The 72,089-nt window shown below is 43.8% G+C and overlaps 1 protein-coding gene across 2 annotated transcripts; it reads right to left on the reverse strand.

The window, feature by feature from the left end:
- Positions 1-1,567: 1,567 nt before the first annotated feature.
- Positions 1,568-38,707, reverse strand: LYL1 (LYL1 basic helix-loop-helix family member). 2 transcript variants are annotated; one of them, XM_063449522.1, is made up of 5 exons: positions 38,611-38,707; positions 27,007-27,115; positions 11,454-11,818; positions 10,643-10,734; positions 1,568-2,962 (listed from the first exon to the last, which is right to left on the reverse strand). In XM_063449522.1, exons 3-5 carry the CDS (start codon positions 11,801-11,803, stop codon positions 2,481-2,483), a joined length of 924 nt encoding a protein of 307 aa, XP_063305592.1. In that variant the 5' UTR covers positions 11,804-11,818; positions 27,007-27,115; positions 38,611-38,707; the 3' UTR covers positions 1,568-2,480. The 2 variants fall into 2 exon arrangements, with proteins under 2 accessions (XP_063305592.1, XP_063305591.1); XM_063449521.1 differs by lacking the exon at positions 27,007-27,115.
- Positions 38,708-72,089: the final 33,382 nt, after the last annotated feature.

A 72,089-nucleotide genomic window follows, 5' to 3' on the forward strand; every position in this document is an offset into this window, starting at 1 on the left:
GTGCTTAAATTTGAAATTCACTTTAGTAAGTAATCCTGATAATCTACTGTTAAGTTGTTGTATCTGCCTTCTTGCCACTGTTTGGATGCTAGTCCAAAATTATTGCTAGATAGTACAACAATGGAATGAAAAATAAATATTTTGTTTGATGTTTTTTCTTGTGAGATTTTTTGACAAGGTTCCTTAATTTGGAAGTGAATTCGTAATTGTACAGTCATTAATGATCAAATTAAACATTAGGATCAGATAGGCCCTGACATGATTAAAGGATTACTCCAACCGCCATAACCACTTCTACTTTCAGAGAAGGTAGGAGTCTGTATGTGCAGTGTTTGCTTGAAACAATGCACATACTGAGATATTTGCTCTTTTGTGCCAGGGGCTAGTTGAAACCCCGCCACACACTATGTTTGAGTCTGCCTGATGTAAATTTTTAAGTCTGTCATCAGCGCATTGGCAAGAAACGTAATGATCTTCTTCCTTGTAGCATGTATCTCCCCTCCTTCCCTGTTTCATAGCAATGCTGTCCCTGCCTCCCACTCCTTCCCTCCCTCCCCTTACCGGCGGGGAAAGCATTTATCTGAGTCGATCAAACGGTTTAATCAGATTCCTGGTTGTAGATTTAATGTTTTAAGTAGATTATTTTATTTTTTTAACGAGGTTATAATGAGAAGAAGCACTGAGCTCAGCATAGAGGGGTTGGTTATGAGGAGGTCAGTTGGGGACTGTAGTATGAAAGGCTTTTATAAATATATGAATTTTCAGGAATTTGCAGAAAGGTCCAGAATTAAAAAGGGTATCTGTTACAGTAGTTTAAGCTGTAAAAAACAAGGGACACCATCAAAGGCAGAAAGCCTTTACCCAGAGCGAGGCAACTGTCTAAGGCCTTGTAACCAAAATCACTATTCCCTGTTTTTAAGGTCAGTCTCCAGCAATCTCTAAGAGTGGTTCACATAAGCTGAGTATATATATGCAATGGAGTAACACGGAACCTACTCGTTTGCTTGACCCCTGTGATCCACGTTCTTGGCTGAGAGATTTCGGAACAGATTGTCTTGAGTTACAAACAGCTGATCGCGTAAAGGTCATCATAGGCCTTACATTACATTCTGCCTCACAGTCCATCCCTTTCTCTTCATATGCTCCTCCTCCTAAATCCCATTGCAGTATTTTTTTGCTCTCTTTCCTTCTCTCTTAAACTTTCATCAAATTTCCCTCTTTTATCTATTCCATGTTCTGCCCCTATACTCTCGTTGTCTTATTTTCCACATTTATATATTGCTTTCTGCTAACCAGTAACCACTTTTCTATATTGAAATGATTATATTTATTGTTAAATAAAAATTGTGAAAAAAGGCTGGTCCTGAAACAAAGATCCAACGTTAATTACCATGGAAACCATTGAAATGTTCCTGCTCATTGCTTTACCAATTCTTCTTACAGAGCCTTCAAGGTGCATCCCACCAAGTCTCATTAGAGTGCTTAAAACATAATTTGTCTTGGTATCTCTTGCCCCCAATACACAACCAATAAACACAAAGTATTATGGAAAACATAGATAATGCAGTTCCATTGACTATCAGTGTATCTATAGACTTTATTGTTCATTCATTTTTTTTAACAATGCATTCAGTGCTTTGCAGTTCTAAAATTCACTTTCTAGAACCCAGTAATTAAGATGGAGGTTTTGAATTCTCATGTGCATAGTGCAGTACAGGTATAGTCTAGCATTGCATTATGGGTTTTAACTTGTTTCTTCTATTGTTCCGGGGCTACATTGATTGTCATGCAGTGCGATATACTCCAGTGTAGTCCGATGCAGCTATATATTAAATACACAAATGCTGCTGAGTATTCCATGAAATGTATCTATGTAGCTCCCAGTGTTAATATGATAATCCCAGCATAGCATTCCATAGAAGCAGTTGTAATTCAACTTTATTTCACAATACAATAGTATTTGGGTAGAGGGGGGCAGTAGCACATAAGGAAACCAGTGTTACGAGTTTCACATGTTGTCCACACACTCCAGTGTCAGAAATAAAACGTTTTAGTTCATTGCTGCAGTAAAAATTGCATTAGGGGAAGCTTATTCCACAACGTTCACGGCATTCTTATATTCCAGGAATCCAGTAGAAGAGGATGCTCTAGCAACTATACCCAATTGTCTACTTTTTGAAAAGGAAAATGGGCACGTCAACAAATAGACTCATATTTCAAACCAGCTTTGTACTGATGGACATTTCTCGAGATGTTTGTTTCATTAGAAAGCTAGTCCGGGCATATAGTATTCTATTTTGGTTTCCCAAATAGGGTGTTTGGTAAAGTCTCTGGATTGAGATTTGAAGTATGTATGCTCTGCTCTTGTTGTATTTGGAACAATTTAGTGCATTAATAAGAAAGGTTTGCCCAACTTGAAGAGAGAGAGGAATGAGAAGGTAACTCTCAGTTTAATCTCATTCTCCCCCTTACCCCAAGCCTCACCGACTCCCATCTGCTTCTGATCTTATCAGTATTCGTTGAGCGCCATTAGGAGGTGAAACACTATTACTCTCCACATCTTCCTCTTCACTCTCCAGACTCTCCCCACAGCTTCCAGATATTGGAGACACAACCACCATACTACCATAACCCCTGCTTTTCTCTTCCTCCTTTACTCCATGAAGTCTGGGGTTGGGGTTGTCCTTGACCTTTGAAGTCAGTTCCCGTACAGGAGATGAGAGTCTCTTTGTAGTAGGTGATGGCTTAGGGTTAGTGCCGTGTTGGTCACTGAGCAGTGTTACTAAGAAGGTTATGTATCTCATGGCTAGGCGTAAGATTTCATTCTTGCTCAGCTTCTTATCTGGGGGATGTGTGGGGATGAGTTTCCGCAATTCAGCAAATGCTCCATTTACATTCTGTTGTCGCCATCGTTCTCGGCTGTTTGTGAAGACACGACGAGCAACTTTCTGGGGCTGACGCACTAAAATAATGGAGTACAGTGTTACTTCAACTGAAAAATAGCAAATAATCACTTTTTTTTTTTTTTTACAGTCTTTTTCCCCAGACTTTCTTTTGTTAAATGAACATCTCGTATACCCCAATATAACTTAAATGGATTCTTTAATAAATTCTAAAATGTATGCTGATAACTTAAATATTCATAAGAACTAGTCCATGGAACTATATTTCTTGTTAGAAATTATCGAGCAACCTTTAGCAGTCAGTAAGAGTTCTCCAGATGTCTGTAACCTTTATTATGTATGGTGTTTACATTCATCTTTGTTCAATCAAAAAGTAAACAGTGTTAAGTTTGGGGAAAGCGCTGCTGTTTTGGGTGACCAGGACTTTCACCCCAGCACCATGAAACTCTGCACTGGATCGGAGACCAGCCACAGCCCACTAAAACTTTGACTGTCATCCAAATCGATCCAGCCATCTCCGATCAATGTGCTATTTGGACAGATTGGGGGCTCGGGCACAAGCTATTCGGGGATATATAACATATGGGGATGCTCAGTTATATTATAATCATTAGAAAATTAGTTTAACTGATAGTTTACTCAATTATCTCTCAGACACAGAGGCACCTGGGCAGGCTTATGTTACAATGAGTGGAGACCCCATGCTGGGGTTCTGGATATAAATGTGTGTGCTTTTGATCATTAAACCCACTTCTTATTCACCCTTCACTAAGTCTCAGCTAGTGTTTGGGTAAGACAGCTATTGTCACGGTTCCAGAACCAAACACACCGACAGATCACAGGGGGAGGAATTGCAATACCGGTCCTAGTGGCCGGGCTATGCAAATAGATGGAAGTCAAAGTACAAGCCGAAGTCAGTGGCGTACAGAGATACGGAATAATGGTAGGACAAGCCGAGATCAAGGATCAGAGAAAGCAGGATAAATGAGAGACACAGCCAAAATTTGGTAACCAACAATCAGACAGAGAAAACACACTATTGGGTTATCAAATACCACAACAGGGCAACAAGGGATGACATTGGCAAGCTTAAATAGGTATGATTAATTTCTGATTGGTTCATTTCCTTTTGTAATTAACCACGACACGTGGAAGGTATTTGACCCTTCCACTTTTACCCTTGAGGTCATCATTATGCGCCTCGTCAGGTGGCGCATATTTAAGCATGCTGCACGTGGCAGAGAGAATGTCTGCGGGATCCGCGGCACCAGAAGCTGCCGAGGTCGGCGAATGGGCAGGGGACCTGACAGCTATACATTCTGCAGAAGAGCTTGATCACTTTGAGCTGTAGCACAGGACCTGTTCCAGGGTGGGAAACTCCAGATAGACCCCAGTCAAGCTGCGGCGATTGGGGGCTGAAGCGCTGTGGGTGTCTCAATTAAAGCTAAGAAGCGTGCTTGGCTGAGGTATCACCTCTCCATGAAACCTCAGTCACCCAGTATCACCTCTTCATAAAACCTTAATCAATAAGTATTTCCCCTCCATGAAACCTTAAACATCTAGTATCACCTCTCCATAAAACCTCAGTCATCCACCATTACCTCTCCATAAAATCTCAGTGATACAGTATCAACTCGCCATGAAACCTCAATCATACCGTATCAACTCTCCATGAAAAATCAGTCACCCAGTATCACCACTTCATAAAACATCAAGTATCCAGTATCTCCTCTCCATGAAACCTCAATCATCTAGTATCACCTCTCTATGAAACGCCAGTCATCTGCCATCACTTCTCCATGAAACCTCAATCATCCAGTATCGCCTCTCCATGAAACCTCAATCATCCAGTATCGCCTCTCCATGAAACCTCAATCATCTAGCATTACCTCTCTATAAAACCTCATCCATCAACAACTCTCAATGAAACCTCAATTATCAACCATTACCTATCATGAAACTGCAATCATCCAGTATCAAGTCTCCATCAAACCTCAATCATCCACCATTAACGCTCCATGAAACCTCATTTATCAGGATGAACTCTCCATGAAACCACAATCATCCCCCTTCCCTTTAAAAAAAACCTCACTTGCCCACCATTACCTCTCCATGAAACCTCAGTCATTTAGTATCGACTCTCCATGAAACATCCATTATCCAGTATCACCTCCCATGAAACCTCAATCATCACGATAACCTCTCCGTGAAACCTCCAAAACACTGCAAAAGACTACTTTTTTTTTTCAAATCTTCATCAAGACATCTGGCTCTAGCTATCAAAGGTACTTCAGTGGTGACTGGAGATCTGATGACTAACACACAACGAAGCCTGCAAGAGCAGTACTCATTTCTACCTGTCAAATACATACAAAGTGCAACAAATAAATAGATTTAAAATTACTCCAGAGCTATGCACAACACATGCAGATTACAAGATTGTTAGATAAAAGTTGATTGAATCTTTTCTTGCACTATATTTTCACATTTGCTTTGTTGTAGCCTTTAGAATAAGCGATCTTGCTGCGGTCTAATCACTGCAAAGTGAGTACAACTGTGGCAGAATGGACCCTGCTGACATTTTCTGTGCTGTGAAATACAAGTGTGTGAAATGCACTGTTCCGTGGAAACTATAACCTCCTAAATACCACCCAATTGTATTCTCACAGTTTCCAGTACTTTGCAATTCCCTTGTGGTCTAGTGGTTAGGATTCGCCACTCTCACCACCATGGTCCGGTTTCAATTCCCAGCCAGGGTTGAATTTTTTTTCCTGCAACAGTCAAACTGTGCCAGTGGTGGAGTTAATGACGACTTCTACACCCGGCAAGCATGCCACCATACGACAGTAAGTGGGCTACTTGGCTATGCACATCTAATCTTTGGGTGGGGCCCAGTCTGACTGTTTTATGGCTTGATAGTCCTTTTTTGGCCTCTGTTTCCCTCTTCAGTTCATCAAAATATTTACGTTGCTAGTCACTCCAAAACATAGCAAAAGGCTACTTTTTTCAAAGAATCTTCATCCAGACATCTGAGCCTAGCTACCAATGATACTTCAGTGGTGACTGGCTATATAGACTGTAATACCTCATTTACTGCAAATCAACCTTTTAGGTCTATTGCACCTCGGTTACCATGTGGTAACCAGCATATACCAGCCCTATCAATACTTAAGATGACATGATATTTAATATCTAGGCCAATATACTGTCCAATTGTGGTTACACAACAACATACTTTTGTACATACCTACAAATTAGCTCCCTACCTCAGCTCACAACTTCCACTGCTATTGTAACTAAGATACTACTATTTATACTTAACTCCTTTTTTTTAAGGAGTTTTGTGTGCTGACTTATATTATAGCAGTTTTTATCCCTTAAGTTTCTTTAGTCTATAGTAAGTGCTCTCACCGGCAACAAAGTAAGTAAAGCCTTTTTTAAGACACTGTGCAACTATTTGATACTTGGGAGCTGCTCGACATAATTTGTATCTAACATAATTTATTCCCTCCTCTCTTGAGAGTTTTACTGTAAATATCTGTATTTAAATTAAGATAATTAAGGGGGGGCGGAGCCTGGCAGGTAAGATGGCCGGACGTGTTGTCCCTTAGCTCCAACACGAGCCAGCACAGTAAACGCTAAAACTACTTAAACCCACGCTGGTTGCAGCAACCCAAACACGGAGGACTGACCGGTAAAGAGTGGGAACAAAGCGACCCCGGAAATTGTGCCGACAAACTGGAAAGCCGAGCCGCCTGGCTATGAGGCCTAGCATGCGCGGTGACCTGATGCCTGGGAGAGGCGGCCGATCTCCCAATATGGGGCTGGCTCTGTAGCGGAGTAGCAGTATAATCCACGGTATCTCCGCTGGTAGTCAGGATAAAGCAGGTAAAACACAGGCAGCGTATTAATAATCCCTCTTCCCCAAGGACTAGACGACACACAGTCTGGAAGCCAACTGTCATTTTATTCCACGGTCACAGTATTTATGCAAGTCCCCATGCAAGGGGTTTCCTGAATGACATTGCAGGGGTTTTACTACAGAGGACTGTGTGGGGAACTTAGCCTGCAAGGCTGTTTCCCAGCATGCCTTGCTGTACAGGAAAGATAATTGTGCAAGAATGTACTGTTAATCACATTATCTCTCCGTACAGCAAAATATACAGTTTTACATAAAAATTCATAACTGATATAATATTCAGACGAATGCTACACACTGCATATAAAATGAACATAGCAACAGTTAATGAAATATTAACCCTAAGTGACCAGAAGTGGCTAGGTTTGCCACACGCTCCACATGACAAACCTCCTGCCGACCCACAACCCCTCCCCTCTGTACCGGCGGGGGATATCCCGGTCTCCACTGGGAAAGCCTCACCTACAAGAGGGGCCTCTCCCGACAAACCGACTGCCGCATCTAAGATGGCCGCCGAGCCTGAATGCACGACCGACTTGGAAAGCCCAGCGATCCAAGCCTGGAGAGAAAGCTTCGAGGCCAGATTCGACACGGTGTGTCAAGCTTTTTGGGAATGCATCGGAAAACATACTCCAAACACCGCTATGCCTGCAGGTCCAGTGATCCACGCTCCTGCCCTCGAGGAGCCAACACCATTTTGGGTCGGGAACCCGCAAGAAGGGGAAGCCCACCAGTCACCAACGCAGCCTAAAGCACCCCCACAGCCCAAAGCTAGCTCGGGCGTGCACTCCGTGCAGCCCAGAGATAAGGAGAAGAAGGCTTCCGACACAAGCAGTGAGGGCCCCTCCTGGAGCACAGAAATTAGAGAGAGTCAAGCTCTCATGCCACGGCCCGTACCCAGCCACCAAGCTGCCATATGATACCGGGCCCCACCAAGAAACCCCAGCAGCACCCTGAACTGCCTCCTGTAGCACACTAGTGGCATCGGTTGAAGTCGGGAGGACCGGCCTCCAAGAAGACGCTGCCAATGCCATTGCGGGACTTTGTACAAATGCCTATTTTCTAATTGTTAGAACCCTTTTTCAGCTGTCGCTGTGCATAATCAGCTTATCATAATGCTCATAAGTCTCTATTCACAGTGGTTAATAATCTTGTTAATAATCTTTCTGATAATTTTGATTTTATTCCCCAGGGAGTAACCTTTACCATTACTCTGATTTACTGCCCAGCTATTCTGTCCTAGTATAAGGTCTAACTGGTATCTAGTCAAGCTGGCCCTGCCTGCATTTTCCCCCCAGTTAAGCAACGCTGTCTTTAGTTAAAGTACTCTGTGAGCATGTTATATTAATCTCCCCCAGCATGGCCAGCTACTGTGTAGCAATCTACAAACCTTTACTATATATAAAGCTTAAAAAATGTGCCACTATCTCAACGCCACATATGTGAAAGCCTGTGATAATATTGTGACTACGTATTCTGTTGTGGCATTGTATGCGGTCTTGTAAATCTGTGCACAAAAAAATTAATTAAAATTAAGATAATTAACTTAGGAAATGTCATTCCCCACACAGATAAGTTCTTACTTTTCAGAACTTGCCTAGCTTCTTAAGATTCCATTTGTGGGTTCAAGCCCAGGACATTTTCTGGATGATATCTGACTGACTATCTTCACTTGTTCCTTTTGGACCAGCGGGTTATCTCTCTATTGTCTGCTCTGTTTCTAGATACATTTTCATTCAGGATCATGTTTGCAGCAGAGACAAATTTGTCAATATCACATCTCCATCACGTATCTAAGATTCAATGTCACCTTTCATTGAAAGAGCTGCTGAAGGCCACTTCTGTCTGAATGTTATGCTATTTACTATCACTTCTAGCAGTCAGACTCTCTAATTACGTGACCAACAATGCTTTGTATCATATATTTTTGCTTTCACAATAGCCTTTTTAACTTTCAAGAAATCTTAGTTAGTTCTTCTCTCTTTGTTTGTCTTTAACCCTTTCTACTTTTTCCTTCTTTCTGTTGCATTTCTATTCTGTGTTTGTGCTGTTCCTCTCGCATTGTCTACATAAGCTTCTTAGTTCAACATGCTGCTTGTTGTCTCTTCTCTGTGCCTGTATAACCTCCACGGTCGTTCCTCTATCTATTGTTTCACTTTCATGTTTCATACTTCACAGGATTCCCCGCTGAAAACAAGATTGATAGATAACAGAATCTGCAAACCCACCAGACCACATCTTCCTTTATTCAACCGCCATGACACACAGCCTGCTACCTTAGATTATCACATTGTCACATCTATGGCATGTCACCATAGGCCAATACATAACCACAGACTTACAGAAACAGCTTTCAAGTAATATACAGGGATCTACTGACACCACTAAGTCTCGGCACATCTTCACCTATCTAAACTGCTCCAGGCAGTATATTTCAGGAACTAAATAATAAACAACAGCACCCTTCAGTTCATGGTTTACCCATGTTTTCCAGTCTTATCTCGACTCCGACTAGGCTCAATAAGTGATTATAAATTATATATATATATATACACATACACACTCTGAACAAAATTTTAAACGCAACACTTTTGTTTTTGCCCCCATTTTTCATGAGCTAAACTCAAAGATCTAAGACTTTTTCTATGTACACAAAAGGCCAATTTCTCTCAAATATTGTTCACAAATCTGTCTATATCTGTGTTAGATTTAGAGTGGCCTTTTATTGTGACTAGCCTAAAGCACACCTTTGCAATAATCATGCTTTCTAATCAGAATCTTGATAGGCCACACCTGTGAGGTGGATGAATTATCTCGGCAAAGGAGAAGTGCTCACTAACACTGATTTAGACAGATTTATGAACAATATTTGAGAGAACTAGGCCTTTTGTGTACATAGAAAAAGTCTTAGATCTTTGAGTTCAGCTCGTGAAAAATGAGAGCAAAAACAAAAGTGTTGTGTTTATATTTTGTTCAGTGTATATGTATATATAGTGTAGATTGGATTAGCCGTATCAGTCCAGTAGACAAGATACCAAAATACCAGAGTATTGCAGTATGCAATGATAGCTTTTTTATTGGACTAACATAATATTTCAAAAACAAGCTTTTAGACCTGAGGAAGAAAGGAAAACTCTTGAAAGCTTGTTTTTAAAAATTATGTATGTTAGTTCACTAAAAAAGTTATCATTGCAAACTGCAATACTCTGGCATTTTGGCATCTTGTCTACGAATACTAATATATATATATACACACACATATATATATATATATATATATATATATATATATATATATATATATATATATATATATTACAAAAGTGAGTACACCCCTCACATTTTTGTAAATATTTTATTATATCTTTTCATGTGACAACACTGAAGAAATTACACTCTGCTACAATGTAAAGTAGTAAGTGTACAGCCTGTATAACAGTGTAAATTCGCTGTCCCCTCAAAATAACAGCAAGTAATGTCTAAACCATTGGCAACAAAAGTGAGTACACTTTTGTTGGCAATGGTTTAGACATTACTGGCTGGGGGTATTTCTGGGGGTTCAGTGTCTGTTATCACTAAGTATGGGGGTTTAGTGTCTGTTATCGCTAATTCTGGGGGTTCAGTGTCTGTTATTACTAATTCTGGGGGTTCAGTGTTTGTTATCACTAATTATGGGGGGGTCAGTGTCTGTTATCAATAATTCTGGTTGATTCGGTCTGTTATCATTCATTCTAGAGATTCAATGTCTATTTGCTGACATGTTGGGGACCTGTTTATGATTAATAATAATGGGAGACGTGTGGAAGATGTGTTCACATACCTATGAATGGTGTCTCCATGATATCTGGGAGGCTCCTTCTTTTAAAACGTCCAGAATAAATAGGAATCAGGCCTGATGTACGCAAGTATGGGCTGCAAAATAAAGCATGGTTAGGGAAATATAACAAGCTTGCATGTTTTTTTTTTTATATTCTTTAGTTATGATTATTATTAATATCATGTGTAATTAAGTGAGCCCAATCCTTCTCCAGTAATCTCATTCTCACTGGAAGGGGAGTGATATCAAGGTGGGTGGGGTGAACTGACACAAAAATATTAATTTTACAAGTCTACTTAATACCTATCTCAGAAAACAAATATGGGGATTCAGCCATATCCTGTTAAGCCCACCACTACGCCAACATACGGACAACCATCACATTTTGAGGCTATTTCTGATCTTCCTTAAGCCTTACTCCTAGATATAATCTTTGCTAACCCTCACGCTAGCTAGCCTTAACTGAGTGAAGCATTTGCTTACACTGTCTCTAGCTATTAATAAACTTGTCACTTGGAAGTATTATTTTTAACTTTTAGGATCCTCACCCAAAATCCTGTGACTTAGCTGGGAGAACTCAACTCGCTCTTTGCTACATTAGTCGTAAGTCCTTATTAATTTTGCATCAACTCGACTCCACAGCTACATTATTGAATCAAAGCCATGACAAGATTGCAGTGATTCCTGTAGCATGGTCTATTTTACTCTGTGCTATTCGTTGTGGTACGGACAGCATGATACCTGGTACCGTCACTCTATTTATTTGTCAGTTCTAACTTCACAATTTTTGTTTATACATATGTGCCAAGCTTACCTTGGAAGGAAAGGATGAGCATGGTACTGTGAGGGAAATAATGGCCCACGTATCCCAGGAAGTGCAAGCATCAGGGAGGGTACAGGGTGCAGGGCTGTGAGTTCTGGTCGCAAAGCCACTCTGCTGTGACCCAGACTAATGACAGGTACATGGGCGAGTGGGTGCTGTGTCCCCACAGGTGCCCGCTTTTCATCTGTAGGGGTTTCTTGGGGAGAATCTGGAGGGTCCGGGAGAAGGGTGTGTGTTGAGGTGCCGGTTGCAGGGAGTACTCTTTCCAAAGGGCTTCCCTTTTCCTCCATGCTGGCATGGGTGCAGTCACTTTGTGACTTTTTGTCATCAGATGGACACATGAGATTACAATTCACCTGTAGAAGAAAATAAAAAATTAAATATACGTTATTATTTTGTCTTTGGCTTACAGTGACTTCATTCTATTTAAATGTTTTCTTGGATTGCTCAGTACAGTAAAATTGACACTTTTTTTTTTTTACATATACATGAGATTCTAAACCCATTATAACTTACCTTAGCTCCCTTGCCACTCTGCCAATATCGCAGAGCTGCGGCTGTCCAGGCATGCGCGAGTGTGATCACAAGGAGAGGGACGCGATCTCCGACCTGACATCCATCACGTCTCCCGGGCAACACAAAACGCCAGGGAGAAGTGTACGCTCAAGGCAAGCCGCAGGAAAGCCAGTGGATGCGACTACAGACCTCCACAATAAAAAGGCAGTGCGGAGGTGTATCAACTTGAGCGTGGCCTCTGATAGACACCCTATTTAAACACAGAACTGTTGAACTATCATTGCTCAGTTGGCTACATTTTGTTATTTACCTGGATACCTGGCCCTTGGCTTGTCTCACCACTCCTGAACATTGCCGCCTGGATTCTTGACCTTTGGACTGTCTTGACCTTGCCTTTGTCTATCCCTTTCTGGATTGTTTGCCTTGGACTTTATTTTATGTTTTTATTTTACCTCAGTGAGGACAGCATTCCATGTTAAAATCCTGACAAAACATTTGGTTACCACCACTTCAGAGGTGATCAGGCAACAGATGTGCAATGCCAGGATCGCCAACCATCAGCATCTGCGAGCATGATTATATTATGTCCAGCAGGGGATTATGGGATAAGAGTAGTGCCAGTCATCACATGGAAAATACTCTGTAAATTGATAGAAATCATATACATAGCCTGGTGTACTGTTTAGTAAATGTGCATTAAATTAAGGGTGCTCACAGGGGTGAAACTAGAAAGCGGTGTAGGGAAGCAGTGCCTTCAAGCAGTGCCTACGGCCAGAAAGAAGAGACTCTGGTTTGGGAAGTATCAGCTGCCAATTTTATACAAAACAAGCGCCAGAAATCCTTCCTCTCATCTATTGTCCAAACATTTAGTGTCTCCCCCCTCTGCATGCAGACACTGAACTTTCTTCATAGAGATACATTGATTCAATTCATCTCTATGAGGAGATGCTGATTGGCTAGGGCTGTGTTTGAATTGTGCTGGCTCTGCCCCTGATCTGCCTCTTTGTCAGTCTCAGCCAATCCTATGGAGAAGCACTGTGATTGGATCAGGCCACCACTTCTGATGATGTCAGAAGACAGCTTGTTTTTCTGAGGCAAACAGCATGCAGAGTTACAGCTTGAGGCTTGAATACAGTAAGATTTTGCTATATTTATGGAGACATGATGGGGCAGGATGGTGGTTTTAACACTATAGGATCAGGAATACATGTTTTATTTTTATTTTTTTTAAGGTGCCAACCTTCTGGGATTGCTTAGTGATAAAAGTGTGAGGACAACTGCTGACTGTGATTGAACAAAGAAAATGCATATGATAACTTTATTTTTAGTTTTGAGTTTCGTACATACCTTATTTATATTCATGTATTAATTTGAGAAAGAAGGCGTAAATATTCATCTCCCCCTTTGGCTTTGACATTTGCATTTTGGTTTACTGGCTTTGCCTTAGCAATCTCAACAGAACAGTATTCAGGTGCCCTTACCCCTTAAGGACATATCTTGGTTTGCTTCTTTGTACTTAAGAACACTTAAAGGACCACTATAGGCACCCAGACCTAGGGCCGCCATCAGGGGGTGACAACCATAATGGTTGTAACGGGTCCGGCGGCCCTGGGGGGCCCGGCCGCCCGGGCCCACCGTAGAGCGGCAAAACTGCCGCAGGTGCATCTGCACCAGGGCCCATCAAGTGGCCCAAGCATTTAGGGCCACCCGATGGGCTCTATATCTTCAGGGGCCCGGTCAGCGCTGCGGCCGGGTAATTGCGCGACCGGGCCCCTTTAAAAAATAAAATAAAATTGCGGCCAAACCGCAAGGGCTGCTGGGAGGAAGTGACGGCCGGTCATTTCCTCCCAGCTTACTCCGCGCGGGGGGAGACCGAAGGGAGAGCGGAGCAGAAGGAGAGCGGAGGAGAGGACACCAGAGGGCAGAGGCATCCACTCCCATCATCCCCAGCCACCCTTCTGCAACTTAAAGGTAAGAGGAGGGTGGCTGATAAATGAGGTGTGTGGGTATGTATGTGTCTGTCTGCAATTATGTATGTATGTTTGTGTGTATGTCAGTATGTCTGTGTGTCAGTATGTATGTCTGTCTGTGTGTCAGTATGCATGTCTGTCTGTATGTCAGTATGTATGTCTGTCTGTGTATGTATGTCTGTGTGTGTGTGTGTGTCAGTATGTATGTCTGTGTGTGTGTATGTCAGTATGTATATATGTCTGTATGTCTGTGTGTGTGTATGTATATATATGTCTGTGTGTATGTCAGTATGTCTGTATGTATCTGTGTATGTATATATCTGTGTGTGTGTATGTATGCCATTATGTATGTATGTATGTCAGTATGTATTTATGTGTATGTATGTCTGTATATCAGTTTGTATGTATGTCTGTTTGTCAATATGTATGTATGTCTGTATGTGTGTGTGTCAGTATGTGAGTATGTATGTACGTCAGTGTGTGTGTGTGTATCTGTATCTGTATGTGTCTGTTTCAGTATTTGTGTCTGTTAGTATGTGTGTATCTTTCTGTGTGCGTGTCTGTGTCCTTTTGTGTCTGTGTGTGTGGGATTTGGAGGCGGGCACAAAGGGGCCCAGACCTTAAGCTGTGTTAGGGCCCCCTCAATTTCTGATGGCGGCCCTGCCCAGACCACTTCAGCTTAATGAAATGGTCTGGGTGCAAGGTCCATCTAGGATTAACCCTTTCTGCTGTAATGGGTTAATCCAGCCTCTAGTGGCTGTCTCATTGACAGCCGCTAGAGGCGCTTCCGCGCTTCTCACTGTGATTTTCACAGTGCAAGGAGTTTGTTTTCCTGGCACTATAGTGGTCCTTTAAGAATTTCAACAGTTTTTGCTACGTGTGTATTCAACCAGTTATAATATACAATTATAGATGCGATTGTCTGCTCCTCCCCCCCCCCCCCCACATTTGTACTATTGTCTGCCCTTGGTGGCTAGGGGACATCACTCTCTTAGCCAAACCTCCTTTAAATAAATTACCCCTACATAATCCTCTCCCCCTAATAATAGTAAAACTACCATTCAAGTATTCTTACTTGTAGACCTTGCAAAATAAAATCCATCATAACCTTTGCTTGTACAATAGGAGACATCTCTTGGTCGGATCACAGCCTAGTATTTTTAACCTTGTTTGACACATTCCAATTTCAGGGCAGAGGCAATTGGCATATGAACGACGCAATCCTCCAAAATGAGCATTTTGTTAAACACTTACAGGATAATTTAATAGACTACTTTCACAACAATACTAAGAGAGGTCTCGGATACAACTGTTTGGTCTGCCAACAAAGTAGTTATCAGGGGCCTATGCATCCAGCGGTCCTCCCAACTCAAGCAGCAACGACAGTCGGCACTTAAGGAGTGTTACAAACAAATCACAATCGTCACTTCCCGCAACAAAGAGACACCGTCCCCTGACTTAGCTGCTAAGATAAATTCCATACACCACCAACTCACCACACTAAATGCTACCAAAACTGACTACTATCTTCAAAGGCTCCAGCCACAACATATCATACCACTGGAAAAGCAACTAGAGTTCTGCCAACTAGACTTCCAACCAAGATAGCCAACTCTAAAATAGCCCACATAATAGGAGAACATGGGGGGAAAAGATAGGGCCACAGGAGATTAGCCAAGAATTTGCCCAATTTTACTCTAAACTTTATCTTTTAAAACTGGACGCCCACACACACCATGTCTGATCAAGAGAGAGTCCACAAGCTAAATTCTGACTCGTTAGATACTTTGCTTCAACCCTTTTCATTAACGGAAATCAAAGCTGCCATAAAACAGTTGCCCACTGGTAAATCACCCGGAGCAGATGGCTTCACTATAAAAAATTGCAGATGTCCTTGCTCCTCATCTCCTACAAGTTTTTCATAGTGCGACTGAAGCAGGTACCTTATTCCCACAGATGCTATTGGCGACTATTGTTACCATTCTAAAACCAGACAAATCCCTAGACATATGTAAAAACTTTTGCCCAGTTTCCCTTCTTAACACTGATGCAAAAATGTATGGCAAAATGCTATCCAATCGAATAGGACCGATCCTACCATCACTAATAAACGATGATCAGTCTGGGTTTGTATGGGGGAAACCAGGGTTAAACAATACCCGCAAGCTTTCAATAGCTGTAGAACAGATTAGGAGTACAAGTGTGGGAGCCTATTGCTAGAGCTCGATGCGGAAAAGGCATTTGACCGCTTGGGCTGGTCTTTCCTGAAAAAAGTTTTGGACAAATATGGATTTCCCCCATTGGCTGTCCAACAGATATTGGCATTGTACTCCTCTCCTTCGGCACAGGTCATGCAGTCTGGTTTCCTCCACATTCCAGGTTTCCAATGGAACAAGGGAGGGGTGCCCCCTTACCCCACATGTGCTTGCTTTAGAACCATCATTGTGCTCTATTAGAGATCATAATGAAATACAAAGGGTGAAAGTATCAGGAAAAGAACTCAAAGTTAGCGCATTTGCAGATGATATCCTCCTGTACCTTACCCACGCACAACAATCATTGCCATCTCTAATGCATTTAATAGAAATCTATGGACTGGTATCCTACTACTCCATTAATACTAACAAAACACAGGATCTTGGCATAGGGCTTTACTCGAATCTTATGGCCTCTCCCCGCAGAGATTTCTCTTTCGAATGGAAGAATGAGAATATCAAATATCTAGGTTTGACTATCACATAAAAAACAGCGGGTTTCTATTCCGCCAACTACATTAAAATAAAACAGTTGTAGGGCACAACTATAGCAGTGGACACCACTGTTTCTTTCCCGGACCGAACCAGTAATATCCTTTAAAATGACAATACTTCCGAGGGCGGGGCCTGACTGTCATGGTGGATGGTTGCATCCTGACCAAGCTCCTCCACTATTCTGCCATACAGAATGATCTACAAACCCAATTAACCAAGTTCAGGTCACATCTTGTATAACCTTTGATCCTTGACATATCAGGTATGAAGAGCAGCAGTCAGAGACCCATCAGGAGTGTATATATTCCACCGTGGCTGCAGTGGCCTGGTGTGCACCGAGCGGGAGAGGCGGCCGATTTCCCGGTGTGGAGGTGCCTGGACTCAGCAGCCCTTGAACAAGAGCCTCTTCCCTACCCCCTCGGACCAGTGGGGGTGATCCCGGTCCACTTCCAGGAGGCTTTCCAGACCAAGTAGAAGTGTGGGGTGAGGTGCACCCTAAAGCAACTCACCAATAATGGCAGAGACCTCGTGTTCCCCCAGAGCCAGGGACGCACAGCTCAATATTATGTCCAGGCTGGACCTTTGTCAACTTCTGACTGCGTCTGCAGCACAGGTTACACCACCCTACTCCACTGCAAGCAGGCGACAACTCACCTCGACTGCACTCCCGGGCAGCTAATCGGGAGTCCTCGGATCCCGTGGGAGAGCAGGCCTAAATATGGCGGCGGAGGGAGCAGTTCAGCTCCACTGTGGTATATCAGTCCTCTACACACCTCTGCATGGTACGAACATGGCGCAACACATTTATACCATCTCTTCCGACATACCACTCTGATGGGCTTCCCAACATTAGTGTCCAAATATGCCCTCCCTGCAACCTCACACTACTCCTACCCTGCAATTAAAATCCTTTCTCACACAGAACTACACCCCAAATGTGCCATAAGGGGCTGTAACACTGGGGTTGACGGAATGGGATCAAATGTGCATAAATGGTAAAACACCCTCATCCTTGTAAGCCAATCTCCATGTGTCTAACTTGCTATCTGACCACATTTCTTTCACGAAATCTAAACCAGGGCAACAATGGGAACAAGACTTGCAATGCAAGATCTCCCCAAAGCACTTGGACTCTATTATTACCACACCCAGAGGCCTAATCAAGTCCTTGGCCCATTTAGAACAACACAGAAAGATTCTATACCACTGGTATATGGTGCTGGCCAGGCTGCAGAAAGTTTTCCCCACCACATCTCCCAAATGTTGGAGATGCAGGATAGAAAAGGGCAACATGCTCCATGTGTGGTGGCAGTGCACTGCCTTAACCTACTGCTGGAGAAATATCCGAACAATAATAGCGCAGGTGATGGATTTCTCACTGCCCTCTATGCCCCAATCATTTATCCTGTTAGATATACAACCACCACCACTGAAACGTGAACAGAAAATAATACTACATATTCTTTTAACGGTACAGCAGTTGATTGCAGGAGCTTGGAAATCCCCACTAGTGCCCCCAAATTCTAAATTGCTTAAAGCCTTAGACAAACAACACATATACGATAAATGTTAACGCACCATATTTTTCCCCTCCAAACTTAATGCCGAGGTTTGGAACCTTTGGAGCACATGGAGATTGGATAACCCTCAAAACCTTGTAACCATACAATGATAAAATGCAACAGTACAAAAAAATCAAGTAAAAAAAATGGCGCTATACAATTAGTGAAAGTAATTTAAAATATCACAACAAAGGCTAGCAAGCACTAATAGAAGTGAAAATAACTCTAAAACCACTCAAATAGTATGTGCAGAAAAACAGCGCACTTTTTTTCTGCACATCCAATGATAAAATGCAACAGTACAAAAAATCAAGTAAAAAAATGGCGCTATACAATTAGTGAAAGTAATTTAAAATATCACAACAAAGGCTAGCAAGCACTAATAGAAGTGAAAATAACTCTAAAACCACTCAAATAGTATGTGCAGAAAAACAGCGCACTTTTTTTCTGCACATACAATGATAAAATGCTTAAGGCTGTTCTGAACTGGTTTGTTATATGCTCTGGTCACCAACCATGTTGAGATATGGTTGAACGATAAACAATGTTACTATACTTATTTTTTAGCACATACACTTACCAACTAAAAATGTTCTGTGTTGAATGTACAATAGCTATCTGTATAAGAGTTCTTCTGGGAAGCTCCCACCCTACCTAAGTAGAATGCTCTCCCCAGTTGTTCCCACCTCTTATAACCTATGATCCAGTACCAGCACAATATTTAGCATGCCGCAATGCAAAAGTGGCTCGATCTTCATTTTCCTACAAAGCACCGCAATTATGGAATAACCTCAGGGACACAGTCAAATCTTCATTCAATCTAAAATCTTTTAAGAGATCTATGGCAATATACCTCAGCACAGAATGCACCTGTCATGGTTGAATATATTTATTACCTGTTATGTGTTAAATTTATATATGTGTGTATGTGTATATATATATATATATATATATATATATATATATATATATATTGTTTGTATATTGTATTTTTTGTAATACTGTACTCTGTTGTAACAATGCATTGTTTTGTGGACCCAGGACCTACTTGAAAACAAGAGTTTTCCTTTCTGTACCCCATCTTCCTTATTGAAACAATAAAAACTTTCAAATCGAAAAAAAAAATCCATCATCATACAATGCAACTATTAATATATAAAACAATCAATTCACACACAAAAAAACAGATGAAAAATCTGACGCAACAAAAATAGTTCCATCTTCTCCCCACGAGAGTTCTGTGCAGAATGAGTTTCAAGGTGGCAAATGCAATTGATTAATATCCACGAGATATATGTATTTTTTTTAACAAAAGATCAAATGTTCAAACAATAACAATAATTTTCCACAGCCTTTTTTACTAATATTTACCAAGGGTAGTGAAGGTCACAGTCTAATGCTAATCCTTACAATAATATTAACCCTAACTGTAACCCTAAACATACATTCTAACTACCCCTAAATAATAACACTAAATAATCCTAAATACTAGCTGTAGCGGAGCTCCTATATCCCAGCTGGGTGTCCCTCTTACCTGGAATAAGAGCATTTTGGTGTTTCTAGCCCCTTTCCCCAGTCATGGAAAATATTTCCCCAGTCTGGGAGATAATTAAGTAATCTCTCGCTAAATCTCCTGGACACAGAGAAATCAATACAAAAATTCCTCAGAAAAGTTACCAAAACATCCCCTAACCACCACACATTATACATCTCCAGATAGGTCTGACACAAGCTCCCATCCTGTAAAAATAGCGCCCGGATCCATGGAGAATTGGGAAATTGCCATCTGTACAAAGTTCTGACCGACCGCTACACAAGTTCTAACCCAAATCAGTTCCAGGCGTTTGTTGCAATATGCCGGTCATTTACTGGAGCCTCAGGTGGGTCGGGGCAAGGCGGCTCCTCCTGGCTGTCATAGATAGCGATTGTTCCCCTTGGTGAATTGTAGCTCCCCTCCAAAAAGCACTCTCCTAGCCCATTGGGAAATGGGTGAAAACCGGGAAGCAATTTGACCAGGCCGGGATAGTGATCGCAGTTGAGCTGGAGTTCCAAATGAGTCAGAGGCAGGTCCTGTTGAAGGTGTTGGCATACTCCGGCTCTCTGTTACGGTTCGCAGACCTGATTGTAGCAGGGCGCTTAGCTAGAATACATGGAGGGGAGGGTGAACAGGGAGCCAGGGGAGTGATATAGTCTTTTGTGGGAGTTTTAATATGGCTCGGATGGTATTCGCCACACTAATCGTAACTCTAAATCCCAAACACTAACACTAACTAACCCTAACCTAACACTAACAAACCCAAACTATAACCCTAATGTGAACCTTAACCCTAGAATACTGTTAGAGCAAGTCCCTTTGCTGATGTGAGTGAGCTCTGCACTGTGCATTTTGCAGCATGCTTGCTCCCCTCACTAGATTATTTCCCCCCTGTCAGTAATGACATCACTGGGGAGTTTTTTTTTAACTTTTAATCAGGTAAAGGTAACAAGTGAGATTTTGTAACTTTGTACTCTTTTGATGATTTTTAATGTTTTAATAGATTATCTGAAGAGTTTTTAAACTAAGCACCCAAAAAACACCCTGAAAAGTCCAGAAATACCCAGAGATATCAGTGGGGAATCTCTACCCTAAACACTTACAGATATTCAATGACACACACTTCAACCTTCAGAATTACTTGCGACACTTAGGTCAAGGAGTCCAGTAGCATGTCCATAGTCAAGCTGACATATTTTGTGATAGCATACACAATATGTATATATATTCAATGGTCTGACTCAGCGGGAAACACTCTTGATCTCACCTTCACCAATCTCTGTACTGCCTCTAACCCTCTAATGTTCCATTTCCTCTACCTGACCACCATCTGCTGACCTTTGACATTGGCTTATCCCGTACCCATATCACACCACCATCAGTACACCAATCTCGTATACACCTCCACTGTCTTAACCTACAGTAATTCTCCACCAACCTCCAAACTCTCCTTTCACCCATCTCAAGCATCACCTGTCCTAGCTCTGCAACCTCCCTCTACAACTCCACTCTGTCGTCTCAACTAGATATCATGTCGCCTCTTGTATTTAAATGTTGTAAGCGACCCCGATTACAACCCTGGCACACCAAGTTGACTCGTTACCTCCAAAAATGCTTCACAACTGTTAAACGCTGCTGAAGTCTCATTCTGCATCTGACTTCCTCCACTATAAATTTATGCTGCACTCCTACAGTTTGCCTCTTTTCTCCGCAAAATAAACCTGTTTCAATACCCAATAACCACACTCTTCCAAGAAACCAAATGCCTCTTTCACACTGTCAACTCTTTGCCCTTTTGCTGCTCCTCCTCCTACTAACTTGACCACTATAAACTATGCATTAAGATTCACTGAGATTGGGGCGGAGCCTAACCAGCGAGCGGACAGGTCATGCTCTGCCTGAGCTCCTCCCGTCGAGCGCACAATCCCCGGTTTAATCTGAGCGGAAATGCCACAAACCTTTGGTAAACTGGACCACTACACTGGGGTGCGCAACCCGAGCCTGACAATGCCGAAATTAATACCCAGGATTGCCGGGAACCGCAGTAGCAGAGTGAGGCCTACCGCAAGTGGCGGCGGGGAATGGCGGCCGCTTTCCCGCCAGCCGCACGAAACTGCACAAGAGTATGTACAGCTCCCTCCCCCCCTATGGACCAGTGGGGGATATCCCGGTCCCCACCAGATGGAGTGCCCTCCACCCCACAACCCCCGATTCTGCAAGCGAAGCACACAAACAACGTGGGGCTCGGGACCTCCAAAATGGCGGACACATCTGCTCCAATTAAGCGAGACACAATCCTGCCTACCTGGCAGGGCACTAACGAGAACAAGAGAGACCCGATAGACATCATTTTTGCCAACTTTTGGGCTCAACTACAGACACACATGCAGGTTGCTGGGCCGAGCCACATAAAGCCCACTACACAAGCAGCCCCCGCGGTGGGGAGACATGGAACACCACCCTCAGACAATTGGGAACCCCGAGCCGCAACCTCCCACACAAGAGGCCCTGTCGGGCCAAGAGTGACAGGGGATGCTCCCCTCACAAGCCAGCCACATCAGCAGGGGGTAGCAGACCCTAAGTGATGGCAACCGAACCATCTATTCTCTCAGCCGCTTCAGCCTCGAGTTCGGAAACAGGGTGGCAAGAAACGGAGGGAGCGGAGGACCCCCTCTGGCCTAACGTACAAGAGTAAGCCTGCACCTAGTATCACTGGCCCACCTGGGCCGAGGGCCACCACGGGCTTGACCCGAAGACATCACCCACGTGGCCGCGGGGACGGCCACCACAGAAGGCGGCAGACCATCAGGTCCCCGCGGTACCCCTGCCATGGGAAGGACTCGGCTCATAGAGAAGCCCGGGTCCGTAGTTCAGAGATGTTGGCCTTCATCCCGGCCTGGGAATGGAGGGAGGACTTACTTCGCCCCCGACGAACTGACTCCTCTGTACTCGCTCCTGCAACAAAAGCAAATGACTGTAATCGGGGCCCAGGGTGTGGGCGCACCCTAAAGGAAGCTCGTTACCAGTTTGCAAGACCTGAAGCGGAACCCTGCTGCACACCCACAGCGCTCCTGAGAACGACTTCTCAAGGGACCGACCTGCCTCATACGACCACGTCGGCACCCAGAAGCTTGACACCCGGCGGGGTAACAGCTTTGCCGCTGACAGGCAGGGCCAGATTAACATAGGGGCTGATAGAGCTGCAGCTCCAGGCTCAGGCCCATGGAATAGGCCCATTTAAAAAAAAAAAATAAAGTTTTTTTTTTTTTTTTACACACTACTCTTAGGTTTGCCACCTGACTGGTATTTTACTGGCACAGCTGGTATTTGAGACTGCCTGGCCGTGCCGGTATTGCAGTAATACCTAATATTTTTCTCAGTATAAACAGAGATTACTCTGCAATACCAGCACCAGCCAGTAGGTGTCACTGTGTGTGGAGAGAGGCAGGGAGGGATATGCTGTCCTAACTTCCTATCCCTGCCTCTCTCTACTCACTGATCCGCGGGGGAGCAGCTACACAGCACAGAGAGTCCAGACAGCAGCTCACAGCCTGCAGAGACAGCCTACAGCTCAGGGAAGTGAGGGGTGAGGGGAAAAGCAGCAGGGAGACATGGGGACACTGAGAGACATGGGGATGCTGAGATACATGGGGACGCTGTCAGACATAGGGACATTGGAAGACACATTGGGACACAGTGTCTCCATGTCTCCCCGTGTCAACATGTCTCCCAGCCAGTGTCCCTAGTGTCCCAGTATCCCCATGGCTCCCAGTGTCTCCTAGTCTCCCAATTTCTGTCTCCATGTCTATCAGTGTCCCTAGTGTCCCCATGTCTCCCAGTGTCCCCAAATGTCTGTGTCCCCATGTCTCCCAGCCAGTGTCCCTAGTTTGGGACAGTGTCCCCATGTCTCCCAGTGTCCATATGTCTCCCAGCCAGTGTCCCTATGTCTCCCAGCCAGTGTCCCTAGTGTCTCAGTGTCCCCATGTCTCCCAGTGTCTGTGTCCCCATGTCTTCCCAAATGTCTGTCCCCATGTCTCCCAGTGTCCCCATGTCTATGTCCACAAGTACCCCCATGTCTCCCAGTGTCCAGTAGTCTCCCAGTGTCTGTGTTACCATGTCTCTCAGTGTCCCTAGTGTCTTAGTGTCCCCAAATGTCTTAGTGTCACCATGTCTCCCAGTGTCTGTGTCCCCATGTCTCCCAGTGTCCCCATGTCTGTATCCACAAGTGCCCCTATGTTGCCAAGTGTCTCAGTGCCACCATGTCTCCCAGTGTCGCCAAGTGTCTCAGTGCCCCCATGTCTTCCAGTGTCTCAGTGTCCCTGGGTCTCTCAGTGTTCCTATGTCTCACTGTGTCCCTATGTCTCTCAATGTCCCCTAGTATCCTAGTGACACAGGACACACTGAGGCATGGGTACACTGGGAGAAATGGGGACACGGAGACACTGGGAGACTAGGGGACTTGGCAACATGGGGACACTGACACTGTGATACATAGGGACACTGATGCCAGGCTGGGCTTCCAATTCTTTGGACAGACATGCCCCCTTTATGGGCATGGTTGCCCCTTTTGGCAGTTCTGGTCACGTGATTCACGTCAGTGGCCCACCCTTTTACCCCGCCCATTGACTTCCTGCTACACTGCTGCTAGTAGGTATGGATTTACTTGAAAGATGAAAGCATTAATTAGAGAGAGATTAGTATAGAGTATGTGTTTTCTTATAGCTGCATCCTTTGAGTTTCCCTCCAACACCATCTCCATCAGATACATGACGCTTGAGAGGTATGACTGTGTTAGTGTTTTTGGTCGATAAGATTCTGTAATTAGGCCCCATCATAATGGTCAGCACCAGGCCCGCTGGGCTCTTAATCTGGCCCTGCGGACAGGGATTGGCTGAACTTTCTCTAGAGACTGACATCTGGCCAAACACCCTCTCCGACAACAAGAGAAACAATCTATATGTCTTAAGTACCAGGCACTGAGTTTTCTATAATTTATCGTATGATTTTCCTTTCTTTTTTACTATCTCTCTCTACGCTAATTGACTTTCTGTTGATGCGGTAAAGTTACATTATAATAACGTTGCCAGGGGTATTATACCAGCGTCTTCGCCTTAGCCTACACATTAATTATGCTTGTCGCTCAATATACTACTTCATAAATATGCTGATGTGGGGGGCAGCGAGCTCCAATTGCCAGCAGCACTGGTGTATGGGCAGACGAAGTACCTGTCTACATTACGCCTAGCCTAACATGTAGCATAAGCATACAGCTCACATACATCTCACTACTTATTATAACTGCTAATATGCATGCCATGTTTCCATGCTCTTTTGTCACTCCTCTGTCCACCTCATCTTTACACATAGGCTAAGCTAACATACTTACATTAGGAGAGGAACCAACTGATGATGATATGTCTTTTACTGCTTATTGTAGCCACGCATGTTTTAGTTCAAGCCTCACATAACTTGCAATCACTCTCTCAAAGCTCAGGCAGCCAAGAAATGAGGCTTCCACTTAGTTTTCAAGCGACACAACTAGTACTAGATTGAATGTTTTTCTAAAGTCTAAATGCACTAGGCTGTTCACACACCTAGCGGTGTACAGCCTCTCTGATCAGTGAATACTAATTCATGTATAAGCGGTTATATTACTAGCGAGGTCATATATATTTTGCCGGCTTTTCTTATCATTTCCAGCACATAGTCTATTTTATTAAGCATGCATATACTTGTAACGCAAATTGTACTACAGCATATACTGAAGGATATCCCTTTACCATCTAAAAATGTGCGTTTGTTTCTCATGTCATGACACTGTATGGAATTGTTTATATTCATTTAGCTTGTAGAGCTGTCGTGGCAATACAAGCCTGTATGTTTATCTTTTATTGCACACCAAAATAAAGAATTTAAAAAAAGATTCACTGAGATTTATATAATCAGGAAAGAGAATTTTTATATATCTCCTATCCCTTCCCCTCTTTCTCTCAACCCCGCACCCTCCTCTGTTTTATACTCACACATGCTATGCAAGCAGAGGTTTCTGCTCTGCTTCGGTCCTCTAGCCCCACCACTTGTTCCCTCGATCCTATTCCCTCCCATTTCACCAGCGCTTTGTCTGTTTCTCTTGCTCTGCCAGTCCCTAAAATATTCAATCCCTCCCTTTCCTCTACCATATTTCCTTCAACCTTCTGCGTGCAACCATCACCCTGATTGTAAAAATCTAATCCAACTCTCTGCTCGACCTGCTTCAGTCCAGATTCTGCACTTGTCACTATGTCAAAATGGCCCTGATCAAAGTTTCCAATGACTTAATTGGAAACTTAATCCAGTGGCCACTACTCTCTCTTAATTCTACTTGACCTTTCCGCTGCTTTCCCACACTGTTGATCATCAACAGCTTCTTCTCATAATTGCGTTCTACGAGACACTTAGATTTCCTAGTTCCTACCTCTCCCAACGCTCATTCAGTGTTTCTTTTTCTGGTTCTTCCTCTCCTCCACAACCCCTCTCTGTTCTCTCTTTGGTCCTGTACTGTCCTCGAACTATACTGCCTCCCTTGGTAAACACATCAACTCTTTTGGCTTCCAGTATCTTTTCTAAGCCGATGACACATAAATCTATCTGTCCTTTCCTGATCTCTCCCCGTCCTTCCTGACTCGTGTCTCTGACTGGCTCTCTGCTATTTCCAACTGGACGGCTGCTCATTTTCTTAAAACGTAACCTGTCCAAAACAGAGCTTCTCGTCTTTCCTCCCTCAAGTGTCGCTACTCCTGTGTCATTCTGTCTCCAAGTCAATGGCACTACCATCAGCTCTACCTCGCAGGCTCACTGCCAGGTGTTTTTTTTTTTTTTTCTCCAACCTCTCCTTCGCCCCTCAAGTCCAGTCGCTTGCCAAATCCTTCTATCTCAAAAACATAGATTGCATTCGCCCCTATCTAACACCGGTTACAACACTCGCCTTGACTACTGCAATCCACTTCTCAGTGGTCTTATGCATTCCCAGCTGGCCCCATTACAGTTCATAATGAATACGGCAGTGAGATTCATCTTTCGGTCGGCCCGCACCTCCCATACCTCCTCAATTTAAAATTCTGGTGCTTGCTTACAAATCTTTACATGATGCTGCTCCTACCTACCTATCCCTACTGATAAACAAGTATGCCCAGTTCAGGGCCCTACACTCTGTCAAAGATCTGTGTCTATTACCTGTTCGTACTTGCACCTGTGACGTCCACCTTCAAGACTTCTCTAGGGCTACGCTGTTTCTATGGAACTCCCTTCTCTGCTCCGTTAGGGTCTCACCCAGTCACAGCTCCTTCAAAAAAATTATCAAAAAAACAGTTTCTTTAGGAAAGCAAATCAATTAAACTGTTAATAGATTTCCCTTCCCACACCTTGATAACCCACCCTGCTTCCTGTCCTGAAACTGTGTCATCCAGAAAACTAACCCTTCACTGTAAACTATTCTAGCAACCTACTTTTCCTGTACATGAAATACATCTTTCCCTTATCTCTTGTGCCACTTTGAGCAGGGCCCTCTGTTCCTGTGCATCCAGCGTGTCTTGTTGCAAATACATGTCTGTTAGTCCATCTATTGTACAGCGCTATGGAATTTGTTGGCGCTTTATAAATAATATGTGGGATGATCATAGTACAAACCGGCTATTCAGTCTGTTTTTATTAAATGTCCTGTCTACAAAAACATCAAAAAAGGAAATCGGGATTCGATGACACTGTCCTGCTTGTGGTTTTACATTTTGGAAGTTCTGACTGCACGCAGTTTGTATTTTAGAGCATATCGAAAACACTCCTTGAGTTGATATACCCTCAAAATGAGGATTATATTTATTTTGCAAATGTAAAATTATGTAATTATTGTCATGGTTAAAGAATCTTCAAGTGAGGCTCAGCTGTATTCTTCATCAATCTAATTATCAGTCTAAGTTTTATGTAATGTCTTCAGTAATCCCTACGTGCGTACCCACTAATGGATGACATGTTCAGCATGCCTTTTTTTTGTAATTCATTTTCCAGCAGCTGTGGACGATTAATCATTGCAACACGTTTTCTTGCAGATAGGGAAAGGTGATTACCGTATGTTTGACTTGCGATTTCTGGGAATATGTATTGTGTCTTTTACATAATCAATTAGTCGATCTCATCTATTACTATCTGATCATTTCAGAACTTTTTGTGACTTTTTATTTAATGCAGATATTTAGAAATATAAAAAAGTTGTTTACACTAATTGTAACTCAGTAGTATTACATGGCCACTACCAGACCCAACAAACCACCTTTTTTTTTTTTTTACCACAATACCTATTCTTCCCTTTGTTCCCTGAGAGATTTGGTGGTCTAGGAACCTTGGCCACAACCAGACCCAACAAACCATCTTGTTTCACCATGTATGTACGTAGTGGGCATTGGATAGCATTTCCTTCATCCCCCATAAAACCATAACTTACCCCTTCAAATAACGACAGACAACTTCTTGGAGAAAACAGGCCACAGCATTTATTAACACAACCAAATACTGTATAACTCCTTTTAACATATAACAAAATAATAATTATCATAAATTAACATAAACAATTTGCATATAGTCATACAGTAACCAAAGAAACCGTCCTTGCCAGTCTAACTTCCCCAAGGCTCTCACCTCCCCCCCTCGGCATAATAAAAACATCTTCCTTTTCAGGGCTCCACACCCAGTCGGTGGGGCCCAACCATAATGCTCCCCACTGGTCGACTTACAACCCAGTGGGGACACGTCCAACCTGGTACCTCCTCCAGGTTCATTATCCCCCTTTTTCATCTAATCTACCAAACCATCCCTTATTTGGCAAGGACACGATTGCCGTGCTTCCACCCCCCCCCCATTACCTCCAGGGGGGGGCGCGGTCCCCATCAGATGCAGCCACCCGGACAGCAGGGGCGGCGGAAGGACCAGGCGCGGAGCAGGCCGCGCCACGTGGTCTAGGCGCGCGGCCCAGTGGAAGACTCGGGCTGGAGATCCTGCCTGAGGAGGAGAGTTGGGGCGCACAGAGCCCATGGAGGGTGCCCAGGGAGGGAGCCACTGGGAGGGAGACCCATGGAGGGGAGACACAGGCAGGGTGCCCAGGGTGGGTGCCCATGGAGAGAGCCCATGGAGGTTGCCACAGGGGGAGCCAGACCGCTGGGGAGGGGAACCTCACCGCCAGGCTGCTGGGGACGGAGGAAGCCACCATCTGCAGCAGCAGCAGCAGCAGTACCAGCCCTGAGGGCAGACAGGATGGCTGTAAAACCAGGATCCAGCATCCAGGGCCCCGGCAGAAAATCCAGCAAGCCCAGCAACAGGAGGAGGCAGAGAAACTTGTTGCTGGCCCGGCTCCTAAGTGGCACTGAGGTCAGTCTAATCTGTCACTGCCCACTTCCTCACATCTCACACTCCCACATGTAGCATATAGCCAATCATGCATCATCCATCCCACACTCATACATGTGCCCCTGTCCGCTAAGCTGCGCACTCTCCCTGGGGCCTTAATACCTCTTCTTCTCTTGGTTTCCTGGCAGGTTTGGTGGTCCAGGGCCCTTGGCATCTAAGGTTTCTGACTTTCTCACAAGCTACCACAGTGGCTTATTTGACCATTGCAGTTTGACACCAAGCAATTACACACTTCCACTATTTTCCACTATTCTACTACCAACCAACCCACTTCTGCTGCTGTGGAACCTTTTGAATCGATGTGGGACATTTATCAAATTGTCAAAGATTGCTTTGCTCCAATTTTGTTTGTTTTGTTGTTGTCTTTTTGGGCTCAATCTATTAAATCTGTTGGTTATTTTGTCAGTTGTTTACTATGCACTCTAACAGTAAATTTGAAATGCACACAATCTTTCTGGTATTAACCTTTTTGTCGTGTTTTACACCAGAATCGTGTTTTATTTCACTTCTCTTTTTCCCACCTCTATATGTTCAGCAGTCTTTACTGAAATGCCTAATTCTATGAATTAGACAGAAAATTTAGACAGAAGAGCTGACATGTTCGGACCATTTTTAATACAACTTAATAAATGCAACTTAATAGATACAGATTAAAGACCAAAAATAAAGGATTTTGTTTTCAGAATACATTGATAAATCTGTCCCTTTATAACTATAGTTTGCACTATGTAGCACCATGCGTACCTCAATATTTGCAGTCCCGGTCCTCCCTTACAGCTTCTACTCTGATTCATGTGATACATATTATTTATTTTCAGTCTCAAATTCTCGTGTGATACTTCCTACCACTGTTGATTTTAATGAGAACCCCATAAACCTTTCAAAACGCAAGCGTCCAACTACATTGTAAGGATGAACATGCACATGAAAACCCTTTTCTGTGTCGTTGCTATTTTAATCACGATTGTTTATTTTATTACTCCAATATGCCATCCTATAGGCACCTACTACCAAAACAATATATTAAAGCTAAAATATCATTCACATATAGTGTGAAGCTGTATAACCTTATCCATACCCTGTTTCTATATTTCAGAATTGTCTGTGCATGTTTGTAAATGTGAGCGTGTTCGTAAGAACGATGTGTTTTTTAGAGTGTATTTGTGAATGAGATATTATACAATTTGTGCATCCGGTGAGCACGCACTGTGCAGAACCTGGACTGATTTTATCGTATATGATGAGTGGAACTACTGCTGTGGTATAAACTACTTATCCCACAAGTCATTGCTGGATAGAAGTTTATGGGATAAAAAAAGTCCCCGTAGAACGTAATCAGATGCTCACTAAAAAGCCATGAAAAGTTCTTTGAAATGGAGCAATCAATTGCTACAACACTCGTGTGGGTTATCTCCTTACACACCACACCAAATAAACAAACAAAAATATGTTGTGGTTATCAAACCCAAAAATGTGAAAGTATAGTGCTCAGTACATGTTCATGTTTTTTGGGTTTGATTACCACAACATATTATAATTTTCTTATTTTCAAAGTGTTGTTTTTGGAGTGTTTTTGTTTGTTTGTTTATAGCGTTAGGAGTACAAAACTGTATTCCTAACACCACTAGTTGTGGCACCAGTGGGCCGGGGGTACCCTCAGGTATCAAAAGATACCTGGGGTTCGTTGGTACCAGCAGGGATTTAACCCCAGCTTGTATTTTTTCTGCGTGGTTTATTTTATCTATTATTTTCATTTAACATCTGTAATATATTATTACTCTGGGGTATAATATAACCCCTATTTAAATCATTATGTTTGGGATTATATTACCCCCTTTTCATGCATACTCCATTTACATATATCTCTGTATCCCTGTACCTTTAAACCATCTCCATCAACATCATAATTAAAGATAACAACCTTGATTTTCTATTTTTAACGGAAACATGGTTTTCCCCCTCAGCCCCACCTCGTCTTGATGAATTGGCCCCCCCTGGATATCACATACTTATGTGCAATCGGGCAACAAGAAGAGGCGGGGGGATTGCGATTATTTTTAAAGAACATCTTAAAATCAGGGAAAATGAGATGGAGGTGACATCCCTCACCACATTTGAATATCTCTCCCTCCTATGGCAGCGCACTGAGAGGGAGACGGCAGGTCTAGCTCTCATTTATCACCTGCCTAATACTAGTACCCCCGTCTTTATGGAGGAGATATCTGAACTGCTAACTACTATTAGTCTTAAGTTTGCCTCCTCCATTATTTTGGGAGACTTTAACTTATGGGCTGATTCTCCTACGGACTCTCATGCCCAGAGTTTAATACTCTACGCAAAAACCATAGGGTATAACCAAGCAGTGTCCGGCCCCACACATAGAGCCGGACACACGCTAGACTGGATTTTCCACAATGGGTTGATTTCTTCGACTACTACTCCTCAACCCACGGCCTGGAGTGATCATAATCTGATCAAGTTTGAGGCAGTAGGTGTTGAAATGAAGAAAATCCCCCACATCCCAAAAAGAAATAATATCTGCTCTTGGTCTCGAGATATCTCCAAAGTCACCGGACCTCTTCTTAGTACAACTTTTTCCAGCAAAATGGACTCCATTAAATTTCATGCTTCCCACACAGTAGAAGAGAAAATCTTACTGTTTAATTCAGTGATTGTAGAATCAATAGAACTTTTAGCCCCCATGAAAAAAACTTGTCTAGTAAGACAAGTAGATAAAAACCCTCCCTGGTTTAATCAGGTGACCAGGGAGATGAAATGGCGATGTCGAGCAGCTGAAAAACGGTGGAGAAAAGATTATAATGCCGACCTCAAATTGGAATATTTAAAATCTTTAAAATTATATAAATCTAGTATTAAAAATACGAAAAAACAATATTTTACAGATAAGATTACAAAAGCGAAGAACTCAGCGGCAGAGCTTTTTCGCACAACAAACCTCCTAGCAAATCCTAACTGTTCGCTTCCCCAAGAAGAAACATCTCAAAAGTTTTGCGAATCCCTCTCTCACTTTTTTTAAACAAAAAATTGACCTAATTAGGAGCAACATAGTGGTGGAACCTGATACAGAAACTTTTACACCCTATGATGGCTCGATGTTCTCGAATTTTAAACCCGTTAGTACGCCTGAGATTTTGATCATCCTCAAGTCTCTCAGGGCATCGTCCTCACCGCTTGATCCCTGCACTGCACAGCTGGTGAAGGATGCCGCTGATGTTTTGGCCCCCTATATTGCAGACATTGTTAGTATGTCATTTGCCACCGGAGTTGTTCCTGGCATTCTGAAGCAGGCTGTGGTTATCCCACTGCTGAAGAAACCAACTGTGCCACGCTCCGAGTTGAGCAACAATCGACCTATTTCAACCTTGCCTTTTTTGGCCAAGATCATCGAGAGAGCGGCGGTCTGGCAAATTCAGCCTCACCTGGAGTCTAATCACATTCTGGATGACTTCCAATCGGGATTTCGACCTGGTAGAGGGACAGAGACTGCCCTGGTTAAAGTCCACGACGATCTCCTATGGGCCTTGGACAGAGGGGAGGAAATTGCCCTGGTACTCCTGGATTTATCGGCGGCCTTTGACACCATCGACCATGATAGATTGATAGAGAGGCTACTCACTGTGGCTGGTGTGGATGACAGGGCCTTGGCTTGGGTGACCTCATTTCTCCACGACAGGGTTCAAAGGGTAAAATTGGGAACATTTTACTCCTCTAACATCGCCCTGACGTGTGGAGTCCCCCAGGGTTCGGCTTTATCTCCAATCCTGTTTAACATCTATATGAGGCCACTGACCCATATCATCCGCCGCCACATGCTTCCCTATCATATCTATGCCGACGATACCCAGTTGTACTTTCGCCTGGCCAAGAAAAAGGAGGATCAAATCAATCTTTCCTCCTGCCTACAGGATATCCAGTCGTGGATGGGAGCCAATTATCTAAAACTTAATGTCTCCAAAACTGAATGTATCATCTTCAGTAACCAGGAGGTGAATAGTATCTTTCCCTCATGGCCGGACTCGTTTTCTCCATCTCTGAGTCCTGCCACCAAGGTCAGAGATCTGGGAGTCATCCTCGACTCCAGGTTGACACTGAAGCCCCAGATTAATCAGGTGGTAAGTTCTTGCCACTACCACCTGAAACTTCTGAGGTCTACTTTTAGATTCATTGCCCCCTCCGATCAAATCTCGGTGGTCAACGCCATCATCGGTAGTCGATTGGACTACTGCAATGCTCTATACCTTGGACTGCCTCAGAACATCATACACAAGCTCCAGTTGATACAGAACGCAGCTGCAAGGCTACTTACGGGTGTGGCCCGCAATGACCATATCACTCCATCATTAAGCGCCTTGCACTGGCTGCCCGTTCGTGAACGGGTTCTGTTTAAAACTGGTTGTTTGGTATACAACGCAATCCATGGCATGGGACCAGACTATCTGAAGGATAAATTCACACGCTATGCTCCCAGTCGATCCTTGAGATCGGCTGATTTGGACTTATTGAAGATTCCAAATTTTAAAAAGAAAAAATGCGGAGGGAGGACGAGTGATGTTCAGGGAGCGCAACTTTGGAACTCCCTGCCCCTGACATTAAGACTTGAGAATGATCTACTGAAGTTCCGCCGGAGCTTAAAAACAGTCTTATTTGCTCAGGCGTACGGGATTACATGAAAATTTTAACCCTGGTTTTAAATGCACTTGATTTCAATGCTGTTGTTTGCTGGATATTGTTTTATCTGTTTTTATTGCTGGTATGCGCATCGAGACCCTATGGGTAACAAGACTGCGTTTCTTATGAATTTTTAATAAATAAATAAATAAATAAATTATGTTTTTTTAGATATGTGTCATGTTATGTATTTTTTTTTTTAAACTTTATAAAACAACTATTTTTTTATGAACTTTATTAAACAACCCTTTATTTATTTATTTATTTATTTTTTTAAAACAACTTTCTCACCCTCGTTTTTACATTTAAATAATTTAAATGGACTCATCACCCTTAGTGTTTTTAAAAATTGTCTCTGATTGGCCAATTACACTTTTGGCGCAATTTTCAAATTCACATAGCCCTATTTAAACAACCCCTGCCAGGTTACTACTTTTATCCCATTCTGAAGAAGCCACTTATGGTGAAACGCGTTTATGGTTATTAATTCTGTATTTTATTGTGTATTTTAGATCAATAAAAGTCTTTTGGCTACTTTATTGTACCAATCCTCTTTTTATTGCACTCTCTATGCACTTTAAACTTTTTTTTTACCTATTCCTGGCATTTTAACCTTTCCTGGTTACTTTTACTTCCACTGGCAATTTTAAAGTTCCAGTACTCCAAGAAATCCTAGGTGGGGATCATACCACCAGCGCCTATCCATAGAGCAGTACCTCTGCTCTATCTTTGTGAGTATTATTTTATTTCCTCTACTACTCTCTTAACCTATCACAATTGAGAGCACTATTGCTGCTTTTTATTTTTCTATATTGGAGCCTTGGATCACCAGACGGTGCTGACGGACGTATCGCCGCTACAAATCCTATAAGCGGGGATTATACCGCTGTACGCTATCCACACCAGAGCTGGCCATAGCTCCCTCGAATGTGAGTTTTTTACCTCTTCTTATCTGCACACTGAACCACATCAAAATTGAGAGCACTATTGTCGCTTTCTGTCTTTCTTTTCCGAGTTCTGCGGGGATTATACCGCTGTACGCAATCCACACCAGAGCTGGCCATAGCTCTCTTGAATGTGAGTTCTCTACATTTTGTTACCTATCACACCCTGAACTTTCATACTATACCATTAGTCGCCTCTACCTCTCTTGTATTTACATATACAGAACGGTCTACACTAGACGCATCCACAGAGGAACTCTATAAAGTATCCTAGACCATCTATTGGCACCCTAGCAATACTTTACTGGACTAACTTCCATATCTTTTTGTATCTATCCACCAAAGGACCCTAGGGGTTTTCCTTCATTTGGGTTGCTGCCTACCTTGACTAATTTTGTGATTACTAGCGCTGAATTATTTTTGTGTTTATACTTGTAGGAGTGTATGCGTGGGGAAGATGCTGCTTGTGTAGTTGCGGGTTGTGTGTGGATGGGACTGTTTGCAATGTAGTATGTGTGTGAGCATGTAAAAAAGAGCTGTTTGTGGATAGGGGCTGTAATGATTGTGTGTTAAGGGGGATAGTCGCTGTAGTATGTGTATTTGGGAGGATATAGTGTGTGTGTGTGTGTGTGTGTGTTTGTTTGTTTGTTGTTGTAGCTGCTGTAGAGAGGCTATCTTGTTTGTTTTGGGAATAAAAATGGGTCTGCAGTGTGTGTAGGTGAATTGGGGCATCAGTGTATCTCTGCAGGGTATAGAGGCAATAGTATGCATTTTGGGGTGATAGGAACTGTTGTATGTTTTGGGAGAGACAGGGCCACTGTTGTGAAATTAGCCATGCTAATCCTATATTCCCCCAGCAAGTATGGTAAGTGCTTGCTGGGGGAATAGGACTGTGATGGACAGTCTCCTCTTTCACCCGATCCTTGTCGTCATAGACCTTGATGTCACTGGAATAGAATGCAATGCTGAGAAATGATTGAAAGGTTAGGGGAGTGACCAAATATTTAAAGAGCATTGAATTAAAATATATACAGTAGGTGTCCTTTTTTAAGTATAGATAAAGCGGCATGCTCAGTCTAAACTAAAGCTGTGTATGGCAGATGCTCCCATAAAGCAAGGGTAAGCCAGGACATAAAAATCAGTTATTTATTTATATGTAGATGTAACAAAATAACTCATTCCAAAATAGCTCACATAATGGCTATAACACATAATATTTTATTTAAACAATGATGTTAATATATTATGGGTTTTCCTTTAAACAAAAGTAATATGTACATTGCACCTTTGCAAAGTGATATTTATTAGAATGTGCTACAATATATCAGGGGCTTCTTTCTCAATAGTGCCCAGCAGGGGTTCATGGGATATGACGTTCAGAAATCATAAATAATTTAAATGAAATGAGAAACATGAATGAAGCCCTCTGAGAAACTAATACCATCCTGTGCAATCTGTTGGTGTGCTGAGTAGATTAATTAATGTTTAGTTTTCAATTGAATAAGATACACAGCTCACACGTGTGCCTTTTATGTACATATCTCATAAAGAATCACTGAAGAGCACATACAAGAGAGTTTTACAGCATGTGTATGCCATATAAGATCTATAAAGTCACTTAATATAGTGGGGTTCTGTGCAGGATTCTAGCTGTTTATTTATATTGTATGTGCAGAGTGTGCGTTCAATGTGTATTTAGACCATTGTCTGTGTTCAGAATGTATGAGAACATTATATGTATAGTATGTGTGTACAATATTATGTTTGAGTGTCATGTGTCCAGAAAGTATTTTAAACATTGTATGCATACTATGTGACTACATTGTGTATTTTGCAGTATTGTGTGTATAATATGTGTATAAATCATTGTTTGTATGTAACATGTCCAGAATGAATTTAAAACATAGCATATGTAGTATATGTGAGTGCAGTTTGTATTTGGAACATTGTGTATGTGCGTGGGCCATGGGTCCTGCAGGTATGATACGGAATGTGAATACAGTGTGTAAGAAACACTGGAGTATTGTATGTAATGCTCCAGAATGTAATGAAAATATACATACAGAAGGAGAGCGTGTAGTTTTTATCTTGAACATTTTGCGTGTTTGTGTTATATGTCTAGCACAGTGACAGTGAGTAACACTGTGTATCTGGAGCACGGTGTTTATGTGTGTTCCTGAATGTATTTTAAACATTGTATGTGCATTATGTGTGTGTGTGCAGTTTATATTTGGATCAGTGTGTATATATAAATGAAAAAAAAATAAAATATATATATATATATATATGTGTGTGTGTGTTTCATGTGTCCAGCATGCAAATATGCAAAAAGTGTATGTGTATGTGGAACAGAGTGTGTGTGTTTATTTTCATATGTCCTGCACATGTATGTGAAACGCTGTATGTACAGTATATATATGCAGTGTGTATTTGGAATATTGGCCATGTGTGTGTGTGACATGTGGACAGGATGTATGTGTAACACAGTGGACATAGTTTGTGTACAGGGTGTATTTGGAGCATTGTGTGAGTTGCATGTGTGCAGGATGTATGTGAAAGTGCATGTGTTGCACAGTGGTTATGTTATGTGTATTAAACTTCCCCCCAGGACTTCTCCATTTCTCTAAGAATAGATTGGAAGGGGGGCGGGGGGTCTGCACACTCTAATATTACTGTTATTATGATTTTTAGCAACAGCATGTGTACTATAAATGAACATATATCAGCACACATGGACAAACACACTTTTACACATTTAAATATTGTCTTCATTTTTGTGAATGTATGTATTTATCAATATATAGACTATTTTTTTCTCATATCCCAAAAAGTGCACTCTTAGAACAAAGTAAAAGTAGCATTTTGCAACCCATCAAAAAAAAATACTCCTACTTAACTTCCCTGCGTTGCATGCTTGTCAACTAATCTTCATACTAGATCCAATTGTCCATAAATATGCCGAGGATAAACAACGGTATAAACACAGAGACATGCACAGAGTTTGCACAAATCTATCTACACAGTTATCACGTTAATATGCCATATGTGAATTAATACACCTTCTAAAACATTAGGGTGAAATACCGAACTTTCAGATTTACAAAAGACGTAATAAGCAACTTCTACATTCAAACAATTAATGTATTGCACATGACGTACAAGCTAGTTTATACTTAGAAAGATGGATATACAAACACGATAAATTATGATATAATATTAGATGAGACTAATAAATAATAGATGGATAAACACACAGATGTGCGCACTGGGTAGCAGATAGAGGAAGATCTGAGTTTAAATGTATAAATAAAGATAAGCAGATGGTGGTTGAAATTGATTAGGTAAACCTACAAACACCAATAAAATCTGCGAGATAGGCAGATGTAGCTATGAGTCTAGTTAAATAAATTAATTCTTTGTAGCAGATATACAACTATTGACAGCGAAAGTGATATGCAGGCAGATACGCAGAAGGCTAGATAGATAGATAACAATAGATAGATAGATAGATAGATAGATAACAATAGATAGATAGATAGATAGATAGATAGATAAAAATAGATAGATAGACAGAGAGACAGACAGATAGATAGATAAAAATAGATATGTTTATAATAAACTGGTCAAAGCAAGATAGGTAGATAGATAGATAGATAAAAATAGATATGTTTATAATAAACTGGTCAAAGCAAGATAGATAGATAGATAGATAGATAGATAGATGACGTGCACAAAAGTGCCACAAACTTACCCATATCAAACACCCAGAAAAATCTACATATTCATCTTTTGTCACAAGAGATGGGGGTGAGGAAGAAAGTCAGATCGGGGGGTAGCCTCTGATCCTAACTTCTAGAGGGATTTTCCTTCATGGACTGCGCAAATCTAAAATCCACCTAACAAGGGGAGAGGTGGAGTTAGGTTAGAATGGGGGGAGGGAATGTAGGGGAGACGGGGGGGGGGGGGCAGACATTTCCTTCTCTCCTTGGTTAGAGGAAGTGTGTGGCTGTAGATAAGGACCAGGGGTCCGGTCTGTCCTAGCTGATAAGAAATATCCCTCCCTGCGCTGCTTTCAAAACCAAGATTTCTGGAAGCCATTATATATATTTATATTAATGGACAGATATTGCTATATGTATAATAAAATTCCTATAATGTAATACTACACGATGTATAATTAATATTCCTGTAATATCCTCAGTTATAAAGGCGCAGTTAGTTAATAACCCACACAGTTTGCAAAGTTACATTGTTAAAACTTTATTACTTTTGAATTATGTAAGTATTTAGTATAGTTTATGACTTTTTTTCTTTTGAGCATATACATTCGCCAGTGTGTCTGACATTCCATATTATCACATGGATCTTTTTAAAACATTATATCCTTAAAGAATTGCCTAAGTAGGAAGCATTAAATGGAACCAACCAGGTGGTATGTTACATTAGCCAATCAGAAGTGGGGAGGGAGATTTCTTCTTCTAATTATTATTATTATTATTATTATTACCATTTATAAAGCGCCAATAAATTCTGCAGTGCTGTGCAATTGGTGGTCTGACAGACAAGTATTTGCAACATGACAAGTTGGATATACAGGAACAGACGGTGCTCAGGGCCCTGCTCAAACTAGCTTACATTCTAAGGGGAGTGGGGTAATATGACACAGGAGGTAAGGTGTCTTACGTGAATCTATCAAAGTATAAAGTATAGTGGTACGAACATGTAAACGTGGAGGAATCATCAATAAGATGTTCTTACTGAATTGTGCACCACTTATCAGAATGCAAAACTCTTATAAATATCAACAAGTTTGTGCAATCCTCTGCCCAGATAGAGATGTGCTGTTATGTATTCTTTTTGTTCGACCCAAATTAAGCCAGTAGACTCCTCTACTATACATAGTGCTTCTACGATACATCATACCTCCTAGGTGGTGTATTCCTAACATCTTGGAGTTAGTTCACTAAACATCAATTTGTAACAAATTAAAATCTCAGTTATAAAGCTCTTGCCTTGCGTTCTGAGCTGAGGCCTCTGTTTTGGTGACTTGTGTACTCTGTTTAATGCCCTGCTTTATGGTGTATTATGCAAAGTATTGGTATCTGAGCTGCTGTACTTAGCCGGAGTATGTCCGTTAGTGTCCCTACCATTTATAGCTCAAACGTCATGAGTGATCATAGAACGCTTAGCAATTTCCCAAAACATCAACCAAGGCTTGATGAAGGGTGAAAACTAAGTATACTTTATTGCACAGAAGCACCATATCTGTACAGTACACAATGTGTAGTCACCCTCCAGTGGGTGACCAGAATCAAAAACACCAGGGATGCCGTGAAATTGGAGCCCTAAAACGCCCTTCCCCAACACAGAACAATCAACCCCAACAATCAACACATACCAGAAGAGCTCACCCCCTCAGCTACCCACTGCCCAAAGAACACCCTGATACCACATTTGCTGTCCAATCACCACCCGGTTAATGTTTTGACCAGCCATGAGTAAGTTCTGAACCAGTGTATAGTTCCATGCGGCCTGCTAGGATTTCCGCTTGTCACCCTGGTGGCTGGCATCCTGGGGGTTTAAGAAATCTGCAGCTGCTTAGCAGATGAGAGATCTCAGGAATGGTGAGAATAGTCCTTTTGGTACTTCTAAATGTGTTTTAAGACAGGGCCCATAGTCTATGGGAAGGAGTCTGGCCACCAAGACACTCCACAATCAAGGTAAACAATGGCATACATTAGAGTATGTAAACACAATGATTAACTTGGCTTTTTTCCTTACCTGTTTACTATTGTTGCATTGAGAAAATCTTCAATAAACACTAATTGCAAAATTTAGCAGTTTGTTTTTCACTTCAGTACAATTTGGTGTTTAGTAAACAAACCCCCTGTCATGCCAAGTAATATTACATTCAGACATTGAGATACCAGACAGTATACATGCTTATATATAAATTGAGCCAAATTACAAGTCATTTATGCCAAGTTATAATAAACTCCAGCCGATCGTGAATTACAACTACAAAAAGGTATGACAGGTGAGGCCTACCTTTATGGAGTATTTTACATAGAACTCAATGGTTGTACCTCATCTCTGATGGACATGCTCTGTACTAATCTCTTATTGCTGTTATCTGGTTTAATGACACACTTTTGTTGCATTTTCTTTGGACGTTTATCCTGTGACCCAGCTAAAATGGATCAATCGTCCCAAATGGCAACTGTCTGACAAAATGAATGACTGTTGTTTTCAGGACATACGTAAAAATTACATAGTGATAAAATATTTTATAGATAAATCAATAATATATGTGTACCTTGTCAAATACATGCCGGGGTCAGTCCCACATGCTAAAGACCACGAGACTATGGATTTTTATGACTTACCTTAGTATTGCGGAGGTTAGTGAGCTACTATAGGCCAACCCAGCATCACACAAAAGATAGCCCACAAACATCAGCACTGCCAAAGGTCCAAGGACATAATGGCTTAGCACTTCAGCATACCATTCAAAGTATTCTATGCCAGCATTCTGGACACCTGTAAAGTGAAAATTTCTACATGTCTGTTATCGCCCTAGCTCTAAAAGTAACAAGCTCTCATATCCCTTCCTTACTCCAAGAACTAAGAGTTAATGTTTCATTCTCTCTGCCAGTCATGTCATAGGAATGAAAGAAGACAGAGGGGGTGATTAGAGATTGGCACATAATACTCCCGCTACCAGCACCTCACACAAGTCCCCCACTGGCCAAAACGTGCTGACAATGCTGGAACAGCAATATAAACCTTTGAGGGGTAAATGAGGAAGACAAGCCTTGATCTTAACTCAATCATCCTGTGTACACTGCGCAGGTAGAAAGCAGTCAGTGTCAGATGCACAGAATGAGATAACAGTGCCAATTAAACATACAAAAATCATTGTGTCAAACTAAGAGAGCAGACTGTGACATGCACATACATATTAGGCTGCCAGGTGTGCACATCACAAAATAATAGCAGAATAGCTAGAGGTAAGAAGAGAACAGATCGATATACACACACATAGCAGACAGATACAGAAACACACAAAGATATGCATAAAATCAACTTTCAAATGACATTCCTATCCATACAGAGAAATACTTTTCATAAACACAGAGCATGCAGTGATACACATAGCATACGGGTACAAGCTTACTGGGCAGACAGTGGCAACAATACAGAGAAGGCAGTGACAATCACACAGCTCATGCAATGACAAACATTCAGAGCAGACAGTGACAAGCAAACAGAGCAGACAGTGACAAACACACAGCTCAGGCAATGACAAACATACAGAGCAGACAGTGACAAACACACAGCTGAGGCAGTGACAAATACATCTCAGGTACAGACAAACATACAGAGCAGGCAATGACAAACACACAGAGCAGGCAGTGACAAACGTATAAAAGACAGTGAAAAACAGAGCAGACATTAACAATCATACATAAATAGCAATAACAGTCAAACAGAGCAGGCAGAGACAAACACAAAACAGGCAGTCATACACAACATGTAGCTGGATAAAAAAAAAATCTTTTGCCTTGTACTGACAATTCTTAAATATAAAATTGCACATCCTTTAAGTCCTGCAAATTTCGAGGTGGGTCCTCCATGGATCGGATTTGTTGCCCCAGCACATCCACATGCTCAATCGGATTGAGATCTGGGGAATTTGTAGGCCAAGGAAACACCTTGAACTCTTTGTCATGTTCCTCAAACCATTCCTGAACATTTTTTGCAGTGGGGCAGGGTGCATTATCCTGCTGAAAGAGTCCACTGTAGTGATGTCCCGAACAGTTCGCCAGGAACTGTTCGCCGGCGAACATAGCTTGTTCGTGGCGAACGCGGTGGGCGAACATATGCAGTGTTAGGTTCGCCCCCTATTCGTCATGGAGGTGGGAGGGAGGGTCTGCTGCTGATTGGCTGGAATGTGTCAGCTGACTGTGAGGTACAGGGTCAAAGTTTACTCAATGATGATGAATAGGGGGCGGACCGAACATCGCACATGTTCGCCTGCCGCGTTCGCCACGAACAAGCTATGTTCGCCGGCGAACAGTTCCCGGCGAACTGTTTGGGACATCACTAGTCCACTGCGATCAGGGAACACCATTACCATGAAGGGATGTACGTGGTCTGCAACAATCTCTAGGTACGTGTCAAAGTAACATGCACATGAATGCCAGAACCCAAGGTGTTCCAGCAAAACATTGCTGGGAATGCTGCCAGCCGTCCTTTTTCCCACAGTGCATCATGTTGCCATCTCTTCCTCAGGTAAATGATGCACATGCACCGGCCGTCCATCTGATCTAAATGAAAATGTGATTCATCAGAAAGGCAACATTTTTCTATTGCTCAATGGTCCAGTATATAACATCGATCTCTAGAATGTTTTACAAAAAAAGTGACTTGAATTCACAGATGATAAGGACACAAAATTGCATATTAGCCATTAAAACAAGTATTTATAATTAAGAACGTGTCCACCTTTATTCGTAAACATCAAAGTATATGTATGTGTGTGTACATATCAGTGTGTATGTGTATCTGTGTGTTATTGTGTATCTGTGTTAGTATGGTTGTGTGGCAGTGTATGTGCCTACTTCCCAGCATTCACACACCAACACTACACACAAATAAACCCTGCATCCAAACACCAACACTACAATACAAACACACCCCTGCCTTGAAACACAAAACTGCAAACAAACACACCACCAACATTACATAAAAATGCACACCTGCCTTCAAATGCCAACACTACATTCAAACTCAAACACTACACACAAGTACACCACAGTTTTCAAATTGCAACAGTACATACACACAACTGCATTTAAATGCCACCACTATAGACATATACACCCCTAAAGTCACACACATAAACAAAAACAGGTGTTTACATCCAAACGGGAAAAAAAAAGACTTCTTACAAATACAATCCTGTAAGGATGGGAAAGTAGTAAAACCCCAGCTGGAAAATGATTGTGGGAGATCTACCCTTTGGCCAAAATACTTGCGCTAGAGTTAGGGGCCCAAGAAAACATCTTACACTAGGGTACTCTCTACATTATTTCCACCACTGATGGGCCTATTCCGAGGGCATGGGAAAAAATAGGAACAGCCTCCTAAAGAGGAAAATCCCACCTGGCAGCAAGTATAGCAATATCCTAATTATTTGGAAATACATAGAAACCATAACAGAAAACCTACACCAACAAACAATTATTCTGTCTCGATATATTGGGCTATGTAGAGGAGTGGGGGGAAAAAGAGAATTTGTTTTAGAAAAACAAACAAACCACAAAGTAAATAAATTAGTTGAAAGATAAATGAAATAATTAAAATAACCAGAAAATGATGTCCCTATTACACCCCCAAAAAATACGGAGCAAAATGCACCATTGGGGACTGGGCTTTAATGTAACTATGCCCACAGGGTAAGGGACTGCTATACATCTTAGGAACCGGTTTTATTTTGTTTTATGGCTAAATTTACTTTTGAATTCTTAGAGAATATATTGCAGTTTACTCATATTTGACATACTTATTCTGAGTTCACATGGGGCCTTTTAGGGGGGGTTTAAAGAATATTAATACAAATTTTAAAAAATAAGCATGTGTTACTAACACATTAGAGAAAAAAAACATAGTGATAACAAGTACAGTCAAAAAGAAAAAAAAGAAAGAAAAAATGAATATCTGATGCACGTTTAGGTACCTTCAACAAAGGCTAAAAAATGTTTCCCAGGCATACAAAAAATTAAGTGACAAACACAGAGCAGGCAATGGAAATCATACATAGAAGCAGTGGCAAACACATGTAACATGCACTGACAATTAGCAGACAACGACGACTTACACACACATGCATAGAATAAGCAGTAACAAACACACACATAGGCAATACAAAGGCACATAGCACGTAGTGACAAATCCATGTAGACCACACAAAGGTTACAGTGGAGAGAGTGCCAATGATATATACACACATGCGCACATACAAACATACAGTGTAGACAGTGCCAAACAACACAATACATTACAGTAACACTTAGTTGGAATGACTCTCATGTAGAGTAGACACAGCCAAACAATACAGTACAGTAATGCTTTATTGGCATGACTCCTGCGTGGAGTTTTCCAAAGCTAGTTTATTCAGGTCACCTACTGCCTCTCCCCACTCTCTGCTTTAGATATCACTGGACGGGAGACATAACTATTAAAAGACCACTAAATACACCCAGGCCACCTCATCTCAATGGCGCGGTCTGGGTAAAGTTGCCCACCGGTTTTAAATCTGCAATGTAAAACCTTGTCGTTTTGTAGAAACTGGAATGTTTACTGTTTACGTTGCCGGGTTAAAAGCACCTCTGGTGACTGTCTTTCTGGCAGCCATTAGAGATGCTTCCTGTGCAATATAGGAAAGCATTGAAGAAAGAGATATTGGATTGGATGTGCGAGGTCCCCTATGCTCCTCTTTGAGCACTGAGGAAGCCAAGCCACCATAATGACGCCATGGGAGACTGAGCAGGTAGCTGCTCCAATGGAGTCTCAGCGCTGCAAAAATGGTAATTCTAAACATTTCTTTTTTCTAATTTCCGTTGTTTACTGTGGAGGGAGGCTAAATCTAATTAGAGAGTAAGTATATATAGTATAAAGTATATAGGTTTGTATTCTTAATGCTACTGGAACAGTCCCTAGTGGCTGTGTGAATGATAGCTTCTAGTAGAAATTGCAAGACCTAAACGGTGCCATTTCTCAGAATAAGTGATTTTGGTGCTTACTCCGTCCCTTTAATTGTAATCTACTAAATGCTAAAATATGCCACCTTGCAGCTCATAGGGTGAAGAGAAAATGTACCACTTACTGGACTTCTCAGTTTTGGGGGGAACTCAGAGACCCCAATTTTTTTAATTTATTTTTTTATTGCAGAGAGACAATTTACGTTCTCAACCTACATGTTGAGAATGTAAATGACACATTCTGCTTATCTACCTAAAGCTATTCTTACTTACACTGTCACAGGGAAGAACAGTGCATTGCTTCACGTTTCCCTCCAGCAGTGAAAATGTTACTGGCACTTATAATAATAATAATAATAATAATGTATTTAACCAGGAAAGGCACATTCCGATTACTCTGGCTTTCAAGTACATCCTGGGGATTTTACAGTAGCCCAACATCCAGGGGTTGTTACTATTACCCAATTTAATGGTCTGGACTAACTAAGTGTTACATTAATGCCTGAAAATGGGTTTGTTTTTTTTACTCTTGAAATTACAAAGCAACTTGTTGAATATCAAACGTGTTGCAGTTTCTATGGTTTCCTATTGATTACATGCGCACTGGGTAATTCTTTATTACCACGGGCTTTCTAACTAGATACTGTGTAGAAAAGAGCCTCAATGGCTCGGTCTCAGCTCATGGTCAGGGCCCTCTTTACATTTTGTATTGATCTGTATATATTATTATATTGTCCTGTGGTTTTGTGTTTTTTGTCTCATACCCCTCATCCCGATTGTACAGCTCTGCGGAATATGTTGGCGCTTTAAAAATGCCAGAAATATATCATTCAAAAATAGACTGGCATCGCAGCGGAATTTCTCCGGCTAGTGAACAACATTTTTGGTTTAACTTTCCTGTAATACCGGTTAAAATCTCAACACAAGTTAGTAAATCTAGCGGATTTTTGGAAATAAGCAATTTATGACGAAGGGTCCAAAATGCACCAAAGACCATTACACGTTTTGTACTCAAATGCTTGGAAAAGGTATTGTAAATGTTTAAAACAATTTAAAAAGAATAATATGGTTTGATTTTTTTCATATAACTTGCAAATGAATTTCTTATTGAAAGTAATCACAGCACATCATATTTATGGAAAACATATTTGAGAGGTTATAAGCACAGAGTGAATAGCAGGAAGGGATATTCTCCTTAAACCCCAGGCATTTCTGTGTCTGTCCTGTGTCAGGGAAGTATTAGTCAGACACTATGAGCCCTTCTTACATAGACTAGATGTTCATCACTTCCTGTTGTATTTCAAAATACAGACAATCACAAAGTATACAACACTACCATCGGTTTACTGAATGTAACCTTCTAACCACAAGTAAAAATGAATAACATTTATATAACTGGCCTGTATTTTTCTCCAACACAATTAAAAAAAAAAAAAATCTGGGGTGCTTCAGGAATATACTACTATCACAAAAATGAATGAGCCAAATAAAACATCGATATAAATAGGTCTTCAAATATATTATATAACCTTAAAATAAGTCAATGGCAACATAAAATCCCAAATTGCAATTTTGAATAAAATCCCCATAGAAGTTAGAAGTTACCATACAGCCAGAACCCTAATGATTGCAGTAATCAGTGGTAAAAAAGAAATCTCCAATATATCAATTTGTGGCAAAAGTTTTAAAGGAACATTATAGTGTTGGCAGTGGCGTACATACCAGGGTCGCAGGGGTCGCGGCTGCGACCGGGCCCGGCCCACCAGGGGGCCCGGCCGCCCCTGCGACCCGGTATGTACCCACAGGGCCAGCCTCTTCTGCTGGGGAGCCCAGGAGCCGGCCACCTCCGGGCCCCCCGAGGCTGGCCCTGCTGTCACCCGGCTGGCGGGCGCGCAAGGGAGCACTGTCCCCTGGGTGCTCCCTCTTCAGCTCCCTCGCGCACCGCACTGAAACCGGAGCCGGAAGATGACGTCATCTTCCGGCTCCGGCATCAGTACGCAGCGCGCGAGGGAGCTGAAGAGGGAGCACCCAGGGGACAGTGCTCCCTCGCGCGCCCGCCAGCCGGGTGACCAGCAACACCACTGGACCCCAGGGAATCCCCCCAGCTCTCACACAGGTAAGGAGGCTGGGGGGATTAAATTAAAAAAAAAAAACAGAAAAAACGTGTGTGTGTGTGTTTAGTGAGTGTGTGTGAGAGTGTGTTAGTGTTAGTGAGTGTGTGTTAGTGTTAGTGAGTGTGTTAGTGAGAGTGGTAGTGAGTGAGTGTGTTAGTGAGTGTTAGTGAGTGTGTTAATGTGAGTGTGTTAGTGTTAGTGAGTGTGTTAGTGAGTGTGTTAGTGAGAGTGTGAGTGAGTGTGTTAGTGAGTGTGTTAGTGTTAGTGAGTGTGTTAATGTGAGTGTGTTAGTGAGTGTTAGTGAGTGAGTGTGTGTGTTAGTGAGTGTGTTAATGTGAGTGTGTTAGTGTTAGTGTTAGTTTGTGTTAGTGTGTGTGTGTTAGTGAGAGAGTGTGTTAGTGAGTGTGTTAGTGTTAATGTGAGTGTGTTAGTGTTAGTGAGTGTGTTAGTGTTAGTGAGTGTGTTAGTGTGTTAATGTGAGTGTGTTAGTGTTAGTGAGTGTGTTAGTGAGTGTTAATGTGAGTGTGTTAGTGAGTGTGTGAGTGTTAGTGAGTGTGTGTGTTAGTGAGTGTGTTAATGTGAGTGTGTTAGTGTTAGTGAGTGTGTTAGTGTTAGTGAGTGTGTTAGTGAGTGTGTTAATGTGAGTGTGTTAGTGAGTGTTAGTGAGTGAGTGTGTGTGTTAGTGAGTGTGTTAATGTGAGTGTGTTAGTGTTAGTGTTAGTTTGTGTTAGTGTGTGTGTGTTAGTGAGAGAGTGTGTTAGTGAGTGTGTTAGTGTTAATGTGAGTGTGTTAGTGTTAGTGAGTGTGTTAGTGTTAGTGAGTGTGTTAGTGTGTTAATGTGAGTGTGTTAGTGTTAGTGAGTGTGTTAGTGAGTGTTAATGTGAGTGTGTTAGTGAGTGTGTGAGTGTTAGTGAGTGTGTGTGTTAGTGAGTGTGTTAATGTGAGTGTGTTAGTGTTAGTGAGTGTGTTAGTGTTAGTGAGTGTGTTAGTGAGTGTGTTAGTGTTAGTTTGTGTTAGTGTGTGTTAGTGAGAGAGTGTGTTAGTGAGTGTGTTAGTGTTAGTGTGAGTGTGTTAGTGTGAGTGTGTTAGTGTGAGTGTGTTAGTGGTAGTGTGAGTGTGTTAGTGTGAGTGTGTTAGTGAGTGTGTTAGTGTGAGTGATTGTGTTAGTGAGTGTGTGAGTGATTGTGTTAGTGAGTGTGTTAGTGAGTGTGTTAGTGTTAGTGAGTGTGTTAGTGTGTGTTAGTGTTAGTTTGTGTGTGTGTTAGTGAGTGAGTGTGTTAGTGAGTGAGTGTGAGTGAGTGAGTGTGTGTTAGTGAGTGTGTTAGTTTTAGAGTGTGTTAGTGTTAGTGTGTGTGTCTGTTACTGAGTATGTTTGTGTGCGTCTGTCACTGAGTGTGTGTCTGTCAGTAAATGTGTGCGTCTGTTCATGAGAGTGTGTGTGTGTGTGTCTAAAGCACTTACCTTTCTCCAGCACCGGGCTCCCTTGGCGCTGGGGATCTCTCCGTCCCGATCCGCCTCTCAGCTCCGAATGCACATGCGTGGCAAGAGCCACGCGCGCATTCAAACCGCCCATATAGGAAAGCATTACTCAATGCTTTCCTATGGACGTTCAGCGTCTTCTCACTGTGATTTTCACAGTGAGAATCGCAGAAAATCCTCTAGCGGCTGTCAATGAGACAGCCACTAGAGATGGATTAACCCTCAGTGAAACATAGCAGTTTCTCTGAAACTGCTGTTTTCAGCTGCAGGGTTAAAACTAGAGAGACCTGGCACCCAGACCACTTCATTGAGCTGATTTGATCTGGGTGTCTGTAGTGGTCCTTTAAGTGTATGTGTTTATGCATGCACTGGCGTACATACCGCGGTCGCACGGGTCGCAGCCCTGCGACCAGGTGCCCGCCCGCAATGTGTTGCGGCCCCAGCCCGCGCAGAGTAAGCGGGGGGGGGGGGGGGCCCACAGATCAGTTTTCGCACCGGGGCCCCATGGGTTGTGTGTACGCCACTGAGTGTTGGGAATACACAGCTGCATTTCTAACACTCCCTCTGCAACCTCCCCTCACTCCCTCTGTGGCAATTAAAAGTTTTAAAACCCTTCAAAACACCCACCTTACTCCTCAGTGCTGGATCTGTCTCCCCCACCTCAACGCAAAGGGACATCAGCGCAAAGGGAGAACCTTATGTGTATTCACGGCAAGCCTTCCCCATGGGGATATGAAGATGCTGGATGTCCCCAGCAAAGCGTGAGGATTCCCAGCATAGTTTCACCGAGTTAAACTCCGTGAAACAGCAAGAAACGTCTCTAGAGGTAGTCTAAACTTTGCAATATAAGAATTGCAGTTTCTCTGAACCGTTTTACATTGCAGGGTTAAGGGGACAGGGGCAGTGCAATTATATGAAGTGCTCTGGGTGTCTGTAGTGTCCCTTTAATAGTATCCTCTCGAGAATTTTATGTTCAACTCCAGCAAACACAGAAATACAATCCAAGTGAGTAGATTCTCTAAACAGCTCAGATTCCCACCTTAAAGCGGCACTGTCATGCCGAACTTACCTTTCCTCAATCTCTTCCTCTTCTCCCCCTCTCTCGGGATCTGTTCTTCTTTTCTTCCATTCTTCTTTAGTTTTCTTTAAAATCATAAGACAAAGTAGGGACTCTGTCTTATGGAGGATTCCTCCGCTTGACCAGCTCTGACCAGCGGAGGAGCAAAGTGTGCTTCATTTCCGCTGGTCAGAGCAATTTTCCCATGATCCCTAGCTTTCCTCCCAGTTCCCACAATGCTTCCTGTCAGTATTGCCGAAAGTCCTGTCACTTAGACAGAACGCCGGCAAAACTGCCGAATTGCATCCTAACAGAATGAGAAGAGTTTCTCCATTGGTGTTAGGATGCAATTCGGTACTTTGTTCGTATCGGAATTTCATTCTAATGAATGAAACTCCGATCCTATTCATTGCTGTGGCTGCATCTTGCAGCCGCTTAGTAGATAACTCCCTAATTCCCACGGTATCAGGGAGCTATCTACTAAAAGGCTGAAAGACCTAAATTGGTCTTTCAGCCAACTTTACTAATACTAAGTAAAGATTACTTAGTATTAGTAAATAATATGCCCCTACTCGATATACCGCGAGTAGGGGCATGTCTAGTAAGCAGTGAGCAGCCTGTGGCTGCTCACTGTAAAAAAAAAACAAAAAAACACCTAATAACCCCCCCACCTACTGTCCTCCCCCCTGGCCCCCACCCCTGCGCGGTGGGTGGGGGCCCTAATAAAATAATAAGGGGGGGACCTACTGTCCTCCCCCCCTGGCCCCCACCCCTGCGCTGTGGGTGGGGGCCCTAATAAAATAATAAGGGGGGGGGGGACCTACTGTCCTCCCCCCGTGGCCCCCACCCCTGCGCTGTGGGTGGGGGCCCTAATAAAATAATAAGGGGGGGGGACCTACTGTCCTCCCCCCCTGGCCCCCACCCCTGCGCGGTGGGTGGGGGCCCTAGTAAAATAATAAGGGGGGGGGACCAACTGTCCTCCCCCCTGGCCCCCACCCCTGCGCTGTGGGTGGGGGCCCTAATAAAATAATAGGGGGGGGGACCTACTGTCCTCCCCCCCTGGCCCCCACACCTGCGCGGTGGGTGGTGGCCCTAATAAAATAATAAGGGGGGGGACCTACTGTCCTCCCCCCCTGGCCCCCACCCCTGCGCTGTGGGTGGGGGCCCTAATAAAATAATAAGGGGGGGGGGACCTACTGTCCTCCCCCCGTGGCCCCCACCCCTGCGCTGTGGGTGGGGGCCCTAATAAAATAATAAGGGGGGGGACCTACTGTCCTCCCCCCCTGGCCCCCACCCCTGCGCGGTGGGTGGGGGCCCTAGTAAAATAATAAGGGGGGGGACCAACTGTCCTCCCCCCTGGCCCCCACCCCTGCGCTGTGGGTGGGGGCCCTAATAAAATAATAGGGGGGGGGGACCTACTGTCCTCCCCCCCTGGCCCCCACACCTGCGCGGTGGGTGGGGGCCCTAATAAAATAATAAGGGGGGGGGACCTACTGTCCTCCCCCCCTGGCCCCCACCCCTGCGCTGTGGGTGGGGGCCCTAATAAAATAATAAGGGGGGGGGACCTACTGTCCTCCCCCCCTGGCCCCCACCCCTGCGCGGTGGGTGGGGGCCCTAATAAAATAATAGGGGGGGGGACCTACTGTCCTCCCCCCCCTGGCCCCCACCCCTGAGCGGTGGGTGGGGGCCCTAAATGAACCCCCCCCCCCCCATCAAGGTGACTAGGGGTCCCAAGCCCCTAGTCACCCCCCCCACCCAAAACATTCTATCCCCTACCTACCCCCCTCACCCTAAAAATAGTGAGGGGGGAATAAAATAACTAACCTGTAAAAAAAAAAAATTAAACTTACCATTTGACGTCTTCTTTTTTCTAAATTCTTCTTTCTTCAGCCCCCAAAAAAGCCAAATAAAAATCCATCATACCCGTCGCACTTTAAAAAAAAACCGAGCGCAAAAAAAAATTAATCCATGTTCACCCATGGAGGGCACGCCGCGTACTGAGCTCCGCAGGGCGGATCAAGGCTTATATAGCCTTGCCCCGCCCTGCAATTAGGCTTAGAACACACTGATTGGTTGGTTTAAGCCAATCAGAGTGCTCTGTGTCATTTTACACAGCGTGGGAAAATTCAAAAGAACTTTCCCACGCTGTGTAAAATGACAGATCACTGTGATTGGATGGTTTTCAAGCCATCCAATCACAGTGCTCTGTGTCATTTTACAAGCGTGGGAAAATTCCAAAGAACTTTCCCACGCTTGTAAAATGACACAGAGCACTGTGATAGGATGGATTTCAAGCCATCCAATCACAGTGCTCTGTGTCATTTTACAAGCGTGGGAAAATTCCAAAGAACTTTCCCACGCTTGTAAAATGACACAGAGCACTGTGATAGGATGGATTTCAAGCCATCCAATCACAGTGCTCTGTGTCATTTTACAAGCGTGGGAAAATTCCAAAGAACTTTCCCAAGCTTGTAAAATTACACAGAGCACTGTGATTGGATGGCTTGAAAACCATCCTATCACAGTGCTCTGTGTCATTTTACAAGCGTGGGAAAGTTCTTTGGAATTTTCCCACGCTTGTAAAATGACACAGAGCACTCTGATTGGCTTAAACCAACCAATCAGTGTGTTCTAAGCCTAATTGCAGGGCGGGGCAAGGCTATATAAGCCTTGACCCGCCCTGCGGAGCTCAGTACGCGGCGTGCCCTCCATGGGTGAACATGGATTAATTTTTTTTTTGCGCTCGGTTTTTTTTTTTTTTTTTTTAAAGTGCGACGGGTATGATGGATTTTTATTTGGCCTTTTTGGGGGCTGAAGAAAGAAGAATTTAGAAAAAAGAAGACGTCAAATGGTAAGTTTAATTATTTTTTTTACAGGTTAGTTATTTTATTCCCCCCTCACTATTTTTAGGGTGAGGGGGGTAGGTAGGGGTTAGAATGTTTTGGGGTGGGGGGGGGGGTGACTAGGGGCTTGGGACCCCTAGTCACCTTGATGGGGGGGGGGGGGTCATTTAGGGCCCCCACCCACCGCTCAGGGGTGGGGGCCAGGGGGGAGGACAGTAGGTCCCCCCCCTTACTGTTTTATTAGGGCCCCCACCCACCGCGCAGGGGTGGGGGCCAGGGGGGAGGACAGTAGGTCCCCCCCTTATTATTTTATTAGGGCCCCCACCCACCGCGCAGGGGTGGGGGCCAGGGGGGAGGACAGTAGGTCCCCCCCCCATATCTTTATTTAGGGCCCCCACCCACCGCTCAGGGGTGGGGGCCAGGGGGGGGAGGACAGTAGGTCCCCCCCCCTTATTATTTTATTAGGGCCCCCACCCACCGCGCAGGGGTGGGGGCCGGGGGGAGGACAGTAGGTCCCCCCCCCTTATTGTTTTATTAGGGCCCCCACCCACCGCGCAGGGGTGGGGGCCGGGGGGGGGGAGGACAGTAGGTTCCCCCCCCTTATTGTTTTATTAGGGCCCCCACCCACCGCGCAGGGGTGGGGGCCGGGGGGGAGGACAGTAGGTCCCCCCCCCTTATTATTTTATTAGTGCCCCCACCCACCGCGCAGGGGTGGGGGCCAGGGGGGAGGACAGTAGGTCCCCCCCCCCCCTTATTACCATTTATGTTTTTACAGTGAGCAGCCACAGGCTGCTCACTGTTTAGTGGACATGCCCCTACTCGCGGTATAGCGAGTAGGGGCATTGGGGAGATTTTAATCTCCCTTGTGCTATTATGGGGGTCATATTGACCCCCATAGAGTGAATGGGGGACCTGGGGGGCTTATGAAGTGGTGGGGAGCACAGCTCCCCACCGCTTCTGTCTTTACATATTACAAGGAGGGAGCTGCACGCCGGTAGCTCCCTCCTTGTAATAAACTGAACGAACAAACTAACACTGATACACAGTGTTAGTTTGTTCATCTGATTTTTTCTATTCATTCATTCGTCTGTCTGATGAATGAATGAATAGGTGAAATTCCCGTTCGCATGTCCAGGTGTTTCACTGGGCATGTGCGGGAATCTCACTGTCTGTGTAGTGTGGGTAGATGACGTGTCCCACAGGGACTTCACCTACCCACACAAAGATGGCGGCGCCCTGAATATAGATCGGGGCAGAAGATACAGATTTAAAAATAGGTAATCTGGGGGGCTTAGGGGCATTTGGGGGTGACTAGGGGGGCAATTGGATGTAGTGGAGGCGGGAGGGGGGTTAAAAAAAAAACGGGATTCGGCATGACAGTGCCGCTTTAAGCAAATACAATAACACACATCATAGTGTGATACTGTTTATTAAGTTAAAGTGGAAAAGTGAACTTCTATATAATTTTCTTTTGAAAGCTATTTGTATTGTCGTTTTATTTGGCTCATTCATTGCTATGATAGTGGTATATACCAAAAGCACTGTTAGATTATTTTCTTTTAAATTAGTATTTGATCGGCGCAGTAGGGAGAGTGCTCTCACTGGTTCAACAGCTTTATACTAAGTATTCAGGAATTATTGTGACATTTGGAATATTTATTTAGTAGTTATTTTGTTTGTGGCTGTCTTTATTTATTTGCATGATATTTTCTCTGCCTGGTCTCTGAATTACTATTGGGCTGAGCCCCCACCTCTTCACGATAGGTGTCCATTTGGAGGTGACCACAGGACTGTATAAACTGAGGAGAGTCTCTTGTTTAAGCAGTGAGTATTGCAGTTAGCATGTTTATCTCAAATGTTAAAATTAGTGTAGGACCGGGGGCTAGTCCTGGCTGACAAACTGAATGGCCGCATGCAGAGTGAGCTCTGAACGAGAATCATTTAAATTACTCCAAAATTGACCCTAACAAAGCTTTACATAATCTTTGAAGCGTTCTGGCGGAAGCTCAAGGAGAGGCAAAGAGGGGAAAACTTGCTGCAACACTCACCTCCTGCAGCTCAGTGGTCCATGACGATCCCTCTGAGGCGGAACGGTATAACACCCAGATGCCGGAGGAGAAGACAACCCAGGCAATCAGCTCCAGGGGTTGGGCCTGCTCGCAGAGCCCTCCCCACAGAGACTCTCTGCCAAAGGAGGACTCCCACAGCCCCACTAGGCCGCGCACGGCCCTAGCTGGAGTGACGATCGGGGCTTCCTGAAATCACCAGGAACCTGCCTAAATGCTACACGGAGAGAGAGTGGCTGGCAGAGACGGTTAGTGGCGGCGGGACATGGAACATGAGGAGGTTCTGGCCTACCTGTGTACCCCATGATTGATCTGGAAAAGGACTGTCTGCAGTGGCCCACATTCGGCATCGGCTGAATCTCTGATCTTACCTGCCTACTGCTCCAAAGCCGATAGCTGAGCAAATTCACCTGTCCGTAACTCTAGCTCCTCTCTTGAACGCTCCACAGGCAAACTCAACCAGCTTCCTTTATGACAAATATGACAAATATTTAATGTATGCACACCATGTTTGAACTCTAGTAGCCCATTGTATTTAACTTGTTTTCTGTGCTAAAGGATAACCAAGCATGCTACTCTCTATCATACTGTACCTAGCCTGACCTAAACTACATAATTCTTTTTTTTTTTGTAAATCTTTCTTTTATTGTGGCATATGCTTCATGGGATACAGAAGAAAAAGAGGAGGCATTGTGGGATAACATGAGTCAGTAATATCAAGATGGTGTGCAATGCACTTCAAAGAAAGATTGCCATGGTTTTTTTTTTTTTTGTGAAACAATCTTGCAAACATAGTAAATCAAGCTTGGTTGAGAAACAAAAGTAATACAGATAGGCTCCATATACACGTCTGGTGTTCATAGCTAAACAAGATATGACAAATTGGTCTAATGTGTGTTGGTGCTGATGCCTATACTATAAATTGAAGCGAGTAGTAATCTAGATGTATGTCATCCTATGTGCTTAAAGTAAACCCAAGATTAGTACCGAGTGGGAACTAGTGAACCAGTGAACTGCACACAACTATACTGGAGGAGAGGCTTATCTTGCAGCAGAGATGCTAGTGTGGCATGTGGGTTAGGGCACGGTGAAGTATCAATCAGTATGTAGTAGCGTGTGCTTGTGCTTATGTAGCGAGGTCTCAGGAATGGTCGCTTTTAGGCAGCCATATTTGAATTGTAATTTTGACCTTAGAGCCCAAATGTGTCAGTAGCGGTATGGACAGGCCATCATAACTTGATCCTGATCAAAATGAGTTCAGTGTGAAAGGGCTGCCCCGCTCATCGGCATTTATGCCAGTCGAGCCGACTGTAAGTGACTAAGTCCCATATTTGCGTCTATAGGTCGTGATATAAATGAGAAGGTGCAAAAACTGAATATGGTTTCATCAAAATGAGGGTAATGAGTACATGCAAAGCGTCAAACATAAATACTTCACATATTAATTATATGCAATCACTAGATAATGCCATTAAGCCATGCATTGTGTGTATCAGCGGGCGGGAGTCCAGGAAGGGGAGTTCATGCCTGCCATTAAGGTCAGGTCCCCGTCAGTCCATGATAGTGTACGGTATGAACCGGCCTACCAGTCCCAGAGGTGAGTTTAGCCGATGCCACTGCTAGGTAGGGTCAGTGGGGCGGAATGTATGTTATCGAGGGAAATCCTCAAGGCTGCAGCATGGTGCGGGTTGATGGTGGCCGCCTTCCGGCCCCGGGTCTTCACAAAGGCCTGCACCTGTATGCCACCGACTCGGTTGCTCGTTGAGGCCGGGTCGACCCTTCGTTGGGCGCCATATGAGGCCTGGGTGTTCAGCCGCCGCCAGCGGCGGGCAGGCCTCCGGCGGGCAGGCCTCCGGCGGTGTGGTCGGCGCTTCGGAGTTTGACTCCCTGTGGCCTTCAACCCGGGATGGGATTGTGGGCGGCCCACGATAGTGACCTTCGGTAACTGTCGGAGGCGTTGGGCGATCCGTCTTGGCCGTTTAATGCCGCTTCTCTGCCGCTGTGCGTGCAGCTTTGGGCCTGTGAGTATGCCTCTGGGTCTGGGTCGGAGAGTAAGAACTGGGCTTCGGTGACCATTCCAAGGCAGGGATGCCGTCGTGTCTAGGCATGTTGTACCCTTCGTATGGTCGAGGCCCGCAGTAGCCGGGGGTGTGCCCGCTGGTATAGGCCGCAAGGTGTTAGTTGTGTCCTGTGCCCTCTCCGAAATCCGAGCCCAGAATGTTGCAAGGATTTCGTCCAGCTTGGTCAGTATGTTGCCTGTTGGTTCGCCATCAGCGTCTGTGCTTGCTGGCTGGCGCGTGGCGTCCGCCATTTTAGTGGCAGGGATGCCTGATGTGCGCAGTCCCTGGGACGGGAGTGTCCACGGTGGGTTTGCTGCTGGTGCCGTGATAACCCCCACCGGCGGGGGGGGAGGGAGGAAGGCTGGTGGATGATTTCCCGCATAGGACATGTCGGCGTTCAGGGCTGGGTGGTCGGCCGCCTCACCCGTTCCCATCGCTCCGTTTATGCTAGTCGTTTTTGCAGTAGGCCCCGTCCTTGCAGTCAACGTTCACGGCGGCTCAGCGTGTCAAGAGAGGTCTCATTTCGTGCTCTTTCGTTTCCCCTTTGTGAGTGTTGTAGTTGTAGTCGATTTTGTAATCGGGGAACAACAATTAAGTCGAAGTAAGTATATTTCCAGGCGGGAGCTCGTGCTGCACACGTCCGTTCAGCTCCACAGCCAGGCTCCGCCCCCCAACTACATAATTCTTATGCAACACAGTCTTACTTCACACATATGCTAAATTTCACTACTGCGACACGCCAGTTATGTTAAGCTTGTTTATAAAACAAAATATGTGCGATTACTCATGCCATTGTCTAGCCTGTATATATCTATGTACGCTGTTGTGGCGTTACCGGCACAAAAAAAAAAAATAGTGTAGGACTCACTGGTATTGGGGCACTGTGACATAGTGGTGGGCTTAACACAATGTGATCGTATAGTGTCACTGAATCCCCATATTTTGTTTGCTAAAATAGGTAATTTTAAATAGCCTTGCAAAATTTAAAACTGTATTTTTTTGCGTGTGTGCGCTGTTACCTAATCTGTATTTTGTATATATTTTGCTCTTTACAGCAGCACCTCTTCTTGGAAATGCATGTTCCCCTTTCTTCAGTATACACACATTGCTACACATGATATACACACATTGCTACACATAGTTTACACACAACAATGCTACACATACAATCAGATACAGTATACACAGACTTACACAAACACACAGTACACACACTGACACAATGCCGCATACAAATTGGTACACACACTCAGAAACAGTATACACACACAGTGTTATGTATAAACAAAATTAAAAGTACAATCAAAGTACACACATTGTAATTAGTTGTTTTACTTTTAGTGAGATAGGGAGTTTTACCCTTCCAAATGTTTTTTTTTCCATTTATGTCACTCTCTGTGATGTTACATGTCATCCGGTGACATTGTGGCCTGTGAGGTCATGCATTTATAATTAATTATGCAAATTAGCACGGCCAGTATTTTTTTTCCAGAGAAAGGTGGCTACTCTACTCAAATCACTTTCCTAATACCACGCCCCATTTTCCCATGTTTTATCATCTCTCCCCTCACAGCTTCACATCGGTTCTGAAACCTAAACTGTAGTGTGGCTATCACTTGTTGTCACATTCTTATGATAACAAGTAAGACGTTTTTCCTTTTTGTTACCGTTCCTTCAAATGCAGTTCTGGTTTTCACCTCTAGTGGCCTCCCTAACCACTAGTCACAACATACTCACCTGTATCCTATGTTAATAAGTCCTCCTATAAATGGCCACACCCAACAAAGCAAGATGCCATTACATTGAAGTTAGTGGTCAGACCAAGAACTTCAGATCCTGGCTCCTGTGAGAGATCCTGTACTAACCTGCATTGCACCCTGCTTGACTAACTACAAGCCTCTTACCTTCCTAAATTGGATCATTATCAACTATCCTGTACTTACCTGCATTGTATCCTACCTAGAGGTACTTACCTGCCTGGTATACTACTAGTATTGCTACAAACATTACTCTTTCCTATATTGAATTATTATGAACTCTCCTATACTTGCCTGTATTGCATACCTGCATGAATTGCTTCAACCCTGCACCATAACTACTTGATTTACTATTGATTGAACCTGCTTACCTGATTCATACAATCCTGCACCCTTCCTACTTGGATTATCCCAACTACCTTGATAAATACAACCTGCAAAACCCACTATCTGGGCATTGCTGAAAATGAATTTGCACTCTTCATTGTTTACTTTATAGGGCATATTGCCTTAATAATTATATATCCCTTTTTCCTTATTATTCTACTAAAAATTCTGTTATGTCAAAGGCTACGAATAAAGTCACTTCTGTTAAACCTGGCAATCGTCTCCTATCTGACCTGAAGTGAGAACATGACACTTGTGGGCCTTTCACAGTTTTGGAAGAGAACCCCATAGGAAACATAACTGCTTGCTTGGTTGCGCTTAGAGGGAACCGCCACCTTCTAATAAACCTCCAACTATGTGAATATTATCAACGATCAAATTATCTGACCCCTGATCAATCAAGCTTTCGTCCAAATCACTTAACTTCGACTGCCCTCTTAAAAGTTTGCAATGGCATCCAAATTGGCATGGAACAAGGAGACTTAACTGGAGCTATTTTCCTTGATTTTTGCCAAGGTCTTTGACACAGTAGACCATGGCATTCTTTGCAAAAACTTAAACTCAAGCATTGGTTATCATCCGCTATTCTGGTTTTAATCGTATGTTTCAGACCAATTGAATTATGTGTCCATTTGTGATAGCACTTCCCTTCCTCTTCCAGTCACATTTAGTGTTTCCTAAGGCTCCATACCCGGCCCCCTGCCATTCACATTATTTATAAATGATCTGCCTAACGTCTGCAAATCCTCAACTGTGCACATGTATGCAGATCACACTGTAATCTACGCTAGTAAACCCAAGCTACCGCAGCTTGAGGCTCTGCTCCAAAACCAATTCACAGAGGTAGAAAAGTGGATAGTGGATAACAAACTCTTCCTAAACACTGACAAAACTGTTACAATGATCTTTGGAACTGTACCTAAATTACATAAACTACAAAATCAACAATTGAGTATCAGAACAAATTCAAATAGCTCACTGACAGCAGTCTGTTCTTTTAAATATCTAGGTATGTTGCTAGACCACAATCTATCCTTTGGCCTTAACAATGAAAAAAGTCTCTTCAAAACTTTCTTTCCTGCCTAAGCCCTACAGTAAGGAAACAGCCCTACAACAAATGCTAATGCCGCTCATTGATTATGGGGGTGTAGTATATGCACCCGCTCTGCCAACCCACCTCAATAAACTTAATACGTTATATAATTCGTCCTGACACTTTGTACTAGAATGTAATTACTTTACTCATCACTGTGACATGTTAAAAGAGCTAAACTGGCTGTCGCTGGAATCCCGACGCACGCTTCATCTTTCCAGCCTTGTGCACAAGTGCATTTTTGGGAAGCTCCCACCCTACCTGAGTAGAATGCTCTCCCCAGCTGTTCCCACCTCCTATAACCTCAGATCCAGTACTAGCGCGATATTTAGCATACCGCAATACAGAAATAAAGTGTCTCGAACCTCATTTTCCTACAGAGCACCGCAATTATGGAATAACCTCACGGACACAGTCAAATCTTCATTCAATCTAAAATCTTTTAAGAGATCTATGGCAATAAACATCAGCACGGAATGCACCTGTCATGGTTGAATATATTTATTACCTGTTATGTATTAAATCTATATATGTGTGTGTGTATTTTTCTATTGTTTTGTATATTGTATCCTATTGTAACAATGCAATATTTTGTGGACCCATTGAGAAATCACAATGTATCCATCCTGGTAAAATATTTTATAAATAAATATCTAAAAACCTCGGGTCCTGGTAAATGAAGGAGCAATGGCACTGGATGTGTTGAGAAAGCGCTGTGCCAGACATGAAACACTTTCAGGGAATTGTTGTCCTTCTTTGGGTCACTTCTATGTGCTTCTTACGGGTGCCTTGCTTTTTATACATTTTTTTCCTAGCTTCTGTTATATCTTTGAAATATTTTCATTTATTTTTTTCCCAGTGGGATTTACTGCATACTATGACAGGTTAGGATCACAGAGCATGTTGTTATCAACCTTCACATACTACATGCAGGGCCGGTGCTCACTATAGGCCAACTAGGCGACCGCCTAGGGTGCTGATCAAGGGGGGGTGCCGGCAGTAGCTCTAATGCTAGTCCCTATGAGGGACTAATTCTGAATTGCATGCCGCAGGTCATGCCACTAGGCGTTAGTGAGCACTTACATAGATGCAGACTAGCGCCCGGTGGCATCAACCTCCAGAGAGCTGCCCCCCACCCATTGCAAAAGCTGGGGCAGCGCAAGGGCGCATTGCTCGATCGCTCCCGCCCCTTGCCCTGTAGGCGGGTCAAGTGGGCGAGAGAATAGTGGAGGCGGAGCTAATAGCAAGGCGCAATGAGGAAGCCTGGGACACATGGAGAACGAAAATGAAATTAAAGTAAGACTGGCACTTCTTAGTGTGTGTTTTAAAGAATGTGTGTCTGCCTGCTTAAGGTGGTGTGTGTCTGCTAGGGACAGTGTGTGTGTGTCTCTGCATGGGTCAGTGTGTGCGTATCTGCTAGGGACTGTGTGTGTCTGCATGGGTCAGTGTGTTTGTGTGTGTGCTAGGGACAGTGTGTGTCAGTCAACACAAGTAATTTTATGTCTGCTTGAGTCAGTGTGTGTGTGTGCATTGGCCACTAATTGTGATTGTGTGGACCATTGAGTGTGAATGAGTCTGTTCGTGAGGGCGTGTATGTTTGTATTGATGTGGAATTATTAAAAATTATTATTGTACTTGTATTGAATTATTGTACTAACTCCATTTTAACTTTGTACTGTGACTTCCTCCTCCATTTTGTCCCCCTAACCTGACTTCTTCAATCCTCCATTTTGTCCTCATGACTTAACTTGTTCATTTTAAAACTACCTTACGTGACTGAACTTCTCAACCCAATTAGTATAGTAGACAAAGACTGTGTTTCCTGCAAGGACAAGCACCAGGAGGTGCTGGCTACTCCTTAAACCTTGCTGGCTACTCCTTAGAACTTGTAAGATAATGTAGTTTGAAGGCCACGAGAACACAGTAGTAATGAAATGTTCTATTCATAAGAGACCTGCACCTGGACATGAAGCCTGATATCATTGACCGTGTAAAATGACGCTCAAGACCCCCTTATCCCCACCCGTGTCCAGAATAATCCCACCTCTGATGGGTGGGCACGGGACTAACCTCTTAATTTTTCGAACCAATAGGTAAGACACTAACCCCGACACTTAACAATTAATCCAATTGATGATGTTTATTTGCTGATATTCTAATAATCAATGATGACGCAAAATGCCTCTTAAAAGGGCCTGCGCGCCCGCTTTTTCTTCACTTGCCAATAAACTTTCTCGAAGTTATTTTAACCTGAACCTTGTGTGTCAGACTTAATTACTTCAGCGTATATACGCAATTTAATTTTATTGATTTGGACAGGAACAGATAGACATTTGAACATTTTGGTTTACTTTCAAAAAGTACCATAACAATCTTGGCGCCCAACGTGGGGCATCGGGCTATGTCCGGCCGGTGAGCCGTCCTAAGGAAGACAAGGGTGGACGGAGAAATCCGGGGGGAAGGAAAGGAGATTGATCACCTCCAGGTACACGGTAGAGACTTCTGCAGAGCCACCGGTATGTTCCGGCCCCTTTGATTGACCCGTCCACGTGTCTGTGACTGCTTCCCGGGAGGACATCAAAGACAGGTAATATCTTGCCCGGTGCCTCGTTACTCACTTGTTTACCTGCATTTTAGTCTATCTGTTGCCTGGGTGTGTCTGAATTGTTTGCCTGTTTCCCCATTTTGGGATAAAGGGGGGCGGACCTGAGGGGACTTGCCTGGGTCTTCAGTATATCTGTCTATCTGTTTGTATTTTACCCCTTTTGGGATAAAGGGGGGTTGACCTGTGGATGTGTTCCTGGGGGTCTTCTGTTGCCTGTTTACTTCTTTTAGGAGCCTCGTGGCTGTGGCTGTATGGAAAAAGAAGTTTGTGGAACTGTGGGATCTGTGTAGAATCATAGTTTCCTGTGATCCAATTTTGTGTCACTTTGATAGCCTAGCTAGCTTCACTGTGCGCTTTCGGACCATCCAGCTCTAGTTGAGTTGGGGACGTCCTGACCCGGACCATCCAGCTCTAGTTGAGTTGGGGACGTCCTGACCCGGACCATCCAACTCTAGTTGAGTTGGAGACGTCCTGACCCGGACCATCCAGCTCTAGTTGAGTTGGGGACGTCCTGACCCGGACCCTTCGGCTCTAGTTGAGTTGAAGGTCCACTGATTATTTAATTGTGGTAGGAGACTTAGCCTTGTGGCAGGGGACTCAGTTTCCTGGGGGGATTCAGGCAGGCATTGCTTGTTTTCCGCATCACGTGGTAGTGAGACTTATAAAGTGGGTTTATAGGGGCACTACGGGAGTGAGGGTGGCGCGGCCACTTTAAGTGGACTGCTGTAACGAGGGAGGCTAGAAAGGATTTCGGACCGGTGTTAGCTGTTATCCTTGGCCGCTGGTAGTGAGACTTGAGGAAGTCATTCTCCGAGCGGGGACACTACGAGGTTGAGGGAGGTGACTTTGGAGTAAGCACATGTAAAAGGAAAGGGATTATTGTTGATTTCATTCGAACTGTAATGCATGCATTGTATTTCAACTGTATTGTTGTCCTGTTTGTTTAATAGGAGTCTTATGAACTCCTGTGTCTGTCTCTAAGGATTTTCCTTGCCTTTCATCTTTTCTGTACTTCCTATATTATTATACTATCCACTCCCATTCCTCTTAAAGGAGAAGTGATTGGTCACACACTTCTCACCTCGCTCCAATCCGTGTCTACCACCCCGGGTAGGCGGATTCAGTGACTAGTCTACGTTTTGGGAAGACCCATCTGAGAAAGTCTCACGGTTCTCAGGTGGCAGTCGAGCATTGTAGACGTTCTTGTTCAGTTTTCTCTCTCTCTCTCTCTCTATATCTAGGACGCTGGTATAGGGGTAGGGGGATTATGGGGCAGGATTTAGGTAAGCCCAGTAAGGGCTGGTTAGCATGTGATTTGGTAGAAAACAGAGAGGGTGAGGAGATGGTTAAAGGTGTTGTAAAGATTGCAAAAGTATGTAAAATTACTGTACCAACGGGTGGAAGATTGCAACCAGAAAGTTGGCGTAAGTTACTGGCAGAAATGAAAGGCAAGCTTACAGATAATGGTTTATTAAAGACTGCTGAAGCATGGTACAGAGTAGCGAAGGCTATTCAGCTAGAAGGTTGGGTTGAGGAAGAAATAAATCACAAAGGTGTGAAATTGTTTGTGTATCATAACAATTGTGTTACTGGGGTTTACCCTCAGCCAGCGCCCCAAAATGGCGCCCAGGGGATATTTATCCCCAAGGTTCAATCAGCTATAAGTGATAGTCAGCTGACTATGTTCCCCACTCCCAATCCTCCCAATACCCTTCCTATCACCTCCCCTGTCTGCCCGGTCCTGAATTCTGACGGATCTTTCTTTTCCCCTTCCCCGTCTCTAACATTCCCATCATCCTCATCCATCCCTACGCTACCTACTGTACCTTCCCCTAACATTTCATCTGCCATTCCTTCCCTACGCTCCCTCTCCGTTCATGATCCCCTCCCCTCCTCATCCGCCCAGCTAACCACCTCTTCCACCCTCGCCCCGGCTCCTCCCTCTACACCCACCCCTACCAATCCCTCTCCGTCCCCACCCATCTCCACCCCAGTCCAATACCCCACCTCCTTCCCCTCCCCAGCCTGGCCCTACCCCTTCCCGTATCCCATGGCCCTGCCCTATCCCGGATATCCACTACCCCTTCCCCAAGCCACTCCCCAGGTTCCGGTCATGCCCAGTCCGATACAGTCTGCTCCGGATGTGCCCACATCCAACATGGCCGCCACTTCTTCCCTTAACCCTAATACAATACCCTTTCCGGCCACTAATATGGCGGCCCCCAGTACAGCCCTGATGCCGGTAATTCCCGGTGACTACCTATCCCCCGGTTATGACTCGCTAGCCACCCCCGCATCTGGGACCCCCGCTCATCCTCCGGTCCTGTCACCTTACCCGGGCCCTGCACGAAAGAAAGCTCAGATCATAGAATTAGATGAGAGAGATGAGGATAGTTCATCCCAGGACTCGTCGGAGGCTGCAGGAGCCACTGCAGGAGCCTCAACTCATCGTTCCATCGATGATCCCTTTGGACACAAGGGCCGGGGTGAACGGACCCCTCCTAAATATGTTGCCTTTAACCCCACTCAAGCTAGCGCATTAATGAAATCGCTCCCTGACCCAGAAAAACAGCCTATGCCTTTTTACCGAGGGATAGTTCAAATTCAAAAGACCTATTCCGCCGCATGGCGTGATTTGCTGAGCATTTGTGCTATTAAAGCAGGGGATGCATACTGGCCGAGCATGGCCCGTCACCTCAGTACAGATCTGCTTTCCAGTGATGTTGATTACCCCTCCGGGGTAACCTTTTGCACCCAATTAAGAGAATGGGCTAAAGACAAACTTGCAGATCAGGCTGCTGGCCTCACTGATGTTATTCAAGATAAAGGAGAATCAGTAGAAAGGTTCCATGCAAGACTGTATCAAATGTTTACAGATTTAGGATTTGATCTTACTGACAAAATTCATTCACAAATGCTGTCAGGTGCGTTTGTCCAAGGTGTTAAAGACTCTATACGTAAGGGAATCATTGCTGCACGCCCTGAATATAAGGTTGTTCCCCTGGATACCCTGCTTTTAGTTGCTAGAGGTTTGGAATCTGTTCAGACCCCAAGGAGACCCAATCCAGCTCCCCTCATGGTGGCCCGCGCTACCCCCATCACCTCTGGCACCAAGGGAGTCAAGTTAGAGGATGTAATTTGTTTTAATTGTGGGGCTCAGGGACACTACAGAAGTGACTGTCCGGAACCTAAAAGGGAACCAGGGGCACCCAAAAAGTTCTCCAAGCCTGCCCCAGGCCCCAAGACCGAGAAAAAGGTTCCAATTGTTGAAGAACCAGATGATTAGGAAGCTGGCAAGCCTGTGTCTGTAACCCCTGTAATGGCAGTGTCTACAGGGGATAAAGGGGGGCCACTTGCCACAGTGACTTTGCCCATTGAAGGCCACCCTACCACATTCCTTGTTGACACAGGTGCAGCCCGTAGTGTTCTGCGAGAACAAGACCTGCCAGACCCATCTTTTCTGTCAAATATTGATGTCTCTTGTGTTGGAGTGGATGGCCAGCCGAGACATAGCCCTCTAACAACTCCACTACGAGTTGGTTCTAGCCTGCTCGCTCGCTTTGTAGTATCCTCCACATGCCCAATTAACCTGTTAGGTGCTGATGTTCTCTCACGCCTGCAAGCATCCATCACCTTTACCCCGGATGGGCAGGTAGAAATGTTTACACCTCTATCTGTATCAGACACTTCAGCCCTGTGCTCCTTGCCTCTGATGCTGCATTTAGAAAAGCCCTGTGAGGAAGCAGCAGAATTAAAGTCTAATTTCCCAGAGGAATTAAAAACACAGGTGCCCGCCAAGTTATGGTCCTCAGGCCCAGAGGACATAGGTCACCTAAATGTTCCCCCTGTGGTGGTAAAGCTCATTCCAGGAGCTAAGCTACCAAGAAAACCACAATATCCCTTAAAACCAGCACAGTCTGCTGCCATTTCTATCCACATCAAGGCACTCTTAGAGAAGGGTGCCCTGGTAAAATGTAAATCTGAATGCAACACCCCATTATTTCCTGTGAAAAAGAAAACTCCAAAGGGTGAGCCAGAGAAGTACAGGATGGTCCAGGATCTCCGTGCTGTCAATGAAGCTACCGTCCTGGATACCCCTCTTGTACCAAATCCCCATACTCTGCTCTCTGGAGTCCCACCATCTGCAAAATTCTTCACAGTCATTGACCTGGCCAATGCCTTTTTCAGTGTCCCCCTGGACCCTTCCTGTCAATACCTGTTTGCTTTCATTCATGAGATGCAACAGTATACCTGGACTGTCATGCCCCAAGGGGCACAAAATTCTCCAAGTCAATTTGCAAAGGCCATGGGTACCATCCTTGATCCATGGCAAGCCGAGCACCCAGAAGTTGTTCTGCTCCAGTATGTGGATGATTTGTTACTCTGTGGAGCTGATATACCCACTACTGAAAATTGCTCAATTAGTCTCCTTTGCTATTTGGCAGAACAAGGATGCAAAGCTTCGCTCATCAAGCTACAATTCTGCCAACCTTCAGTAATTTTCCTCGGGCATTGCCTATCTCAAGGTACCAGACATCTTACTCGGGACCGGGTGAGAGCTGTGCTGGACATTCCGCCTCCAAGGACTTCAAAGTCTCTTCATGCCTTCCTAGGCCTCATTTCCTACTGCAGAGCATGGATCCCAGAAGCCTCTCTGCTTATGCAACCTCTCTATGATGCTCTTAAGTCTGACCCATTCTGTCTGACCAATGAAGCTCTGGACAATTTCAATGCTCTCAAACGTGCCATTGCTTCTGCTCCTGCCTTGGGCCTACCTGACTACTCCAAACCTTTCAAATTATATGTCTCTGAAAGACAAGGCCATGCAACAGGAGTTCTCACCCAAACTAATGACTTAAGAGGCCGCCAGAGGCCTATTGGATATTTCTCATGTCAACTGGACATTGTGGCCAGAGGGACTCCTTCCTGTCTCAGGGCTGTTTTTGCTGCGAGAGAACTCATAGAAAGAACCTCAGACCTAGTCCTTGGCCACCCTCTGGTTGTTTTGGCCCCTCATGACATTTCTGCTATTATCAACCAAGTCCAGCTCAAGCACGTGTCTCCAGCCAGACACCTGCGCCTACAGTGTCATCTTCTTTTGCCTGACAACATTTCCATCCAAAGATGTCAAGTGCTTAATCCGTCCACTCTTCTTCCACTCCCTGAGGGGGGTATCTATTATGGATTTATCACAGATGAAACCTACATCTACCTGCTCTGTGGATGTATCAAGAAAGTCATGCATCCACATTTGTCATTTTATGAAGATGAGACACCTCTTTGTGAAGGCCCGGATTACGCCTTCTGCACCATGTGGTACAAGCCGAACATTACTCCTGAACCCTGCTATGAAGATGAGCTTTACCACTGGACCGATGTAAAGCTCACTGCACAAGACTTCTATTGTGACTCTGAAGGCAATAGCATGGTCTTGGTCCAGCTACCTCAACAACTTAACTACCTTTACCGTCATTGGGATACTGCTATCCCACATATTCCTGTTACCAAGTTGAAGACAAGGTCATGGAATGATCTTGGGCCCATGGCAAAACTATGGGCCACCATGAATGAAGAACAGCTACAGGAAAATGGTATTGTCAAATACCCAACAACTGACCTTCTAGAAGCATGGCCACGCCATTTCCTGGAAAAGGAATTTCAAGATCTGGTCATAAAAAATGATTATGACCCAGAAACACCTCATGACTGTTTTGAACAGATGAAAATGGAAACAGTGCACTTACCAACTGTGCATGAGAATCCATTACCAGATCCGGATTTTACCCTGTTTGTGGACGGTTCAAGATATGCTGATGAAGAAGGAAGATACCATACAGGATATGCCGTAACCACAACAGATGAAGTTATCAAATCATCATCCTTACCGCCAGCAATGTCTGCGCAAGAAGCTGAATTACAGGCTCTGACCTCAGCATGCAAAATTTCCGAAGGAAAATGTGCAAACGTCTATACAGATTCAAGATATGCTCTGGGTGTGGCACACGACTTCGGCCTAATTTGGAAGACAAGAGGATTCCTTACCACCGCCGGTACACCAGTCAAGCATAGCACTGCAATCAAGGAGCTAATGGATGCCCTCCTACTCCCCAAAGAGGTGGCCGTTTTAAAAGTCAAGGCCCATGGGAAATTGGATACAGATGAAGCAAAGGGCAACCATTTGGCTGATCAGGCTGCTAAGCTAGCGGCCAGGGATCTGCAGGAAGTGGACGAAGAAGTGTCCGGACAAGAAGAAGAAGAAGTTCCTATTTTTGCTCTGCAAACTCTTCCTACTGATTTACGAATTTTGCGAGAACAGCAAGCTGCAGTCACTCCTGAGGAAATCCAGAAATGGAAAAAGAAAGGAGCTGTCCAAAAGGACGGAATATATTACAACAACTCCAAATTTTGTCTTCCCAGAAATTTATACCCAGCAGTGGTCCAATGGGCACATGGGCCTGCACACCTGTCAAAAGAACTGATGGCCGCCCTCATACAGAAGTATTATGAAGCACCTGGAATTACAACATTGATCAGCAACTTCTGTAAAGCCTGTGTCATTTGTGCAAAATGCAATCCAGGAAGACCAGTCAAGGTGCCTGCAAAACACCTGGCAAAGCCCATGTACCCCTTCCAGCGAATTGACCACATCCAAATGCCCAAGAGTGGGCCCCATGAATATGCACTAGTCATAGTGGACATGTTCTCAGGATGGCCAGAGGCATACCCAGTGGCCAATATCACTGCAAAAACAACCGCAAGACGCCTACTTACCGAGATAGTATGTAGGTTCGGACTTCCAGAAGTCATTGAAAGTGACCAAGGCCCAGCCTTTACAGCAACAGTGACTAAAGAAATTTGGACTGCTCTAGGGGTGACTCTAGCCTTCCACACCCCTTACCACCCACAAAGTAGTGGTAAAGTGGAGCGCATGAATGGCACTCTAAAAACCAGAATGTTAAAAATGTCACAAGAAACAAAGATGCCCTGGCCAGAAAGCCTGCCAATAGCTTTATTTAGCGTTAGGCACACACCTAGAGGGAAGCATTCACTGTCCCCATATGAAGTTCTATTTGGGACAGCACCCAGACTAGGTTGTTATTATCCGCAACAGTTGCAGCTCCAATCAGATGTTTTAGTAGATTATGTAACTGAACTTGCAAGTGCCTTAAACAAAATACATGCCCAAGTTTTCTCTTCAATTCCAGATCCCGAATTGGATACAGGTTCCCATAACCTGCTTCCCGGAGATTGGGTCCTGGTCAAGAAGTTTGTGCGGAAAAATACCCTGGAACCAAGATTTGACGGTCCATTCCAAGTTCTTCTGATTACCGCAACCTCCGTCAAACTGGCCGGTAGGCCAAATTGGATCCACGCTTCCCACTGCAAGAAATCTCCTGCCCCAGAGGAAGCGAGTACCGCACAAACATGTATCTCTGGTACACCTTCTCCCTAATTAGCCTTATAAAGGCCCAGCAAGTAGCCATTACCAAAGATATTAGCGGGTACACCTTCTGGTATAATTCATCGTGCACCCAGGTGGCTACTTATACCTTTGATTACTGTGATATTGTAGAATGCCCATTTCCCACACCACAAATCCAGAGCATCTATAGAGATATCCCTCATTCGAAAGACCCATATGTTTGTGTAGTTGACAAGCAATGGGGGCACAATTGTGACCATTGGGGGGCGGCGGGATGGAATGCCGGGCCCGCCTGGGGTTACAAACCAAAAAGTGCCGTAGCTAAAGTAGATGATCATGGTAGATCTCTTCTCCAGAGAATGACTTTGAGAAAGCCTGGGGGGAGTACACCAATGAAATTAATCCTTAACATTGAGCATCCAAGCCCAACAGATGCAGACCAGTATGTGATGGGAATGTATTGGAAAAAGGGTTCCTACCAAAAATTAGGGCATTTCTACCTCAAAGATATGTGCAACTCTTCTGAGTGGCAAGGGGCCACCCATATGGTCCCTAACCCATTAAAACCTCATATCCAGACCTTTCAAGACATGATGGCCATTGCTAACCCCACCTTTGAAGATACCATGGCCGCTGAAACAGGTTTTAATGATGTAAATCTATGGTTAGAATGGATGAAATATAATGCTAATAAGCATAATAGAACTGCATGTTATGTGTGTGGCGGTGCCCGGCCTCACCTGGGTACTGTGCCTTTAATCCTGCCAGTAGATATAGAAGAATGTGTTTTAAGCCTTTTTGCCTATCACCATAATTTTAACAGGTCCATATGTATTGCATGGACAAAAGAGTATCCTCTCCTAACCCAGGATGTCAAACCCCCAGATGGTATTACTGTGTATAAAGGTAACTACACTTGTTATGCTAATTACGATGGAATAGGTAAATTCTTGGGTAACTTCTCTAAGGGGTATTGTGCTACCTACAGAAATGTCTCTATGGACTTGTTGCAGTTTCACACCAGGTCATTAGGGGATATTTACTGGTTGTGTGGGGATTTACAGCTAAGATCCAGAATGGACAAGCAGTGGTGGGGGGAGTGTACTCTAGCTAAAGCAATTGATGTGGATTAATTTAGAAATAAACAAATATGTTTCAATGTCTATCTGTTCCTGTCCAAATCTGAGATGATTAAATTGCGTATACGCAGAAGTAAGCTCACACTGACACATGGAGTTCAGGTTAAAAGCACTTCAGAAAATTTAATACAATCTGGTTGGAAAACAGTTGTGCAGATCTTTTTAAAAGCAAAATGACATCATCATTGAATATCAGATAATAACAAATAAACATCATTAATTGGATTAAACGTTATGTGACTATATCAGTGTCCACCCATCAATATTATTAATTGGCTCAGGGATTTGAGTGACCAGCTAGGTGTCCTCCCACCGGGAGGTGGTATTGTTCTGGACAAGGGTGTGGACAGAAGGCTCAGGCGCCATCTTTCCCAGCATGAGGTTTACTCGGTGGAAAGGGGGGCTTGAGCGTCATTTTACACAGTCAGTGATATCGGGCCT

Source organism: Pelobates fuscus, chromosome 3, assembly GCF_036172605.1.
Source record: "Pelobates fuscus isolate aPelFus1 chromosome 3, aPelFus1.pri, whole genome shotgun sequence".
In the NCBI taxonomy this organism is placed as follows: domain Eukaryota; kingdom Metazoa; phylum Chordata; class Amphibia; order Anura; family Pelobatidae; genus Pelobates; species Pelobates fuscus.

Bases quoted from the DNA above. Each gene is read 5' to 3' on its own strand.
- LYL1 (XM_063449521.1), bottom strand. From the start codon at position 11,803: ATGTGTCCATCTGATGACAAAAAGTCACAAAGTGACTGCACCCATGCC. The intron at 10,735-11,453 runs GTAAGCTTGGCA...TTTATTTTGCAG, and splicing joins GCTCATCCTTTCCTTCCAAG to CCCATACTTGCGTACATCAG. The intron at 2,963-10,642 runs GTATGTGAACAC...CCATTATTTTAG, and splicing joins CATGGAGACACCATTCATAG to TGCGTCAGCCCCAGAAAGTT.